Source organism: Carcharodon carcharias, chromosome 26 (genome assembly GCF_017639515.1).
Source record: "Carcharodon carcharias isolate sCarCar2 chromosome 26, sCarCar2.pri, whole genome shotgun sequence".
Taxonomy (NCBI): domain Eukaryota; kingdom Metazoa; phylum Chordata; class Chondrichthyes; order Lamniformes; family Lamnidae; genus Carcharodon; species Carcharodon carcharias.
Window position 1 is genome coordinate 34776297 of NC_054492.1, and position 72089 is coordinate 34848385.

Below are 72089 nucleotides of genomic sequence, written 5' to 3' on the forward strand. Positions count from 1 at the left end.
GATGTCAAAATAATGGCAGAGTCTGGATTTGACTGGTTAACTGCCAAATAGGAAATGATGGACTCCGTGCAATAAACTTTGTTCATAGTTTTGCAACTTTGGGAAAATGAAGTCCCATTTTGAAATGAGAATAACCGATGAATGAGTCTCAGTGGTGATCTTGGGGTGGATGGGATCCTGAAAATGCTAGTATAATCAGTGATAGAAACAGAAAATGCTGGAAGTACACAATGGCTCAATTCAGTCTGGGAAAAGAGAACATTCAGATTAAGAACCTTTCATTTGGAAACTTCCAATCATTAATTGGTCCTGTCTAAAATGTTAACCTGTTCTTTTTTCCAGCAGTTTTGTTTTTGTTCCCAGTTTTTGATTGTTGTTGAAGTGAAACTGGGTGTAAACTACTAGCTCTGTCCAATTTAAGGTACTGCGTTCTTTTATTTCACTAGTGATGTGAATTCACTGAACCAGATTTAATTTTTTGTGGAAATGTCTTGGTACAATGCAACTCTTAAAATTTGCTTTTTTTATATAAGAATTATTGTATGATGGATTTCTAATTTTACAAATGAAATATCACATGGGCTTTAAACTTATTTTTTCATATGAACGCTACATTTTGAAAACACCTTTTTATGTATGAACTTATCACATCAACTGTCAATCAAAGTTTTTAGAAAATGGTGTGTTTGCCCTTCTGATTTCTTATTTCAATTATCACAATACAGAGATACACTAGATGCATTATAGAAACAGGACATGAACACATGCATGTAGACGGTAACACTTGACATGTGCCAGAAACCATTAAATATTCAGTCTGCTCTCCTCATTTCTGTTTTGCAATGAAAGGTGCTTTGTAACATCACTAAAACAGATTATCTGGTTATTGTCACATTTCTGTTAATGAGACCGTGCTGTGTGCAGATTGGCTGCTGCTATTCTTACACCACTGACTGCACTTCAGAAATACTCTCCTGGCTGTAAAATATTTGGGATGTTCTGAGGATGTGATAGGTGCTATATAAATGAAAGCTCTTTCTTTCCACTGTGGAGTTGGTATGGAGCAGCACCAGGTTACCTAGACGAGTAATACTCCATACTGCTCCAAGAGCTACCTTGTGATCTTTGAGTGAGATTGTCAATTTAATGCCACAATCAGGGTAGTTTTGTTCTTTGATCCATGCACATTAAGATTTGAATGAACTCTTTCCTACACCTTAAGACTTTTACAGCCAATATCCCATTTGGTTGAGATGTTTGGACAACCTCAAGCTCTTAGTGGACATCAGGAGCTCCAAGTTGCCCCTAATTCACCATTAACTGGCAATCTTACTCATGGGCACGGGATGGCTGGTGTGGGAAAATTTAAAACTGCAACTGTGCAGAAAGATGTACTCTTCTGAATTTGGGGCTGATACATGGGGAATTAACTGGGGAATTTTGGGGAGGCAATGGTGTGGTATTGTCGCTGGACAAGTAATCCAGAGACCCAGAGTAATACTCTTGGGGACCTGGGTTTGAAACCCACCACAGCAAATATTGGAATTTAAATTCAATAAAAATCTGGACAGGCCCAGCAGAGGTGGCAGTATAGTGGTATACAGTTGGGAGGGAGTTGCCCTGGGAGTCCTCAACATTAACTCCGGACCTCATGAAGTCTCATGGCATCATTTCAAATATGGGCAAGGAAACTTCCTGCTGATTAATACGTACTGCCCTCCCTCAGCTGATGAATCAGTGCTCCTCCATGTTGAACACCACTTGGAGGAAGCACTCCTGGATGAGGGACTTAATGTCCATCACCAAGAGTGGCTTGGTAGCACCAATGCTGACCGAGCTGGCCAAGTCCTGAAAGTCATAGCTGCTAGACTTGGTCTGCAGCAGGTGGTGAGGGGACCAACAAGAGAGAAAAACTTACTTGAACTCATCCTCACCAACCTGCCTGCCGCAGATGCATTTGTCCATGACGATATCAGTAGGAGTGACCACCATACAATCATTGTGTAGACAAAGTCCTGCCTTCACATTAAGGATACCCTCCATCGTGTTGTGTGGCACTACCACTGTGCTAAATGGGATAGATTTCAAACAGATCTAACAACTCAACTGGGCATGAATGAGGCATTGTGGGCCATCAGCAGCAGCAGAATTGTACTCGAACACAATCTGTAACCTCATGGCCCAGCATATCCCCCACTCTACCATTACCATCAAGCCAGGGGATCAACACTGGCTCAATGAAGAGTGCAGGAAGACATGCTAGGAGTAGCACCAGGTATACCTAAAAATGAGGTGTCAACCTGGTGAAGCTATAACACAGAACTACTTGCATGCCAAACATCATAAGCAGCAAGTGCTGGACAGAGCTAAGCAATCCTACAACCAACGGATCACATCTAAGCTCTGCAGTCCTGCCACGTCCAGTCGTGAATAGTGGCGGACAAGTAAACAGCTCATTGGAGGAGGAGGCTCCACAAATATCCCCATCCTCAACAATGGAGGAGCCCAGCACAGCACAGCAGAACAAAAGATCTTCAGCCAGAAGTGCCGAGTGGATGATCCATCTCGGCCTCCTGCGGAGGTTGCCAGCATCACAGACACCAGTCTTCAGCCAATTTAATCACTCCACGTGATATCAAGAAACGGCTGAAGGCACTGGATGCTGCAAAGGCTATGGGCCCTGACAATATTCCAGCAATAATACTGAAGACCCCAGAACTCGCCGCACCCCCAGCTAAGCTGTTCCAGTACAGCTAAAACACTGGCATCTATCAGGCTATGTGAAAAATTGTTCAGGTATGTCCTGTACACAAAGAGCAGGACAAATTCAACCCAGCCAATTCCCGCCCCATTAGTCTACTTTCGATCATCAGTAAAGTAACGGAAGGGGTCATCAATAGTACTATCAAGCGACATTTGCTTAGCAATAAACTGCTCACTGATGCGCAGATGGGTGCCGCCAGGACCACTCAGCTCTTGACCTCATTACAGCCTTGGTTCAAACATGGAGAAAAGAGCTGAACTCCTGAGGCGAGCTGAAAGTGACTGCCCCTGACATCAAGGCAGCATTTGACCGAGTGCGGTATCAAGGAGCCCTAGCAAAAGTGGAGTCGATGGGAATCAGGGAAAACTCTCCACTGGTTGGAATCATACCTAGCACAAAGGAAGATGGTTGTGATTGTTGGAGGTCAGCCATCTCAGCTTCAGGACATCACTGCAAGAGTTCCTCAGGGCTTAGCCTCAGTCCTCAGCCCAACCATCTTCAGCTGCTTCATCAATGACCCTTCCTTCCATCATCATGTCAGAAGTGGGGATGTTCGCTGATGATTGCACAATGTTCAGCACCATTTGCGACTCCTCAGATACTGAAGCAGCCCGTGTCCAAATGCAGCAAGACCTGGATAATATCCAGGCTTGGGCTGACAAACGGCAAGTAACATTCGCGCCATACAATGACCATCTCTAACAAGAGAGAATCCAACCATCGCCCCTTGATGTTCAATGGAATTACAATCACTGAATCCCTCACTATCAACATCCTGGGGGTTACCAGTGACCAGAAACTGAATTGGACTAGCCATATAAATACTGTGGCTACAACAGCAGGTCAGAGGCTAGCAATCCTGCGACGAGAAACTCACCTCCTGACTCCCCAAAGCCTGTCCACCATCCACAAGGCACAAGTCAGGAGTGTGATGGAATACTCCCCACTTGCCTGGATGAATGCACCTCCCACAACACTCAAGAAGCTTGACACTGTGCAGGACACAGCAGCCCACTTGATTGGCACCACATTCACAACCGTTCACTCCCTCCACCACCGACGCATAGTAGCAGCAGTGTGTGTACCATCTACAAGATGCACTGCAGGAATTCACCAAGGCTCCTTAGACAGCACCTTCCAAACTCACAACCACTACCACCTAGAAGGACAAGGGCAGCAGATAGATGGGAACACCACCACCTGGAGATTCACCATCCTGACTTGGAAATATATCCCCATTCCTTCACAGTCGCCGGGTCAAAATCCTGGAACTCTCTTTCTAACAGCACTGTGGGTGTACCTATATCACATAGACTGCAGCGGTTCAAGAAGGCAGTTCACCACCACCTTCTCAAGGGCAACTGGAGATGGGCAATAAATGCTGGCCCAACCAGTGAATCCCACATCCTGTGAATGTAAAAAAAAAATTAAATATATTTTCCCATACCATCCATCCTGTGACCTCCAAGTGAATTTGTCCCCTCCCTAATTAGGGTGCTGTGGCTAACTGTAGCACTCTGACTGCCAGACATCTGTTATATCCAGCTCTTTTAATCAAGTTTTCCTACGATGTCTGTGTATCCTTTAACAATAACTGGGAAGTGTTCCAGCTTTAGAAACAAAAGGTGATTAATTGAAACTAGGATGCACAATGAGAGTCTGCCAGCCAATCTTCAGTTTGACACATTAATTCCTACAAAGACTTTTTTTTTAAAAATGAAAAGTTTCCATACACTACAGTGGATTTGCATGTTTAAAATTAAGTTAGGTTAAAAGATGGGGGCACACTTTGGGATCGATGACAGGAATACTGAAAGGCAAATTAACAGTTACGCAGTTGTTCCTTGAGGTTAGTTAGGTGTTACTATTGCTCTCTGATGGTTCAATAAATGAATGCAATACCTGGTGTGGTACTGAATTGTATAGGCCAGGAAAGTCTTTGGTTCCAGTTCTGGTCTGGCCTGAATTTTATAGTCCTTAAAATATATATGTGCTTGATCTTTAATGAACAGAAGTATTCAAGACCAGAAAAGATCAACATTGATGGCATTAGTCAGAAATTTCAATAATTCCATAGTTTTAGAACCTCACAATTGCTTGTCCCTTAATAAAAAGCAATCATGATCCCTTTTAAATTTACTGACACCACCTACCCCCAGTGTCTCCTTGGGCAGTCTGTTCCAATCACTCAGTAGCCTGTGTATGAAGTAGATAATCTGTTGACCTCTTTTTAGCTTGGATCAGTGTCTCCTGGTGAGTTTGCATCCATTTCAAATATTTAGAATCTCAAGGCATTGGTGAGACTGTATCTGGTGTACTGCGTACAGTATTAAGGAAAGATGTAAATGCATTAGAAGCAGTTCAGAGAAGGTTTCCTAGACTAACACCTGGAATGTGCGGGTTGTCTTATGAGGAAAGGCTGGACAGGCTAGACTTGTATCCACTGCAGTTTAGAAGAGGCGACTTGATTGAAACATATAAGATCCTGACAGGACTTGACAGGGTGGATGTGGAAAGGATATTTCTTCTTGTGGGAGAATTTAAACTTCAGGGTCACTGTTTAAAAATGATTGGCTGCCCATTTAGGACAGAGATGAGGAAAAAAAATTCTTTTGGAGGGTTGAGAGACTTTGGAATTGTTTTCTTCAAAAGGTGGTTGAGGCAGAGCCCTTGAATATCTTTAAAGCAGAGGTAGATAGATTCTTGATAAGCAAAGGGGTGAAAGATTATCTGGGGTAGGCAGGAATGTGAAGTTGAGATTGAAATCAGATCAGCCATGTTCTTATTAAATGGTGGAGCTGGCTTGATGGGCTAAGTGGTCTAGTGCTCCTAATTTGTTTGTGTGATATGTCTTCTCTTGAGTTTTCTTTTTTGAAATAGTTTGTGTGTGTGTGGTGCAATAACTGTAGATCTTGTGTCAAATGGGGACTTATAAATGACAAAAAAGCTGTTCTGCTGACAGGGTTAATAGGATCAAATGACCTGAGTGACTAGAGGAACTCAGAATTCAATGGCCTACTAATAGCTTTGTCTTGGCAATCTACATTAGTGTAATGGAGATTGTTAAAACAATTTGTTAGCCTTAAATTCATCTTCCTCTGTTTTTGTAATTAAAAACAGAAAAATGCCAAAAATACCCAGAATCTGGAAAGAGAACAGACTAGGACAACATTTCAGGTAGAGGTTTGTCTCCTGACAAATGATCTCCACTTGAATTGATAATCTACCAATTATTTTTCCAGGCCTAAACAGAGTTGTGTATTACTGTCTTTTTCTGCTTTTATTGCACATTTTTCTGTTTTGAACTTCCCATTTAAAAAAAAATGCGTAAGGTCTCATTCGGCACTAGGCTGTGACCTAGTCATTAACCCACTGCAAGATTTGTCAATGAAACAAATGGTCCTGTGTTCTTTTCTCACTGTCAATTCCTTTGAAGTAAAAGATGATGTTCAGTGAATTGTAGAATTTATAGTACAGGAGGCTATGGTCATTCATCTCATCATGTCTAGTGCTAGCTCTTCAACTGGAGTATCTACTCAAATATCATTTCCCTGTATCCTTTGACAGTGACTGGGAAGAGATCCAGCTTTAGAAGCAAGAGGTCATTAATTGAAGCTGGCGCACATACTGAGGGCCAAGTGAAACAGTCTCCCAGCCAATTAGTACATACAAAGAATTTGAAACAAAATTTATACTAGAGTTTTTTCCATGTTCTGCAGTGATTTCTTTCGTGCTTCAAAAGTACATCTGATGGGCTAATTATAAATAGCACCTATTGTGCTTTTGATGGTTCAGTAGGTGAGTGCAGTGCCTGTTGTTATTTATCCATATATGGCCTGGAAAGTCGTGTGTATCAAGCCTGCGCTGTGCAAGCTCTTCAACTCAAACTGTCTGATCCCATGTCCCTGCATCCTTTTACAGAGACTGGGAGAAGATCCAACAATTCTGAGTTAGCTTCTTGGCCTGGTATAGCCATGAGGGCACCATAACTTCCCTCATTGCCCCTACTGTTGTGCCAGGCTGAGGGGTTAGGAAGGAGGAAATTGGCCTAGGTTTCCATTCCTGATCATCCTTGCTGGCAATCATGAATGGGAACTAACTGAGCACTGGGATTGGGTTTGGATATGATGCCCCCATAGATGAATAGCCCAGAGTTTAGGTTCACGCTTTGAGTGGCCAACTGGGTAAATTGTCAGAGGATGCCTGTAGAATACAAGTTGGCACCTTTCGGAGTAGAAGGGATTAAAGTTGATATGAAAAAAGGAGAAAAATGAAAGAAAAAAATTAGCATAAAACGGCTAACGAGGACAACTGCCAATGCTAGAAATCTGAAACTGAAGCGCATTCACTTAAATATTTGCCATGCTTGTTTGTAAAATGGGAACTATAAGTACGTTAAAAGCTCATTGAACATAAAGCATCTCCTTTAGTAGGTATACTGGCTGCAAAACTAAAACCTACTCACAATTTTGAGCACCTGGTACTCTTGTCTGCATAACAAGAGCTGAAAAGGTACTTTAATTATAACGAAACAGACAGGATGAAAAGCTCTAAGTGCACTTTGTAGTTTAAGTAAATTGATCCTCACCCTTTTATTTCCTTTTATAAGGCAAATACATGTGCTGAGGGGCTCAGGGACATAAAGTACAAAGGGCAAGGAGAATGAGTTAGCTGTTCTGGCTATTAGACCACTGATTGTAAACTTTGCAGTGAGCATTTTCAAAAGTGAGTGCTAATTATGCAGGCATAATGATAAGTGAAAAATGCATTGTGTAAACACCAAATACAACAATTGGAATGACACTTCTTCAGAACTTAATACTCAAATAATTTCAGCTGGCTAGGCCCTTCCTAATTGCCCTTGAAAAGGTGATGTGAGCTGCCTTCTTGAACTGCTGCAGTTGCACCCACAGTGCTGCTGGGACAGAAATCCCAGCAGAGTGCTCGAATTCCATGAGTGTGGTATTTTTCCTTCTCCCACATTGCCTGATTACAGCTGAATTGCTGTTGGGTTGACACCGATGTTCCGGTTAAAATTTAGTTATATGTGACCAGTTTTTTTCAATATGTAGTCCTTTTAATTCTTTTTGAACAGCAGTGCACAAGCATTATCATGGAAACCTGCACGGTACCTTATAGGCTCCTGCATGCCCAAAACGGCTTAGAGGGAACACTGGTTCACATTACTCAAAATCATTTTGTGCAGGACTATTATAGCCAACGATATGGAACATTAACCCAATCTATTGCATTTTAAAACTGGGAAATAAACTCAGTAAAGGAAATAAATCTCAGGAGAAAGCGAGTCTCGTAGAAGAGCAAAAGCATAATTTATTCCATTGTTAAACTGGCATTCCAGTCAGACACTCAGTGTAAAGACCAAGAAGTTGTTTTTGGAACATAATTACAGTAGAAATGTTTTTGCTCACTCTGATACTAGATTCCTACTGACTTAACACCTAACAGGTAGCTGTTCTTGGACCCTTCTGCAGCTTAATCATTGTGGATTAAAAGCAGAATGTGCTGGAAATATTCAGCAGGACAGGCAGCATCTGTGAAGACAGAAATAGAGTTAACTGACCTTTCATTAGAATTGTGTGTGGATACAGCACACAGTTTTTTTTATTTTATCGTGTCCACGGACAGTCTATACATGGCCCAGCCAGAACTGGACACATTTTTGCGCCTTGTTGTTGAATTTGGCAAGATCTGCAACAGTGCAGGGTTCCTCTAGTAATAGGCATTGCAGAAAATATTGCACAGTCTGTGGCTCAGTTCCACATTCACAAGTTGTCGGACTGGTTGTATATCCCCATTTGCTTAGTGACACCTTTGTATGACCTACACCAGTCCTAAGGCACTGTTAAGGCATTTCCAGGTTGCCCAGTTGCAATTAACACCTGGGGGAAGGCTTTCATCCAGTAGAATTTCCATCGCTGGGTGTTGTTCGAGACTGGCGAGTCGGTCTTTCCACAATGCGATGCGGGCTTCAGATGGGATTGATTGTAATGGAACAATACTGTTCATGAAGTTCTTCCTTGACTTTAGGCAGCTGGGTTGTAGGTGTATGACCATGTTGTGGGGGGTCTCTCTCATCTGATGTTGGACAGAGTTGCTCTTTCTTGCTGGCTACCGTTCTTCTTATATCAGGGGAAGTGATACCTGCCAGGATATATAGGTTGTTGGTTTTAAACAACTTGTGATAAGTCGGCAGCTTGCATTCGGAATGGCATCCATCTTAGCATGAGTAGATCTTTCCCATGCAGCACAGGCGTATTCGGCAGTGGAATAGCAAAGAGAAAGTGTTTGCAATGTTTTCGAGCTTGCTCCCCATTTTGTGTTAGTGAGCTTATTCAGGATGTTGTTTCATGCGCTCACTTTTGCCTATGTCTTTTTGATGTGGTTCTTGAAGGTGAGGCATCTGTCAAGGGTGACTCCTAAGTAGATAGGGTGCTTGCAATGTGTCAGTGTTGCTCCACACCAGGTTACTTTAAGCTGGCGTTTGGCTTCACAGTTTCTGAGGTGGAATGCACAAACTTGCGTCTTTGATGGGTTTGTGCGAAGGTGGTTTTCTTCATAGTAGGATGTTAGTCCCTCCAAGGCCTCAGAAAGCGTTTTCTCCATGGTGTTAAAATCAGTGCTTTGGGCAGTGACACATAAGTCATCAGCATATATAAAACGGCGTGTGACACCGTCACCGTCTATAGGTTGGTCATTCGTGTAGATGTTGTGCAGCAGCGGTGCAAGCACGCTTCCCTGAGGAAGACCATTCTTCTGAATACGCCACCTGCTGCGCTTCCACAGTGCAGCAACCATTACTATGTGGCCACAACCTATACTCACTTGAGGTCAGAAATTTGGTCCCAACTCTCCTTTGCTTCAATTGAAACAGGACCTAATCTAATCTGCAACTTAAATCATTGTCAGACAATGATTTAGGAACTGGAGGAAATGTTCATTAATGTCTTTAATGTATTCATGAAGGTTTTGCTTGTAAGTGGCAGATTTGCTGGGCTAGAATGAATCTTTGCATTCAGTAGTTCCCCTGCTGAATGCAAAGATGGGCTTTAATTAATATCAAAGGTTTTTGATGAACAATAAGCCATTCACACTACCACCTGAAATCAATATGAATGACGTTGCTCTGAGCTGAATTAACTCTTCTTACTATTCAAATCGCACTGGGAGCACATTGGACATTAACAGATTAGAACAGGACACACGTACGGGGTGGTTAGCAACAAACCAGACTGTTGGAGGCACCTGATTTTAATCCATTTCTATGAAACTTGAATTGGTCTCATTTTTTTTCCAAATTATCACTAGGTTAATATAGCAATCATTCTTTTTAAAGGGGCACCTTTAGATTTTTGGATTTGCCACGTAGGAATTACTGGCCAGAAAAATAGATCAGGGACCTATAGAATGTAATAGTGGTTGGATTTCTCCAATTTTCAGTTTATTTTATCGCAGTCAAAATCCTGGAACTCTCTGGAACAGCACTGTGGGTGTACCTACAGCACATGGACTGCAGTGATTCAAGGCAGCAGCTCACCACCACCTTCTCAAGGGCAATTAGGGATGGGCAATAAATGCTGGCCTAACCAGCGACTCCCACATCCCATGAATGAATAAAAAAAAATTCTTGTGATTCTTTTTGTGCTCATTAAGGTGAGTGGTTAGTGCAGAACACTTTGCTCTTCAGGGCTGTCAATACAAACACACAAAATTGGAACCCATCTCCTCAGCATTTACCCAGCACAATCAGTTTTTATTGCAATATTTGCCTCCTGGTAACAGTTAATTTGACTCTTAGCAAATGTAGCTGGTCTTGGTATGAGATGAGTAGGGGGACATTTTAGAACGAGTGGTTAATTTGGTTTGATGCCTCTTCATCAGTTATGCATTGCAAAGCTTCACATTCTGCGGGCTTTTCGTGGTCGGCAGCCATTGTGAGGGATAGGAGTGTCGTCCGTAATTGAAACCACCTGGAGGCCGCCCATGCTTAATCCTTTTATGGCAGACTGCAACGGAGAAGAAATGGAATGAAACCAGGAAAAACACACTGAAGGTGCCACACACACATTTTTAAAATTTGAAATATTTTATCAAAAACAATTACCAAAGCTTCCTGATAATTTAGTGAGTTTTATCTTATCAATAGCTCTGCCTGGAATGTCCAAAGTTCCAATCCAAGATCTTACCTGAGGTGGCAGTAGGAACACTAAATGGGTATCTGTTCTCTTGGGCTAAGAAGCAAAAGTAAAACTACCAGGGTTCCTGCTCATGAACACTATCCAGTGACCTCTGCTGAAAAGTGCACATGAGGCTGTATAAGGAGAGGACATGATCAACTGTGGTGCTCACCAGAATTGTGTAGCAGGTTGACACTCAATGTCTAGGCTTAGCACTGAAGAGTGTGACAACGTATATCGGGAACTGACGGTCAACTGTATCATGGAAGTCATGGAACTGAACCCCAGTTTGAGTTAGTGCCTTTAGGACAGGTGAGAAAACTAGGGAGGGAGAAGTAAATAAATGGACAGTGTAACACTAATCAGACAAAGCCATGAGAGTAACATCAATCAGATAAGAGTAACTCAGGCATGGAGTAACATCAATTAGAAGGTAACAATCAGACAAGAGTTAATACTAATCAAAGGCACAACGGTACTGATCAGATACAGAATAACACCAGACAGAGTAATATCAGGCAAGTGTAATAACCAGATAAATTACAAATAGCAAATAAATCTTCCAATAAATTAGTTAAGAAAAGGATCTGTGAATAAGTACAGAACTGTCTCTGTGACTACAAAGAGCAAATTATTTACAGGAGAAACAAAAAATTACTTGTGATTTGTGAGCTGGTGCACATCAAATAATATTCAAGGTATGAATTTATGCAGTGACTGAGCTCCACTGCTCCCATCTAGGCCACTGAAACGCTATGGTCCAACAGGCATACATTTACTCATGTGCCATGTCATGTGGTTTCTTCTTCACCCTTCCCCCAACCATTGTTGGGCCTGGCACTGCAGATCTGCCCAGGAACATAACAGATGCCAGACAAAAGAAGGGGACTAGGCAGGTAGTGAGGGAATCCCCCCGGGTGCATCTCGCTCGCAAATTGTTTTACGGCCTTGGAAAAACGGTGAGAGTGACGGACCCTCGGTGGAGGCCAACCAGAGCCAAGGTCATGGCAGTGTGGGTGGTCCAGCTGCTCAGGGCAGAAGTGAGAAGTGTGGAAGGGCAATAGTGGTAGGGAATTCATTAGTGAGGGGAGTAGACAGGCACTTCTGTGACTGTAGGCGTGACTCCAGGATAGTATGTTGCCTCCCGAGTCCAGGGTCAAGGATGTTAGAGAACGGCTGCAGGGCATTCTGAAGCAGGAGGGTGAACAGGTTGTGGTCCAAGTTGGGACCAGTGACATAGGAAGAAAGAAATGAGGTCCTGCAAGCAGACTTTAGGGAGTTAGGCAGGAAATTGAAAAGCAGGACTTCAAAGGTAGTAATCTTTGGATTACTGCCAGTGCCATGCAGTAGTGAGTATAGGAACCAGAAGGACAGAGCAGGTGAATGCGTAGCTGGAGAGGTGGTGCAGGAGGGAGGGCTTTAGATTCCTGGGGCATTGGGACCTGTACAAGTTGGACGGGTTACATCTGAACAGGAACAGGACCAACATCCTCGCGGGGAGGTTTGCTAATGCTGTTGGGGCAGATTTAAACTAAATTGGCAGGGGGTGGGATCCTGAAAAGTAGTTCAGAGGGCAGAGAAGCTGAGATGGAATTAGAAGTTGAAATGAAGTGAGTCTGGAAGGCAAAGGAAAAATAGGCTAGATAAGAAAGTGAGTTTAGCAAGGCTAAATGGAATATATTTTAATGCAAGGCACCTGAAGAATAAGATAGACGAGCTAAGGGCACAGATAGGCAGATGGGAGTATGATATCACACCTATGACCGAGACTTGGCAGCTCAGCATTCCTGTTATAGGGTATTCAGATGAGATAGAGAGGGGGATAGAAGAGGCGGGGGTTGGGGTTGCAATATTGATCAAGGAATCAATTATAGCAGTGAGGAGGGATGATATCAAGGAAGGATAATCAAATGAAGCCAAAACCTTCGGTCTGTCGGCAAGCATGACCCAGACCTCCCTATTGCCATTTCAACATACCACCCTGCTCTCATGCCCACATGTCCCTCCTTGGCTTGCTGCAATGTTCCAGTGAAGCTCAATGCAAACTGGAGGAACAGCACCTCATCTTCTGATTAGGTACTTCACAGCCTTCCGGACTGAATATTGAGTTCAACAACATTAGATCATGAGTTCTCTCCTCCATCCCCACCCCCTTTCCGATCTCCCTTTTTACAATAATTTATAATTTTTAAAATATATTTTTCTTTTCCCACCTATTTCCATTATTTTAAAATTTATTTCCATCCATTATTTTATCTCCAGCTTTTAGCCTATTTTGATCCCTTTCCCCCTACCACACCCCCACTAGGACCACCTGTCACTTGCTCGTCCTGCTTTCTACCCTTAATGTCACCATTAGCACATATCTTAGCTAATATCACCGTCAACACCCCTTTGTCTTTTTGTCTATGACATCTTTGGCAACCTCTTCTTTATCTCCACCTATCACTGGCCCTCTATCCAGCTCTACCTGTCCCACCCCGCTCAACCAGCTTATATTTCACCACATTTCTCTATTTCCTTAGTTCTGATGAAAAGTCATATGCACTCGAAACGTTAACTGTGTTCCTCTCCACAGATGCAGTCAGACCTGCTGAGTTTTTCCAGCTATTTTTGTTTTTGTTTCAGATTTCCAGCATCCGCAGTATTTTGCTTTTATCAAATGAAGCCAAATGGGTAGAAGTAAAAAACACAAAAGGAGCAAGCATGCTGTTGGGTGTGTACAATAGGCTCCAAACAGTCAGGGAGAGTTAGAAGATTAAATATGTATTCAAATTTCAGAGAAATGTAAAAATAATAGGACAGTATTAGTTAGGGATTTTAACTACCCAAATATTAACTGGGATAGTTTTAGGTGTGCAAGGTAGTGGGGGGGGGTGGGGGGGGGGGGGGGGGGGGGGGGGGTGCAAAATTCTTAAGTTGCACTTAGGGGAACTTTTTTAGCTAGTATATAAAAAGCCCAACAAGGGAGGGGGCAGTTCTGGACCTAATATTTGGAAATGAGCCAGGGCAGCTGGAAGGTATATCAATAGGGGAGCATTTTGGAGATAGTGACCATAACTCAATTAGATTTAGGATAGTTGTGGAAAAGGATAAGGTTGGACCAGGAATAAAAGTTCTAAACTGGGGAACAGCTAATTTTACTAAGATGAGATACGGTTTGGCCCAAGTGGATTGGGAGCAGCTACTTGTAGATAAAACTGTGTCAGAGCACTGGGAGACATTCAAGGAGGAAATAGCGAGAGTACAGGACAATTATGTTCCTGTAGAGACAAAGAGGGAGACCAAGTCCGGAGAACCTTGGATGTCAAGGGACATAAAGGTTAAGAAATAATGAGAAGCTTATGGCAGATACCAAGGACTTAATACGGCAAAGTCCTTAGAGGAGTATAAAAAGTGCAGAGGGGAACTTAAAAAGAAAATTAGGAAAGCTAAGAGAGTGCATGAGAAAGCATGGTTGGGTAGAATAAAGGAAAACCCAAAGGGGTTTTTTAAATATATAAAGAGCAATAGAATAACAAGGGAAAGAGTAGGACCGATTAGGGACCATAGAGGTAATCTGTGTGTAGACCCGGGAGACGTGGGTGCAGTCCTCAATGAATACTTTGTGTCGGTCTTCACAATGGAAAAGGACGATGCAGGTATAGACATCAGGGTGGAGGACTGTGACACATTAGAGGAAATTAACATAGAGAGAGAGAGAGGAGGTACCAGCGAGTTTAGCAGCCTTAAAAGTGGATAAATCCACAGGTCCCATTGAGATGCATCCCAGGCTGTTGAGGGAGGCAAGGGAAGAGATATCAGGGGCCCTGGCAGTAATTTTCAAATCCTCTCTGGCCACAGGTGAAGTGCCAGAGGACTGCTAACATTGTCCCATTATTAAAAAAAGGAGGAAGGAATAGAGCAGGAACTTACAGGCCATCAGTCTAACCTCGGTGGTGGGGAAGTTGCTAGAAAGAATTCTGAGGGACAGAATATATCTGCACTTGGAGAGACACTGATTAATCAGGGATAGCATGGATTTGTTAAGAGAAAGTCATGTTTTACAAATTTGATTGAATTTTTTGAGGAGGTAACCAGGCGTGTTGATGAAGGTAATGCATTTGATGTGGTCTACATGGACTTTAGCAAGGCTTTTGATAAGGTCCCTCATGGCAGACTGGTCAAGAAAGTAAGAACCCATGGGATCTAAGACAAAGTGGCACGTTGGATCCAAAATTGGCTGAGAGGCAGGAAGCAGAGGGTGATAGTAAAGGGATGTTTCTGTGACTGGAAGTCTGCTTCTGTGACTGGAAATCTGTTTCCAGTGGGGTTCCGCAGGGCTCGGTGCTGGGGCCCTTGCTGTTTGTGGTTTACATAAATGATTTGGACTTAATATGTAGGGGGTACGATCAAGAAGTTCGCGAATGACACGAAAATTGCTAGGATGGTATATAGTGAGGAGGATAGCCGTAAACTGCAGAGGATATCAATGGACTGGTCAGGTGGGCAGAGCAGTGGCAAATGGAAAAGTGTGAGGTAATGCACTTGGGGAGGGCTACCAAGGCAAGGGATTACACTACGAATGATAGGACCCTAGAAAGTACTGAAGATCAGAGGAACCTTGGTGTGCAAATCCATAGATCCCTGAAGGTAGCAGGGGAGGTAGATAAGGTGGTTAAGAAGGCATATGGGATACTCGCCTTTATTAGCTGAAGCATAGAATACAAGAGCAGGGAGATTATACTGGAACTGTATAAAACATTGGTTAGGCCACAACTGGAGTACTAAACGCAGTTCTCGTCATCACATTATTGGAAGGATGTGATTTCACTGGAGAGGGTGCAGAGGAGATTTACCAGGATGCTGCCTGGGCTGGAGGATCTGAGCTATGAGGAAAGATTGGATTGGCTGGGGTTGTTTTCCTTGGAGGAACAAAGGTCGAGAGGGGGCCTGATAAAGATGTATAAGATTATGAGAGACATAGAAAGGGTAGATAGGAAGGCACTTTTTCCATTAGTCGAGGGGTCAATAACCAGGAGGCATAGATTTAAAGTACGAGGTAGAAGGCTAAGAGGGGAATTGAGGAGAATTTTTTTCATCCAGAGGGCAGTGGGAATCTGGAATTCGCTGCCTGAAAGGGTGGTTGAGTCAGAAACTCCCGTAACATTTAAAAAGCAATTAGATATTCACTTGCATTCCCATAGCCTCCAGGATTATGGGCCAAGTGCTGGAAAATGGGATTAGTGTCGTCAGATCTTTGTTGACCACCGTGGATACGATGGGCTAAATGGAGGCCATTTTGTAAAAGTGAAATACTGCGGATGCTGGAAATCTGAAATAAAAACAGAAAATGCTGGAAAAACTCAGCAGGTCTAACAGCATCTGCAGCGAGAAAAACAGAATTAACGTTTCGAGTCCGTATGACTCTTCTTCAGAGAAACGTTAACTCTGTTTTTATCTCCACAGATGCTGTTAGACCTGCTGAGTTTTTCCAGCATTTTCTGTTTTTGTTTCTGGCCTCCTTCTGTGCTGTAGACATCTATAGTCTATGAGATACAAACTTGTAACATGGTCAGAGGGTAAAACTCTACCTATATGTATACATAGGACTGAGAACAAGGAGGAAGACCACAGCCTAAATTTACCATACTACTAATCCCATTATTTGCATCTACCTGGCAATGTGGAAAATTGCCGAGGTATGCACTGTACACAAAAAGCAGGACAAATTCAACCCAGCCAATTACCACCCCATCAGTCTACTCTCGATCATCAGTAAAGTATGGAAGGGGTCATCAAAAGTGCTATCAAGCGTCACTTGCTTAGCGATAACCTGCTCACTAATGCACAGTTTGGATTCTGCTTGGGCCACTCGGCTCCTGACCTCATTACAGTCTTGGTTCCAACACAGACAAAGAGCTGAACTTCAGAGGTGAAGTGAGAATGGATACCCTTGACATCAAGGTTGCAGTTGACCGAGTGTGGCATCAAGGAACCCTAGTAAAACTGGAGTCAATGGGAATCGGGGAAAACTCTCCACTAGTTGGAGTCATACCTAGCGCAAAGGAAGATGGTTGTGGTTGTTAGAGGTCAATCATCTCAGTTCCAGGACATCACTGCAGGTGTTCCTCAGAGTTTTGTCCTGACCCAACCATCATCAGCTGCTTCAGCAATGACCTTCCTTCATAAGGTCAGAAGTGGGGATATTCCTTGATGATTGCACAATGTTCAGAACCATTCAAGACTCTTCAGATACTGACGCAGTCCATGTGCAAATGCAGCAAGACCTGGACAATTTCGAGGCTTAGGCTGACAAGTGGCAAGTAACATTCATGCTACACAAATGCCAACAAGAGAGAACCTAACATTACCCCTTAATGGCATTACTGTTGCTAAATCCTCCACTATCAACATCCTGGGGCGGTTGCCATTGACCAGAAACTGAACTGGACTACCCATATAAATACTGTAGCTACAAGGGCAGGTCAGGGGCTGGGAATTCTACAGCATGTAACTCACCTCCTGACTCTCAAACCTGACCACCATCTACACGGCACAAGTCAGGAATGTGATGAAATATTCTCCACTTGCCTGGATGTGCAGCTCCAACAACACTGAAGAAGCTTGACGCCATTCAGGACAAAGCAGCCCTCTTGACTGGGACCCCATCTACAAACATTCACTCCCTCCATCACCAACGCACAGTGGCAACAGTGTATACCATCTACAAAATGCACTGTTGGAACTCACCAAGGCTCCTTAGACAGCACCTTCCAAACCCACAACCACTTAACATCTAGAAGGACAAGGGCAGCAGACACATGGGAACACCACCACCTCTAAGTCCTTCTCCAAGCCACTCACCACATGTCTTGGAAATATATGACCATTCCTTCACTGTCGCTGGGTCAAAATCCTGGAACTCCTTTCCTAACAGCACTGTGGGTGTACCTAGGTCACATGGACTGCAGTGGTTCAAGAGGTAGCTCACCACCATCTTCTCAAGGGCAATTAGGGATGGGCAATAAATACTGGCCTAGACAGCAACGCTTACATTCCATGAATGAATTTTTAAAAAGTATACGATGGTCAGTTATGTGGTAGGAAAGGCTAAGGGCTGGTTCAGGGCCTAATAGCAAATTAGAGATGACATCGAAGAATGCTAGAAAATTTTAAGTAAGTTTATTTGTGCTGACCTATTTTAGGTGCAGGAATTAATATTCCCTGGAAGGGAACATATGCAGCAGGATCAGTTCCTAGCCCGTCTCCCAGCCTTTTGCTCTTTTAGACCATAGGTGGAAAATACAGAAAATAGAAAATAAAGGCCTGAAGTCTATCCAAGCTGCAAGTATATTTCTGAATAGTTCACCTCCTCAATTTTGCTGTCTGTTATAGCCTTAGTATTCTCATACCAACACACCCCAAAGGGAATTCGATAAACACTTGGAGAAAAATATTAAAAGGTAATTGTGATTAGAGTACAAAGCCCTAAAGTGGAACAAGCATCGGAACAGGCACAATCGACTAAACAGCTTCCTCCTATACTGAAATTTCTATAATGCACATAATGCAAACTCCAGCAATTATCTCAATCAGTTATACAAGCAAGCTGGAGAAAATCAAGTGTTTGAAGGATTAAAGCCAGAAGGCGAGACTAAAACTCAGCATGGAGACTAACAGCAGTGAGATCATACAGTGAACAAACTAATGCCATCAGTTGATGCAGGATCAGATCTGGTTTTCCAAATAAATATCCCTCGAGGTTAATTTGCCAAGAATTAATCTCTGGGAAGCCTGGGGCATAATAATGAGTAACTGTTTCTGTGCGGAGTTCTGAGAACCTCTCTGAAGGATGCAGAGACTTTAATAAACTTTTTGAGGCATCAGGGAGTAGAAGGTACAGGCTTGTTGAGCCAAATGCATTTGCTTGCTTCGTGCTTTCTTACATTAAACTTGCCGACTCCTTGTAGTATAACTTGTCTTTCAGCAGTCTTTCCTGATGACATGGATAATACTGGTTCACTGCAGCTGTGATTCTGTGTCCTCCCTAACCAACATGTGCATTTTCCAATTTTCATAATTTTATTTTTAGTGAAATCGTAAACACATTTGAATACAGTGTCCAGAGGAAATGCCCCCTCACAAAACAAACAACTGTTTGTTTCAGTAATGGGCTCATTTCAGTAATGTTAAATGTTGGAAGAACCGTCTTTTGTTTCTTTAATTGTCCCATTTACCACCCCTTTTATCCTTGCATCCTCATTAGCCACCATTTAATCACTCTGGAAAGGGAGAACAATTAAGATACCAAAAGCTCAAGTAACTGGGTTGGTAGGAATATTTTGTTTGCAGACCAAACTGACAGCTTTTCTGGGATACCTGATTAAAATGGTTGAGCTGGGGCATTGTTACTAGCCTAGTAACCCAGAGCCCTGGATTAATAATAATGGTGAATTCAAATCCTATCAGGGCAGTTTCGGAAATTGAACTTGGATCGAAAAAATTGGGAAATAAAATGCTATCACAAAAACCCAACTGGTTCACTAATACCCTTTTGGGGAGGAAATCCTTATCTGGTATGACCTGTATCTGATTCTCCTACAGTAATGTGGTTGGCCCTTAATTTCCTTCTGAAGGGACCAGGAAAGCCACTCAGTTGCATCAGATCACTAACCTGGAAATATCTACCTAACAGCATTCTGGGATCACCGTCATCACACAGGGGCATTGCAGTAGCGATCTTCTCTGAGGAAATAGTTTCCAGCAACATCAAACCCTGATTTTGAATATTTAAATAATTGAAGATTTGAATCTAAATCAGATTGTTGGGAAGGAAGTTTCTTCTTTGCTAGCTGTGAAGACTTTCTCAATCAAGTTCCAATGGTGAAGCGTTTCCCCAATCAGAGACACCCGCCTGATCCACTCCTGACCACTGTTTGACACTGTCACTCTGTTATAAATGGAATCCACCTCTCACTTCAATAAGCATAAAACATCTGGGAAGTAAATATTGTCTGAGATGGACCATATGGAGAGATGTAAACTGTTGTCAATTCTATATATGCTTCAGTGAAGAAATAGAGATAACTCATACAAAACAGTGGCAAAAGTCTACAAGAATAGTGTCATGCCCAGTAAAGCCATGTCATAGTCATAACTATAAAACATGGACTATAATCAGTATAGAATTTTCTGGAACCGCCGTCACTTTTAAAAATGAATATTAACAGGCTGCCAAGATGACTGCCAAGGATCAGAAGACCGTTGCAATTTCAGCACAGAGTCTCAAGTCTCCAGAAAGTTCCTAACTGAATGATGTCATGAACATTTTAATCACAGAAAACGGTTCATCTACAAGGCCTAAGAACATTCTGGAAAAAATGTGTGTTTTAAAAGACACTATCCCTTAAAGGATTAATGCAGGATTCTGATTGCTGTTCCTGGAAAAAAACAATCCTTTTACAGGAAAAGGTAATTAAACAGTTTTAAAGAAGCTGGAAACCTCTTGACCCTGGTGGACTGTACACAAAAGGGGTCACATGGTAGCTTATGGCTCTGTAAAAAACCATGCCTGGAAAAACTGTGTTAAAAAATTGGTTTTGGTTTTGCTTTGAGAAGAGAAAGGACCAACTGTTTGTGAAAGGAAGACAACAGCCTTTTTGCAGTCCAGAGCCAGAAGTGAATATAAACTACTCCTAAGTTTCTATGTGCTGGAAAAGAGTACCTGCAAGTGTTCTTCGAGTCTGCCTGAAAAGCAGTGCAAGAGTCATTGACTGTCTCACAGATCAACACCGAGAGACCAACCATGTAAGACAGACACCATTCAAGGACTCCACCGCCTTGCCTTTTCCCTTGAACCATTGACTTTTAACCTTTGGCAGAGTTCCTCTATTTTTTTGGGGGGTGGGTGTGTGTGTAAGAGACACTTAGGGTTTCTCAAAAGAATAATTAGTACATTTTCATATTCCATACTGTATGTTAATAAGCTTTGCCTTTCTATTTGACAATACTGGTTTTATAATAAACTAATAAGTTTGTTGTTTATTGAAAGAAGCCTGGTTAAAGTCTCTTTTATTCTGGGTAACAGTAGTGAAGGTAAGTGGCCACTTTTATGAGTGAATCAAATTTTTTAACTAATGGTACTGTGGGGTAATGGCACTGTGGAGTAGTGAGGCCTGATTAACTGAGCACTCCTCATGTAACAATGACTATGGGTGGAGTGTCTCCACCCCTTGAGTGGACATACCAGGATGAAAGTGTTTGTGGAATTTACACCTTGTATCATCTGTAGACTTACCCAAAACTCTAGCCCAGACTTCATGTCTCCAAGATCGAAACTTAGCAAACAGAGCTGTGCTGAAACTAGTTCATCAGAAGTATGTGAATAACCAATACATCTTCCCATTATATAGCAATGGCTTTAGACTTCCAAATTATTCTGGCAGACAATAAAAGTATTGATCCGGGTGGGGTCACCTGATCAAAAGTGTCTTCGGATAACAAATTGCATTATCCCAAGAACCAAGGAGAAACCAAGTCAGTCTGTGAACAACAACTGCAGAGACAGCAAAAGATAAGGCAGCAACATCTTAGCCTTTTTAAAACCTGGAGACTGCAATATCTTAAAGCCTCCCAGCATGTTCCTTTTCAATCCACCAATACAGAAACTTGACCTCTTGGCAAGAAAACTACAAAAAACTCTGAAACCTGCTGAAAACCCATTTCTTCGAGGGAATCGTGCAATATTCCTGATATATGACTCCAGCTATTTGAATCCACCTAGACTACCCTTTAGGAGTGAAACACCTTCTTATGCTTCTTTCCTAAGATAAGCCAAAAACTATGAATTGTTCCTCTGTTTGTAATTGGTAAAAGTGCATTATCCTCTGTAACTGTATTTTCCCTCAGAGTATATGCGAGTCCGTGACATAGCGTTAGACTTTCGGAGTGAATCCGTGAATAAATAATCCTCTTTATTTAAACCCACAAAAGCTTGATGATTGTTCCTGTTGACCCCACACTTCATGGCTGAGAAACACACACATCTTCCTTTTCAAAAAAAATACTGATTACAGACAGTAAGGGGAGGGAATTGAGGCTTCAGTTCACTTTCATCCCTGTCCGTAACAATAGTTATATCTGCAAAGAACCCCTGAGTGAGGGAATGAAAACCTAGTTTATGGCCGCTCTCTAGTGCTTCTGGGTTTAGGGAGGGGAAAATCAGATAGGGTTCTGTTATCCAATGGCTATTCAACTACAGAAGATATCAAAGCCAAGCCTGCTGCTGTTCCCACCAGTGATCAGCAAATGCATGTATGAACCTCAGTTAAAAACTGCAACAGACTTGACTGTAATCTTGTTTGTGGTGAATACTTTTAAGAATGCAGAATGACCACTCAGGCAAGGTACTGGAGGACTTAATCTAGCATGAATTAAGTGCTTTCAGGAAAGGACAGGAGAAAAACAGAGGGTTGCGGTGAGATTTTAAATCATATACCAGCAGATTTTCAGTGCAATGCACAACTCATTATGTTCAGTATTAAGACCCGTTCCTACACTACATTAGTCCAAGATAAGTTTTGTTGCAAATCCTAGGGATTCGCTTTTTTTCCAAGGTGGACCAAGCTTCTAAATAAAAACAGAAAATGCTGGAAAAGCTCAGCAGGTCTGACAGCATCTGCGGAGAGAGAAACAGAGTTAACGTTTCGAGTCTGTATGACCCTCTTCAGAGCTAAAAAGAGGTAGAAATGTGATGAAATTTATACTGTTTAAGAGGGTGGAGCAGGTGAAGCTGGAAAGAAGGCCAGTGATAGGTGGGGGCTAAGGAGAGATTAACAAAGATGTCATGGACGAAAAGACAAAGGGAGTGTTAATGGTAGAGGTAAGGGCTAAAGGAGGTGCCGATAGTGGCATTAAGGTAAGAAAGCAGAATGTGATAATAGCTGAACAAGTGTAAGCACTGTGAAAGAACATCATGGAACAAGAAACAGATGGCCCTTTTGGGGGTGGGGTGGGGGGAGGAGTTATTGGTTGGGGAAAAAGGATGGAAAAGGGGATAAAACAATGAATAAAAATGAAAATAAATGGATAAAAAATTATAATTAAAAAAGGGGGATCAAAAAGGAATGAAAATAGAGGAGAGAGTTCATGGGCTGAAGCTATTGAACTCAATGTTAAGTCTGGAAGGATGTAAAGTACCTAATCGGAAGATGAGGTGCTGTTCCTCCAGTTTGTGTTGGGCTTCACAGGAACATTGCAGCAGGCCAAGGACAGACATGTGGGCATAACAGAGGGTGGTGTGTTGAAATGGCAAGTGACAGCAAGGTCTGGGTCATACTTGTGGACAGACCGAAGGTGTTCCACAAAGCGGTCACCTAGTCTACATTTGGTCTCCCCAGTGTAGAGGGGACCACATTGAGAGCAGCGAATGCATCCCAATGCAAACTGGAGGAACAGCACTTCATCTTCCGATTAGGTACTTTATAGCCTTCCGGATTTAACATTGAATTCAACAACATCAGACCATGAACTCTCTCCTCTATCTTCACCCCTTTTTGATCCCCCCTATTTTTAATAATTATTTTTATCTACTTATTTTCATTTTTATTCATTGTTTTATCCTCTTTTTACCCCTTTCCATCCTTTTTCCTCAACTACATACCCCTTCCCCCGCCCCATCCCCAAAAAGACCATCTGTTACTTGTTCCATGTTGTTCTTTCAACAGAGTGCTTATGCTTGTTCTGTTATTAACACATCCTGCTTTCTTACCTTTATGCCACTATCAGCAACTCCTTTAGCCCTTACCAATACCATTAACACTCCTTTTGTCTTTTCATCCATGACTTCTTTGTCAATCTCTCCTTAGCCTCCACCTGTTGCTGGCCTTATTTCTAGCTTCAACCGCTCAACCCCCTTAAATAAATTTAATCACATTTCTACCTCTCTTTCGCTCTGAAGCGAAAGTCATACATACAGACTCGAAACGTTAACTCTTGTTTCTCTCTCCACAGGTGCTGTCAGACCTGCTGAGGTTTTCCAGCATTTTCTGTTTTTATTTCAGATTTCTAGCATCCACAGTATTTTGCTTTCAAGCTTCTAAATATCTTGGTTGTTGCCCAGCTGGGAACAGTCTTGCGGAATTACTATTGTATATTATTATTGTCTATTAGTGTAGACTGCAATAAGCATTTCAGAACAAAATATTATTCAAATATGTAGCAACAGCTTGCAGAACAAATACATGCGTAGATCTCAGGGATGTTAGTGAAACACGTTCCTTCACACTGGAGCTGTTGCACGAGACATGCAGAAGTGACAGCAATGAAGAGGTGCAAAGGGAACAGCAGGATCCCTTTCAGCAGTCTGAATTCTGTAACTCACCAGCCTGCCAGGTCCCAAACCCTTCACCACCACACGCACAAAGGATATTCCCTGATCAGTCGCTTTCTGCCAACAAATCAAAAAAACAGCAACATTTTATTTAGGATTTTTCTAGAAGTAATGTTAATGCTCCAAAAAGTGTTATTTCTCTCCTGCTCGCTGCTCTCCCGCATAATTGGGGCAACCTGATTCAACTCTGCTCTGATACAATCACTTTGTATTGTGTTAACAGCAGCTTGTGAAATGATCTTCCCCCTGATTTTCTCTCTAACACTAACTAATCTGTTACTCTCTGCTTAGCTCAGTCTGCTTAGCACAAGGCCTCATTGGGTGGTCCCATGGCACTGTTAGAGCAAGGAAATTTTCACAGTATCCACTTGGTTGGTTGTAAGTGGACTGACCTCACTGTGGTTTCTGGCATTTGGCTGATTACAAAATTAAGGGAAAGCTTTGGGTGTTATCGATACCTTGGATAGGGAGATCACCATTCGGATGGAAGCTAGGTGCTAACATGCCATGATTTAAAAGGCCTGCAGCAATGTAAAGGGGGCAGCACACTCAAAAATTGTTCAGCCAGTAGGTTTAAAATTTTCATTCTCAAAGAGTGTCTGAGAGATATGCAGCAAGCCACAACTCTCATGTGATTCACAGGTGAAGTAGTGGAGCTACTTTAGCTCGGGCCGGTGTACTCTCAGCCTTGAGTTTAGCAGTTAAAAAATGAGCAAGTTCCAAAAGACATTCAATACTTATTTATTTATTTAACATGTGCAGAGTCTCAGAGCCATGTAATAGCCTTGTCAATGGCTAAGTAGAGTTCTTTATGTCTGTCTTCAAGTTTAGTCAAAGGACAGTCCTTGGCAATGTGAGTAATTGTTTGGACTGCACCACAACTGCAGCCTGGATGGTCTTGTCGACCCCACTGGTGCTGGGTGGCTGCACAGAGGCCTTGGAAGTCCAGAAAAGGATTAAAAGGGCCCACTGTTGCCGCAGGAGATCAAAGTCAGAAGGACGAGCAGTGGGGTCTATAATGAGAGTGGTTTCTGGTGGATATTTTCTCCTGTTAATCCTCTTCCCATTGTCCTCAGCTGTTACTCCTCAGCATGGTGGGTATAATCGTGTATGGGGTAGCGTGAGGGAAGGTGTACTGTTGGTGGGTTGATGAGGCCCTTGAATAAGGAGGGCAGGCTTGGGTTGGAGTAGATCTTCTCTAGCAGCCTGCATGTTGCAATTACCCTCCTAATGTGAAGGTGTGATGTGGACAATGTTGCTTAGGAGTGGGAGCCAGGGCAGGTGAGTTAGTCCAAGAGTACCAGCGATAATGTGCATTGTTGAGTTGGGCTGTACATTCATAGGTTAATCTAATCTGTTTTATTTCAGTGATGTGTGCCAGTAGCAAAACACTTGCTTTGGCTATGTTTTTTTATTGAGGTTCACTGCTGTCATGACCAGTTTACTTTGAACATTCTCCCTTTTACTGAATCTGATTGCAGGTTAGCAAACCGAGAAGTTGAACTTGCATGGTGAAGAAATTTGCACATCATTAAATGATTCAAGAAAGCATTACACCGGAAATGCTACAAAAAGTAAATGTGCACGCATTTTAAAAAATATATTGTAAATTAAGTTATCAGCAGATCACCCATAGGGCTTTTCACAACAAATCAGAGTATGTGTTGTTATTAAGTGACATAAAGATTATACCAAAGTATGTGTCCCTTAAGGAAAACCTATGGAGTTAACTCAAACATTTATTGCTGTTGAAGCTGGAGATCAGAAAGAACCCAAGCTTGGCTTGTAATTAAGAGCCTGCAGACATTGTGGCTCCAATATTGTGCGTTCCAGAAAGTTTTTCCGCACATTGCAAACAGTCGTCTTTGTTTACACCCAAACCAGTTCATGAAAGGGCCAGGTCATGTGTGTTTTTTTGAGAAGTCAAGGGAAATTGAGTGAAGTGAGTGGAATTTGTTTTGATTTTTTAATTGCCATCTGTGAAATAAATGCGTTCAATGATTTACATCTGGCTTTGCCAGTCCACCTTCGAAAGACAGGAAATGCACGAGGGCCTGGGCGAAAATCATGCAATCCAATTTTATTCAAGATGGGGCAGCAAGGAGGGGTGAGGAAGGGTTGGTGTAGGTCCCACTGTTATACCCTTGAGTTACACCATAGTAAAATTAGATATCGAACAGTATTGGGCATGCTCCTGAACATTAGGGGCGCTGACTGCTTATAAGAGTGAATGCATTATTGTATTCACAATAACATATATCACAGAGCCAAAACTTTAACAACAGGTATCGAGAAATATGAATTAATATTTTACCAAGTACTGTTTACTGTACATGTTTTTTGTCCTGGTAACTCATATTTGGGGAACTGATTAGCTCAGTTGGCTAGATGGCTAGCATGTGGTTCAGTATAACGCCAACACTGCAGGTTCAATTCCCATTCTGGCTTAGATAGACATGGGATCTGTCCCCTCACCCTGATGTGAACTGCCAAGAAAACAGCTCAGTATGAAGCACCAGCAGACAATGAGAGAAGGGCTTGCCTTCAGGCAGAGCATTCATGGAATGGAATGGAATAATTCATGTTTATATGGTAATAGCACACCCTGCTGGAGCAATTCGTTAATGTGCAATATTAAGCCCAGTAAATGTGTGTGTGTGTGTGTAAAGCTCATAAATAGTGACATTTCCCCAGGATTCCCAGACTAACTCTGAAACATTACCGTGAACTCTCATCCAAATTCCACAAGACAATGACTAATAACCAAGCAAGAAAAAGTTCCAAATATTACTTCACAGAAATGGAGATAACTTGCTAGTAAGTAAACATACTTTGAAAATCTATGTTTTACACCAACAGTCAGTCAGAAATTGCAATGAGTTTCATTTTTTGGCCATGTTAAAGCATTAATGAAACAGATTACAGTGCTAAAAGGCAGACACTGCTGTGTAGATTTTATAAATTGAATAGTCATGACAAATAAAATGGAAAAAGCAACATATACATAACTAAAATGTTAGATGTTTGCAGTAATTTTTGTAACAAAAATAAAATGAGTGAGTCTTGTTGGAAAATGTTACTGAGGCTTAACAAAGAACAAACGTTTTAATGCAAATAGACACCATTGCAGGAACAGCACAAAATTAAATAGCCGAGTACAGGGAAGCAAGAAAAGGTCTTTTAGCTGATCCAGCTCACTGCCATCCGGACCCTGTTTCAAGGCACGCCCTGAGCACATTTACAAAACGCCAGCAAATAGAGCCCCTGACTTCATTGAAAAATATTCACCATGTTCCTACCAGAAAAACAGATCAGATTGCAGAAAGACTGGAACCAATTCTAATTGGATTTAAAACTAATTATATATAATTGTGGGCTCTTCTCATATTTCCATCTGATCGATGACATGCCTGAGAGGCCCTGTAATGAGATCTTGAAGAATCATATGTTTTTATTTTAAGATATTAAGTCACCATCGTGACAGATAACCAGCTATTCAAGTTAATCCCAGTCTTATTGCAGTATTTACAGATCATTAAGATGACCTGTCCAATATCATTTCATTTGAGTTTAATTCTTTGCCATCTGGCAACTTTTACTGTGGCTTCCTTGGTTCTTTGCAATCAAGGTTCAGTTTAAGACTTTCATTCTTGGTCGCTGCTACAAAGTTACTCAACAGCAAGCAGAACGCCTGTCATTTGGTGGGGTTAGTTCAGCTGAATAATTGTTCATAACGAACTCACAGATTTGGTCTAGTGCAGTGAGCTAGCCTACTATGGGATGCACGATCTGGCCATTAACTCAAATTTAAAGGGATGTGAACACTTAAAACTAAGTTATTGCCTCTGAGGGAAAATATTGTTTCAGTCTTAACATGTAGAATTTTAAATACAGCAGCCTTTGCCAAGGCTGAATTGAGGTTCTGAGGAGGAAGAAACAAGATAGAAGTAAAAGGAAACTCAATGTGGAGAGATAAAACTGAGTCTGTGGGCCTGTAAGAGAGTGGTATGCCACCTGATTTGGTGTCTGGTAGCTGGCAAAGTGAGTGTGCTGACAAAGTTGGTGTGCATCTGTATTGGGTGGGTGCAAGGAGGATTGCCTTTTTTGGCACTTCAGGGTATCCTCCCCAGAGGACAGTAGGGCACCATTCCTGGCAGCCAGTGTTAACCATGCTCACTGCTATGCACACTATCTGCAGGACCAAGGAACACATGCAAAAGATGAGGGCGCACTTAAGAAATCTAGCAGGGTAACAACATCACAGGCTAAATGTATGGCTAAATGGCCCAAGCTGCATGTTATCAAGAGCTATCTGTCATTCTGTTCCACATTTACAGCTCGCTCAAGCCAAGTCCTTACACAAATTTATAGCCTCTTTATTCATCTCACACATATGGGATTAGAACCACTGCTTATGTGCAGGATAAACATTAACACTGACTGAATAGGCCAGGTGACCCGTTTCCATGTTGCAATTTCCATGTAATCCATGAACTACATGTTCAAGATGCAAGATATAATTTTGTACTCATTGCTGATACAAGGTTAACCTGTAAATTATGCACAAGGCTCTCACAGTGCATATGCTTCCTGAACTGTGAGCATCTTGGTGCTAGTTTTTTGCTTATATAACAGGGTGGCACAATCCAGGACAAAAGCCTCCATGGAATGCAGGTTACAAAGGCACATCTGCTCTACAAAGGTACAAGCAATTGTGGCATCATTTACAGACCAGCCTTCATGGTTAACCATGGCTTGGGGCAGAACACATCAGATACAGGCAGACCTGCCTTTGTATATTCCTGTGGAATGCCTCCTCATCCTCCAACTCAACTAAGGGCAAGGGAAATTCCCATCCTTTAAGCTGAAGGATTTTCCTGAAAGATCGCCACCTCTTCACCATGGACGTCCAATCCCTCTACGCCTCCAACCCACACCGGGATGGTCTGAGGGCTTTCCGCTTCTTCCTAGAACAGAGGCCCAAATAATCCCCATCCACCACCACTCTCCTCCGTCTGGCTGAACTTGTTCTCTCACTTAACAATTTTTCCTTAAACTCGTCTCACTTCCTCCAAATAAAACGTATGGCTATGGGTACCCGCATGGGCCCCAGTTATGCCTGTCTCTTTATGGGGTATGTGGGACATTCCTTGTTCCAGTCCTACTCCAGCTCCCTCTCACAACTCTTTCTCCGGTACATAGATGACTGCTTTGGTGCCGCTTCATGCTCCTGTCTGGACCTGGAAAAATGTATCAATTTTGCTTCCAATGTCCACCCCTCCATCGTTTTCACATGGTCCATCACTGACACTTCCCTTCCCTTCCTTGACCTCGCTGTCTCAATTTCTGGTGATAGACTGTCCACCAATATTCATTACAAGCCTACCGACTCCCACAGCTACCTCGACTACAGCTTCTCAAACCCTGCTTCCTGTATGGATTCCATCCCATTCTCTCAGTTCCTTCGCCTCCGTCACATCTGTTCTGATGATGCCACTTTCCAAAACAGTTCTTCTGACATGTCTTCCTTCTTCCTTAACCGAGGTTTTCCACCCATTGTGATTGACAGGGCCCTCAATCTTGTCCGGCCCACCTCCCGTGCATCCTCCCTCACACCTTCCTCTCCCTCCCAGCACCATGATAGGGTCCCCATTGTCCTCACTTATCACCCCACCAGCCTCCGCATTCAAAGGATCGTCCTCCGCCATTTCCGCCAACTCCAGCATGATGCCACCACCAAACACATCTTCCCTTCACCCCTCTGTCGGCATTCCGTAGGGACCGTTCCCTCCGGGACATCCTGGTCCACTCCTCCATCACCCCCACACCTCAACCCCCTCCCACAGCAACTTCCCATGCAACTGCAGAAGGTGCAACACCTGTCCCTTTACTTCCCCCCTCCTCACCGTCCAAGAGCCAAAAAACTCCTTTCAAGTGAAGCAGCACTTCACTTGCACTTCCCTCAATTTAGTCTACTGCACTTGCTGCTCCCAACGCGGTCTCCTCTACGTTGGAGAGACCAAATGCAGACTGGGTGACCGCTTTGCGGAACGCCTTCAGTCTGTCCACAAGCATGACCCAGACCTCCCTGTCGCTTGCCATTTCAACACACCACCCTGCTCTCATGCCCACATGCCTGTCCTTGGCTTGTTGCCATGTTCCAGTGAAACTCAACGTAAACTGGAGGACGAGCACCTCATCTTCTGATTAGGCATTTTACAGCCTTCCGGACTTAACATTGAGTTCAACAACTTCAGAGCATGAACTCTCTCCTCCATCCCCACCCTCTTTCCGAACCTCCTTTTTTCTTATAATTTATATATCCCGCCTATTTCTATTATTATTTTAAAATTTATTTCCAACCATTGTTTTATCTCTACCTTTTAGCCCATTTCGATCCCTTCCCCCTACCCCACCCGCACTAGGGCCATCTGTCACTTGCTCATCCTGCTTTCTACCCTTAATGTCAGCATTAGCACATTCCTTAGCTAATATCACCACCGTCAACACCCCTTTGTCCTTTTGTCTATGACATCTTTGGCAATCTCTTCTTTAACTCCACCTATCATTGGCCCCCTATCCAGCTCCAACTGTCCCACCCCCCCTCAAACAGCTCATATTTCACCTCATTTCTATTTTTCTTTAGTTCTGAAGAAGAGTCATACGGACTCGAAACGTTAACTCTGTCTTCCTCTCCACAGATGTTGTCAGACCTGCTAAGCTTTCCCAGCTATTTTTCTTTTAATTTCAGATTTCCAGCATCCGCAGTATTTTGCTTTTATCTTTAAGCTGAAGGTGTTGAAATAGAGTTCAACTTGCTGCAATAGTGGGAGGTGAAAAAAATGAAAATATCTATACGAAAATAAGAATGATGCAAAACAATACAGCTACCTAAGGGCAAAGATACCCAAAAACAGACCTAGATATGCTGCACCCTCCAAAACTGATCCAACAGAACTCCAAAAGAACGTCATTAATGTCCACATAATGTAGTTTGAAAAGCACCTATTTTTAACATTTTCAAGGAATGAATGTTGCTCCTCTAGGGCAAACCAGACTAAATGAGGGCCTGGGAGCTCCTGCTGTCATTTACATATTTTTCAAACCTGTAATAAGCTAGTGCCAGCAGCATCATAGCCTGAGTGCAGAAACCAAATGGGAGAGATCTATGTTGATAGATAGAAAGGGTAGCCGGGAGAGAGAGAGGGACAGAGAGAGAGAGAGAGAGAGAAAGCTAGAACGAGAGATAGAGAGAAGATACAGTTGGCAGATACCATCAACTATCGCTGAGACCCAACCTGCATGAATCAGGAAACTGTATGGAGACTCTTTACAGCTACACTGAATGGGGATAGGTGTGAAAGAGTACTTGTTTCTTGTCAGGGAAAGGGCAATTGTTAATGATGAATTTATGGACTGAACAAGGCAAGGCTGTTAGCACTGAGGAATGGGACCAGTATCAACATCAAATGCTCCCTGGTGAGGCAGAGAGTGGGTTGGATGCAGAGTAAAGCTCCTGCTACACTGCTCAATCAAGCACTCCCAAGGCACATCAACTCCATCTTTCCCATGGTAATGATGTTCCAATGCCAAAATCACAGAGCAACCTTTATTACACCAGTGTGACATTTCCATTTTCCATATCAGCCATCTTTGCGGCTTCTCTAAAATCACCAGCTAATGTCAAATTGGAGGCAGGTTAGTCCAGTGGGACTACGTCTACTATTAACTAAATTGTGACTGTCCAAACTCATTTCATATAGAACCTACACAGTCAGCAGGCAGAGAAAACTATCATATCAGTTGGGTTTGGTTGGGTTCTTCAGCTGAAAGGCGACTATTTTAAAACCACTGTGCAATCAAGCCCCTAAAAGCAGTTTAATGAATCGTGAAAATGGGGATTAGTGGAGCTAAAACAAGGCAATGCAAGTGTTTTTGCAAGGTTACCCATGTGTGGTGATGAAAAACAGAGCCAATTCGTGAACAGGTTTAAACTTAGCATTTAGACTGGAAAAGGAAAGCTGCTTTACCGCTGCTGCTGAAATGCCGGCAGTCTGAGCTGCAATCGGGGTCCCCTTCTTGGCATTCTTAAACCCTTCGGTACCACAAGAAGTTCTCACCATGCTCTTTCCCTCCTGGGTAGTAACATGAATGTGTGTGCTTAGGAAAAAAAAACAGCCTGTAAGTGTCAGAAAAAAGCTGGTGGGGGAAGAAATCACTTGAAATGTATTAATCATCTTTCAGTTAATACACATTTCTTTTAATTAGTGTTCATTGAGGTCAAGAATGTTAGCGTTGATATAATTCCATTTGGAACAATACAAAGTTAAATACAGTAAGGTTACATGCAAACTAAAGATTGCTCCACTGCCCAGGCCACAGGAGAGTTTCATATTCCATACTGTTCCAGGTACAGTGCCTTAAATCTGGCCATCAGAATACTGGACATTTTTAGAATGTAGCATACATCAATCTTAATTGAGTAAAATTAAAAAAAAAACTTATCTAGACAATTCAGCTAGGTGCTGCATTGGTGTGGTGTGGCGCTGGATGAGTTATCCATTTTGGCACTCGCGCATCAGTCTATTCCCACGCTCCAAGCGACCCTTGACCCCACCTGACCTGACATGGCCCGAACCACTTATGGCCTGAACTGCCCAACTCAAAATCTGGTAAGATCCAAAAATCCAGCACAGTCTAGGCCCTGAGGATGTCAGTTTTAAGACACTGTTCCTGTACTACATGCTGGCATTTTTCACAAACCTTACACTAGAACTTCTCTGGGCAAGATTGCTAATTACAGCCAAATTAGGGCCAGTTTGGTGCTGTTGGTACATTACCCATGGGGAATGGATTGAGATGATCTCAATGTCATTTCAGCCAATAGAAGAGACCTCCAAACTGAGTCTGGGCAGTATTTAAACTTAGAAGTCAAAGACCAGCATCCAATTCATTCCTCCACACAGTCCTCCCCGCAGAAGAATATGCTAATTATTTTTCTTACCTACAACAAAAATCTGCATTTGTACAGTGCACTGAGCAGTAAAACAAAACACAATCCAAGACAGTTCAAAATGGCATAATCAAAAAATGGATGTTACTGCAAGGAAGGATATATTAGGCGGGATGATCAAAAGCTCGGTCAAAGAGATGAATTTTGAGGAGGGTCTTAAAAGAGGTCAGAGATCTGGAAAGGCAACAGGTTTAGGGAGAGAATTCCAGAACTTGGGTGTACTGTTGAAATGAAAGACGCATTGCCAAAATTTTATGCCTTGCACTCATCAGGACAAATGCAAGGATACAAAATTTCAAATGCTCACGGCAATTCATACTACAGGAAAAAAGGGTGCTGATTGGTTGGAAAGCTGACTCTGATTGGCCGAGGCATTGCACTGAGAAATCAATGAGGAACTTTCGGCTCCCTGAGTTCCCGGGTCATTCAAAAAAGGCACATGGCTTGAACATACTCCTTTTGTTTGCAAAGAACAGTTCCTGGCGTTTTAATGTAGGTTGCTTCTTGGGTTTATGTGGCTGAAGACACAGCTGCTAGTGATGGCACTGAGAGGAGTCGGGATGCACTAGAATCAGAAGAATAGAGATTTAGGGAGGGAATTGTAGGGCTGGAGGAAGTTACAGAGATAGGCAGGGATGAGGCTATGAAAGAATTTAAACATCAGCATGAGAATTTTGAATTTGAGGCGTTGGGCTACTTGGAGCCATTGGTGATTAGTAAGGACAGAAGTGAAGGGTGGGGTGAGGGGATGGTGTCAGATCAGATATGAGCAACTAGGTTTTGGATGAGGTGAAGGTTATGAAGGGTCACTAATTGAAGGCCAGCCAGAAGAGCATTGGAGTAATTGGATCTAGCGATGACCAGAATGGCTGCAGGTTTCAATGGCAGTTAATATTATGAAGGTGGAAGTAGGAGTATTTAAAAGAAGACAATATAGATTTAGAAGCTTCGCTGGGGTCAAATAGGTTGTCTGAGAACAATGTGGTTTGGTCTGATACAGCAGTTGGGGAGTGATTTCAATTGGTGGAAAAGGCACAAAGTTTGGGGTGGGGACCTAAGATGACGACTGCAGTCTTCCCAATGTTTTACCTAGAAAAGATTGTAGTTTATCCAAGACTGGATAATGCAGAGGCAGTGGAAGGTTGAGGGAGGTGGTGGCAAAAAAAAAAATTCAGTGTTGACAGCATACATGTGAACGCTGATCCCATGTCTGTGGATGACAGCACCAAGCATGTAGATGAGGAAAAGGTGGGGCCAAGCACAAATTCTTTGGGACTCCAGAGGTAATGGTGTAGGAGTGGGAAGAGAAAACTTTACCAGAAACGTTCTGGCTACAATTAGAAAGGTAAGCAAAGTCAAGCTGGACAACGGAGTGGAGACTTTTGAGGATGGTGTGGCCAACCATACCCAAAGTTGTGGAGTGGTCAGGGAAAATGGAAAAGTATAATGAACTATGATCAGTCACAGAAAATTTAATTTTCTGGCTTTGGCTCTCAGCGTTTTGGTGTTATGGCAGAGGTAGAAATTTGATTGGAGTGATTCAGACAGAGTTATGGAAAATATTAGCACAAATTCAAGAGGTGACAGCACATTCAAGAGGTTTGGAGAACAAAAAAGAGGTTGGAGACTGGATGGCAATCTGCCAAAAGGACATAAGGTTCAAGGATGGTTTTGTGAGCTGAAGTGGTTTAAAATAGGGAGGGGGTAGGAAACAGTGCCCAAGGAGAAGAAACCATTCACAGTCAGAGAGAATGAAGGGCACAAGGGAAAACTGGGTAGCCAGCAGTTTAAAGGGAATGGGGTCAATGGTGCAGATGGGTCACACAGTGAAGCAAAATCAGAGGAGGGATAAGGAGACAGGAAAAGACTTGTTTTCATTATGTTGTTGAAGAATAAACATTGGCCAGGACACTGAGGATAACTTCCTTGGTGGTCTTTGAAATAGTGCCACGGGATTTATATGTTCATCTGAGAGAGTAGACGGGATCTCAGTTTAACATCTCATCTGAGGGACGGAATCACTGGCAGTGCAGTGCTCCCTCAGTACGGCACTGGGGTGTTAACCTTGATTTTTGTGTGGAGGTCTTGGGAGTGGGATGTGAAGCAGCACCACTGAGCCACAGGAGAGAGACTAGATAGAGATGTGGGTCCATGGTGAGGGCAGATGGTACTCTGGAAGGAGATTTGGCTAACTGGGCAAGGGGAAAAGGGAAGCAGAAAAATAACATTAATTTTTAACCTTAAGATCATAAAATGATAATTGCCAAACCTAAATATAGTGTTGTTTTGGTTAGGAAGAAGTTATCGGTATTTTCAGAAAATTACCTTACAATATTCTGAATGTATTGATTTTTTTTAAAAAAAAACCAGAAGTTAATAAGTTTTTCAAGACCTCAGGTATTGCTGTTGCCTTAGATATTTTTTATAGATCGAATTCCGAAATGTAATGCTTTCTGCATCAATCACTTCGAATTAATTATTGATTTAATTCAAATGTTCACACTAGTGAGAAACATTGTTGAACCTGAAGCATATATACCGACTTTAAGGTTGCAGCAAAGCCTTCTGGTTTTTGACTGCCTTATCCTCTCCCTCTATCAAACAGCTCTCCTAAAGGCACTGACTGGTGCTTGGGCAAGTGGCTATTTTTATTTTACACGGACAATGAGTATCCTAAAGCCGTTTGACCACATGGTCAATCAAGACCAAACCCTATTTTGTCCTCAATAAACATCCACATGTGTATCTTACCTTAAGGAAAAGTTGAGCAGGTTGGGCCTATAGCCATTGGAGTTTAGAAGAAGATCTTATTGAAACGTAAAAGATTCTGAGGACTTGACAGGTGGATACTGAGAGGATGTTTCCCCTTGTGGGAGAGTCTAAAACCAGGGGACATAGTTTACAAAGTGGGGGTTCTCCATCCCTTCCCATCTGAGATAAAGAGAAATTTTTTCTCTCATAGGTCATTAAACTGTGGAATTCTCTTCCCCTGAGAGGAATGGAGGCTGGGTTGCTGAATATACTCAAACCTGATTTAGATTGATTTCTGATCAACGAGGGAGTCAAGGGTTTTTGGGGACAGACAGAAAAGTGGAGTTGAGGCCACAATCAGATCAGCTATGATCTTATCAAAGGGTACAGCAGGCTCAAGGGGCCGAAGGCTTACTCCTGTTCCTAATTCTTGTGTTCTCGTATTTTCCGACAGGAATCAATGATCACCAGTCAACTAACTTTCTCCTGTTTCTTAACTTGAAAAAGTGATTGCAATTATAATGCCCTAACCACTACTCGGCTCAGATTAGTAAATCCAGTATTTATCACTAAACATCGCTGCATAAGATACTTACTTATTATATGTTGCCTTTATATGCACTATGTGTAGATCTTCATACTTTTTGCTTCCCCAGTGCAAATGGCTCTCCTGTCCTGGCATTGGAGGTAGGATACTATGAGCAACACACAAAAAACAATAATTCAACAGTATAAATAATAATAAAGCCGGTATTTAATCTCCTGTTTGGAAATATCATCAATTTTATCAATATCCAATAATCTACTGAAATGCAAGGTTGAGCCCTCTAATTGGGTATATTGCCCTCCTTACAAAGGCAGATCAATCATGGATCAGCATCTTTCCTTGTCCTTCATGGTAAACCCAGTTGGCCTGAGAAACTGCAGCATTCAGTGCTATCTGTGACCATGACCCAGCTCTGCCTGTTTAACTGCAGTTATTTGAACCTTCTGATCTCTACGATAGCTGACGTGTTGTGAAGGATTTGTAAGCATGAAGCGAGTGAAAGTTTTACAACACTCACCGTAAAGCCAGGAGGAAAAGTTGAGAGTGAGTCACACAGTACCAATTTTAGCTAAATTCTTTGAAGTCCCACCTGCCCATAATGATTCTGCTCTATGCTGACAAGACAACAGTAAATTCCTTACTCTGTCCTTCCCAAATATCCTCACCTTAAGGAATTGACTCTTCCTGGTGTATGGTTTCACAGGTAGCCCTCTGGTTCCTCATGTAGCTGGTCATTCTCCATACTAGTAGCTTGGCTAAGTGACAGCACAGTCACTCAAATGGTAAGTAAATGGAGCCAAGATACAGATTAAACATGGCCTAATTGAATGGCTGAGTATGCTCAAAGGCCTGAATGGCTTACTCCAATTCCTAGTACACTCGCCTCTGAATCAGAATCCCACTGCCGAACTTAACCACATAATGTATGTTGCCCTTACGGAGGAGTTGCATTATCAGTACAGTCTTTTGGATGAAACTTTAAATCAAGTTGACCTACCTGTTCAGGCAAATATTAAAGATCGCATGGCATATATCGACAGATAGGCAGGGAGTTCTCTCCATGCCGTGCAAACATTTCTCCCCCAGCAAGTGCCACCAAAACTGGTCATTATCCTATTGTTTTTGGAAGACTTTGCTGTGTATAAATTGGTTGCTGTGATTGTCCACAAAACAACGACGACAGTTCAAAAGTAATGTATTAGCTATAAAGCAATTTGGGATACTCGGAGTACAAAATATAAATACCAGTTCTTTCTTCTTTAGAAGGTAAATATCAGCAAGCCATTTGAACAAGGGAGAAATCAGAGGTAAGTCCAATCCTGTTCTCACTCAAACAAGGGTCAATACAGAGTGAACTCTTAATAGGAACTCTGGCTAATTTTTCTTTTTTATGGGATGTGGGTGTCGCTGGCTAGGCCAGCATTCATTGCCCAACCCTAATTGCCCTTGTTCAGAGGGCATTAAAGAGTCAACCACATTGCTGTGGATCTGGAGTCACATGTAGGCCAGACCAGGTAAGGATTGCAGATTTCCTTCCTTAAAGGGCATTGGTGAACCAGGTGGGTTTTTATGACAATGGGCAATGGTTTCATGGTCGTCATCCAACTTTGAATTCCAGACTTTTATTGATTTCAAATTCCACCATCTGCAGTGGTGGGATTTGAACCCAGGTCCCCAGAGCATTACCCTGGGTCTCTGGAATACTAATCAGTGACAGTACCACTATGCCCCCACCTCTAGCCTAGAAAGCAACTGTAGTGCAGTCTACTACAGATCTTACATTTTACAGTATTGAATAGAGTATCTGAAAAAGCTCTGCACAATTGCCAGACTGGAAAAGATTAAACAATTTATGAGCAGTTCAAAGCCAGGTTGGGCATTTAAAAAAGACTGAGCCAGTCCGATTGCCAACATGTAAAATGGGACCTGACTCCACATGAAAAGCCAGATCATTTTGCTTGTGGCATTTATTAAGATCCTGTCTCAGAAAACAGGATTTTCCTGTTCCGTTTTCAAACATCACAATTTCTGGGTAACCAATTCTGAGGGAAGGGGAGATGATGTAGTGGTATTGTCACTGGACTAGTCATCCAAAGACCCAGGGTAATGCTCTGGGGACCCAGGTTCAAATCCCGCCAAGGCAGATGGTGGAATTTGAATTCAATAAAAATCTGGAAGTCTAATGATGACCATGAAACCATTGTCGATTGTTGTAAAAAACCCATCTGGTCCACTAATACCCTTTAGGAAAGGAAATGTGGTTGACTCTTAAGTGCCCTCTGAAATGACCCAGCAAGCAACTCAGTTGTGTCAATACCACTACAAAGCCTAAAAAGGAATGAAACTGGACTGACCACCTGGCATTGACCTAGGCACCGGAAAAGACAATGGCGATCTCAGCTCTGTCGACCCTGCAAAGTCGTCCTTGCTAATATCTGGGGGCCAGTGCCAAAATTGGGAGAGCTGTCTCACAGACTGCTCAAGCAACAGCCTGACATAGTCATCCTCACAGAATCATATCTTACAGATAATACAGACACCACCATCACCATCCCTGGGTATATCCTGTCCTACCAGCAGGACAGACCCAGCAGACGTGGCAGCACTGTGGTGGGAGTTGCCCTGGGCGTCCTCAACATCGACTCTGGACCCCATGAAGTCTTATGATATCAGGTCAAACATGGGCAAGGAAACTTCCTGTTTATTACCACGTACCACCCTCCCTCAGCTGATGAATCAGTGCTCCTCCAAGTTGAACACCACCTGGAGGAAATACTGAGGGTGGCAAGGGCGCAGAATGTACTCTGGGTAGGGATTTCAATTTTCATCACCACGAGCGGCTCAGTAGCACCACTACTGACCGAACTGCTAAACTATCTGTGGCAGATGTTGAGGGAAAAACATACTTGACCTCATCCTCACTAACCTGCCTACTGCAGATGCATCTGTCCATAATAGTAACAATAGAAGTGACCACCACACAGTTGTTGTGGAGACGAAGTCCTGCCTTTTCTTCTCCGCTGATGCTGCCAGACCTGCTGAGTTTTTCCAGGTAATTCTGTTTTTGTTTCACATCATATTGTTCAGACATGAACAAAAGAGCTGAACTCCTGAGGCAAGGTGAGAATAACTGCCCTTGACATCAAAGCCGCATTTGACCGAAAGTGGCAGCAAGGAGCCCTAGCAAAACTGGAGTCAATGGGAATCAGGGAGAAAACTCTCCGCTGGTTGGAGTCATACCTAGCACAAAAGAAGATGGTTATGGTTGTTGGAGGTCAGTCATCTCAGCTCCAGGACATCACTGCAGGAGTTCCTCAGGGTAGTGTCCTTGGCCCAGCCATTTTCAGTTGCTTCATCAATGACCTTCCTTCCATCATATGGTAAGAAGTGGGGATGTTCACTGATGATAGCACAATGTTCAGCACCATTCGCGACTCCACTGATACTGAAGCAGTCCATGTCCAAATGCAGCAATACCTGGACAATATTGAGGCTTGGGCTGACAAGTAACAAGTAACATTCATGCCACACAAGTGTCAGGCAATGACCATTTCCACAAGAGAGAATCTAACCATCGCCCCTTGATGTTCAATGGCATTGCCATAGCTGAATTCCCCACTATCAACATCCTGGGGGTAATTATTGACCAGAAACTGAACTGGGCTAGCCATATAAATATTGTGGCTACAAGAGCAGGTCATAGGCTAGGAATCCTGTGACAAGTAACTCACCTGACTCCCAAAAACCTGCCCACCATCTAAAAGGCACAAGTCAGGAGTGTGATGGAATACTCCCCAATTGCCTGGATGAGTGTAGCTCCCACAACACTCAGGAAGCTTGACATCATCCAGGACAAAGCAGCCCACTTGATTGGCACCACATCCACAAACATTCACTCCCTCCACCACCAACACACAGTAGCAGCAGTGTGTACCATCTACAAGATGCACTTCAGGAATTCACCAAGGTTCCTTGGACAGCACCTTCCAAACCCACGACCACTACCATCTAGAAGGACAAGGGTAGCAGATAGATAGGAACACCACCACCTGGAAGTACCCCCAAACAAGCCACTCACCATCCTGACCAGGAAATATATCATCGGTTCCTTCACTGTCGCTGGTTCAAAATCCTGGAACTCCCTTCCTGACAGTATTGTGGGTGTACCTACCCCATATGGACTGCAGCGGTTCAAGAGGGCAGCTCACCATCACCTTCACAAGGGCAACTAGGGATGGGCAATAAATGCTGGCCCAGCCAGCGAAGCTAACATCCCATGAATGAATAAAAGAAAAGAAATTGGACTGTTTGGTTCAAAATTAGACATTTGGGTTTTGCCAAAAAAATCATGTTTAAAACAGTGCAGCTGATAAAGGAGGTGGAATACCTGAAATCTGCTGAATGCCTGGTGTGTGTTAGCTCTGTGGAGTTGCTCTCCTTTTCTGCTAGCTCTTGTAGCTTCTGTAAACCTGTGTGTACCAGACGGCACTGGCCCTCCACTGAACTAACATGGGAACTGGAAGAAGAAAACATAGGCAAGTTAGCATAAATACCACAAAGTTTTAAGCAAAGAAAATAGACTGAATTTACCTTAATTACTGCATAATTCAGAAATCACACCATCGCCATTTCATGGTGAAATCTTACCCCATCTTCACCTACCAACGCTACTGAACACCATATTTCAAACCCGCTACTTTGGTTAAGGAAATGAAGGTCAAACATTTGTCCTTCTTTATATCGTACTGAAAACTGCTGCATTATCCAAGGTGCAGTCTTTTGGGTAAGACTTTGGATAAGACTTTTTCTTAACAGCACCTTCCAAACTGGCAACCTCTACCCCTGGAAGGACAAGGGCATCTGATGCAAGGGAACACCAATACCTGCAAGTTCCCCTCCAAGTCTCACACACCATCATGACTTGGAACTACATCACCGTTCCTTTATTGTCGCTGAATCAAAATCCTGGGACTCCCTTCTTAACAGTGCTATGGGTATACCTACAACACTTGGACTGCAGCGGTTCAAGAAGATGGCTCACCACCACCTCAAGGGCACTTAGAGATAGGCAACAAATGGTGGCCTAGTCAGTGATGCCCACATTCCATGAAAGAAGGAAAGAAAATGTGTATTAAAGATCCCATGGCTCAACTGGAAGGGGAACAGGGAGGGTCTCCAAGCTTCAGTTAACATCCTTTCACAAACACCATCAAAAGCAGATTAACAGGTCATTCAACACGTACTTATATTAAAGTCGCATCATTTGAATTAAGAATAAGGAAACTTGAGCTAGGAGAGGAAGACTCGAAGGGATGGCCAAAGGAATGGTCAGAGATGGGTTTTTATAAGTTGGAGAGAGGTAAGAGTTTCAGAGATTGAGTTCTAAGAGTTAGGATTGAAGTGGTTGAACATGCTGCAACTAATGATGGGACAGTGGAAGGGTGCTGCCTAGAAATGTTTAGAAAGGGATGAAGAGATGGGAGCAGATTGCAGAGAAAGAGTGAGACAATTGTTTGGAAGGATTTGTTGATTAAAAACAATGCTGAGAGAGCAAGAATGAATTCAGTCAGCACAGAGGAGTTAGAAGAATGTGGGACAGCATACTTTTGCATTTTTGGACAAATCAGAATTTATAATAGATGAGGAAATGACTTGCGTTTAGGTGGCATCTTTCATAACCACAGGATATCCCAAAATTACTTGACAGTCAATTGAGTATGTTTTTGACGTCATCACTATTGTAATGTAGGAAATATTAGAAAGGACAAGGCTGACACTCTTCACTGTTGGCAGTGCCGTCTTTCGAATAAGACTTTAAACCAAAGCCCTGTCTGCACGCTCTGGTGGATAAAAAAGCTCCCGTAGCACTATTTCAAAGAAGACCAAGGAGTTATCCTCAGTGTCCTGGCCAACATTTATCCTTTCATCAACATCACAAAAACAGATTATTTGGACATTATCACATTGCTGTTTGTGGGAACTTGCTGTGCACAAATTGCCTGCTGCATTCCCTACTTTAAAACGGTGACTATACTTCAAAAGTGAATTGGCTGTAAAGTACTTTGAGACGTCTGGTGGTCATGATAGATGCTATATAAATGCAAAATTTAAAAAAAGAAAGTGATTATGGTGAAACCAGCAAGGACACAGGAGTGTGGCGAGAGCAGGTTCAACTGAAGCATTCAAAAGGTTATCTGAAAAGGAAGAAGGTGCAGGGTTACGGGGGGGGGGGAGAGAGAAAGAATGGCATTAGGTGAGCTGCTCATTCCAAGAGTCGGTGCAGACAAGATGGGCCAAATGGCCTCCTCCGGTGCCGTAACAATTCTGTGATAGAGTTTAGAGATGACAATAGGGGGTATAGAGGCGAAAGGAGCGGATTTGGGCTGAATGCAGGCGATATTCCATAGGTGCTCACTGAGAGTGAGTGAGTGAGTGGGACTCTGAGCAGAGGGGCCGAGCGGCCTCCTGTCACTGAACGGGGTGGGGGGGGGGGGGGCTGGTCTCCATGGAAATGCGGCCTAGCAGCGGCCTGCCCGCCCTCACAGAGAGGCGCCTCTACTCACCAGCCGCCTGTAGCCTGCAGCAGCCCCCGGCGCAGCCACCACAGCACACTCCGTGCCCCCAGCATCGTTAACGTGAAGTGTCTGTGGGGTCAGGTCGGGCTCCCAGGCCCGGTTTGCTCAGGGGAGGCCCAGACCCACACCAACACCACAGGGGGAACCTAACCATACCAGCACATGCCATTATTCCTTAGATCAGAAATACAAAGGAAATTAGCGGAGGAATGTGATTATAAAATGTAATGTTTATTTTATAACCATTCAGGTTCATAGTTACGCAATTATCTTTAAGTATTGGATGAGGGCAAAATATATCTTTCTCCCCGCGCCCGCACTTGGTATCGTCAGACACCAGGCTTCGACTGATCCATTTATTTACTCATAGGGGCCGCAATAAGAATTTCCGGTGGATTGTACCGCAATTTTCATTTGTTATCGTACTGAGTTTGACCACTTGGTTTTATTTATAGAGCTTATCCCAATGTGAAACGATGATATTAAGTCGGGATTGATCGTGCTGGTGGTGGTGCTTGTGGTTGCTTCCCCGCCCCCCTGCCTTCACTGTGGTCGCGGCGCTTGGTGCAAGATGGCGGCGGCGCTGCGTCGCGTTCCCGCGCTCGCCCGCCCGGGCTTTGGAGTCAGGCTCAAGCAGGGGACGGTGCGAGGCTCGGCGCTCCATTCCATGAAGGTGACGGGCGGCCGAGGCTCAAACCAGATGCCGACGGTGCCAGGTTGGCAATGTTACGGCGCGGTGTTTGTGCAGCGGGCGGCCGTCCTATCGCGGGAGGAGAACCCGATGGAAAGCGCGTACAGGAGGTTGCTGGAACAGGTGGGGCGCGCATGCGCACTTTTGTGTTCCTCATTGAAGTGCCAGGAACAGGCCATTCAGCTCCTTGATGTTCTATCAGTTAGATCTTGGACAAAAGGGTCTGCACCCTCAGCTATTTATTTACCTACAGATCTCATGTATCTTTAAACGTTGAAAGTTATGACAAGATAAATTTCTCTGTGAGTGCATTAGTCATTTATAATTTGAGTGTCAGTCATGGCTTAGTTGGTAGCACTCACTACTAATCTGGGTTCCAGGCTCAGTTGCCACTCTAGTGCTGTATCGAGGGAGTGCTGCACTGTTGGTGGTGCAGTCTTTCAGATGAGACATTAAGCTGAGACCCCATCTGCCTGTTTGAATGTAAAAAATCGTATGGCACTATTTTGAAGAAGAGCAGGGGAGTTATCCCTGGGGTCCTCAGCCAACATCACAAAGGTTAACTGGCCATTAGCACATTGCTCTTTGTGGGAGTTTGCTGCATGTAAATTAGCTGCCACATTTCCCACTCTACAAAGTGACACACTTCAAGAAGCACTTAATTGGCTGTAGAGTGCTTTGAAACACCTGGTGGCCATGAAAAGCATAAAATAAATACAAGTTCTTCTTTTCAAGAAGTTGGGTCACCACCACCTTCTCAAGGGCGATTAGGAATGGGCAACAAATATTGGCCCAGCCAATTACTCCCACATCCTGTGTAAGAATTAAAAAATAATTTATTATTTGAAGAGTAATCTGGGCAGGCATTCCAACTCAGTACCATCAGAGGTGCCGTCTTACAGGTGAGATGTTAAACCTTATGTCCTCTCGAGTAGTTGTAAAAGATCCCGTGACAATACTTCGAAGAAGGACAGGGAAGTTCTCCCTGGTGCTCTGACCAATATTCATCCTTCAACCAACGTCACTAGAACAGGTTATCTGTTTATTGCTGTTTGTGGGAGCTTGCTATGTGCACATTGATATTGCATATGTCACAACAGTAACTTACGTCAAAAGTATTTAATTAGCTGTAAGTCACTTTGGGATGTCCGGAGATCATGAAAGGTGTTATATAAATGCAAGTTTATTTTTCTCTTTTGTGCAATATTTGTTGTTCATTGTGATTATGATCAGATATGTTTTAGTGATACTTGTTGAAGGATAAATATATTGTGTTCAATATTTAATGATGAATTGACTGTGGGATAGACTGACTTTGAGATCAAAGCTCCTACTTTCTTCTTAATAACATAATTTGTTCAAAAGGGCATAAATCCCTGGCGGATACTGCTTAAGCATTGCCCATAATAATTAACTTACCTGTGCTGGTACAGTTAATCCTGTTATGAAAATTATTCATGGCTCTGAACACCAATCTCTAGTGTGGAATAAAATAATCACTGCATCACCGACAGAATAGACAACTTAAAAGCAAAATACTGCAGATGCTGGAAATCTGAAATGAAAACAGAAAATTCTGGGAAAACTCAGCAGGTCTGGCAGACTGTGGAGAGAGAAACAGAGTTAACGTTTTGAGTCCATATGACTCTTCTTCAGAGCCACTCTTCCAGCATTTTCTGTTTTTATTTCAGTATAGAAAAATTGTTACCTTGTCTTATACTGATCAGTCAACACCCATGACAAGGTACTTGTTTTTTTTTAAGTTATGCCTAGCATGGCACAATACCATCTGCCCATCAGGGCTCATCTTTGATAAAAGCAAAATACTGCGGATGCTAGAAATCAAACAAAAACTGAAAATGTTGGAAAAACTCAGCTGGTCTAACAGCATCAGTGGAGAGAGAAATAGAGTTAATGTTTCAAGTCCGTAAGACTCTTCTTCAGAGCACCGAAGAAGAGTCGTATGGACTCGTAACGTTAACTCTGTTTCTTTCTCTCCACAGATGCTGTTAGACCTGCTGAGTTTTTCCAGCATTGTCTTTTTGTTTCAGGTTTTATCTTTGTCTGTACTGAGTTATTTGCTGATATAGGTGCTGCCAATGGCCTCTGTGCCCCTGGACCAGCGAGGGTTGGTGGGGTGGGGGAAGAATCTTAATCATCCCAGTGTTGCTGTTTGTTATGCAATGATTTATGGTGAGAAGTGCATACATGGAAAATATCAAACCTGACTGTGATAGATTCCATAGTCAAATAGCTTTCTGACATTGTGGGCGGAATTTTACAGCCCTGTCATGATGGGGGTGGGGCGGGTCCGTAAAATGTGGCGAGCCATTCAAAAGTCCATTGACTTCGACTACCGTAAAATCCCGCTGGCATAAAATTCCACCCAGTGTGTCTAAGTGCCCACTTAAAGAATAACTGCATGAATGAGGTATGGGAGGACTTTCCATTGAGTCAGCCTCAACAGAAAGAGAGAAAATGGGATTTATTTTAAATGACTGCCTGCACATTCCTTGGTAATTTAATCAATGTGAGTTTTGAACTTCGAAGTTGTAGCAGCATGAGTCCTACTCTTAACATTTGAATTAGGAAGATCACTAGCTTTGCAGTGATGCTGATACCATTCGTTTTTTTTTATGTCCAGTGCTGCCATGAGTGCATCCTGAATCGGTCTAGCGATTTCTAAGTTTTATTCTGCTTGTTGTGAAACACTTTACCTGGAGGCTACTGTTTAGAAAGCTGCGTTCCTGAAATACAAGTGCTCTCTCCTACATTTTGCAGGTAGAACTGGAAAAAAGCCTCTACTCTGATCACGAGCTCCGAGTCTTTGAAGATGAAGAAAAAATTCGTTGGAGGCAGGCAGAGGATTACGATTCGGATAAGGAAGAGGATGTTGGCCAAGACCTTGTGACTGCCCAAGATCTGGAAGATATGTGGGAACAGAAGCTCAGACTGTTTAAAGCTGCTGACAGAGTACAAGGTCTGTGTATTTTTCTGTTCATCGGTATTCCATCATATTTTTCATAAAGTGCGCCGAACTCTTTGTGCTCATTTCCTGCCAGGGATGCAGCATGTTCCATCCAAAATTTTGCTTTTATTGGGAATGAATTGCATTTGATCAGCCATTTTCTACTTCAGTTTATTTTTTCCAGAGCCTTCAAACTTCCCTCACTTCCTTACTTCCCTCAGTCTTCCCTTCTTTCATACAACCCTGACTTCCACAACTCGAGCTTAGTGTCATCTGACCACTTTTTCTTCATTTGTCTCAGTACCTGCTCTTTTCACCCTTGGTGATAGGGTAGGATTGTGAGAGATGATAGAAAGCATCTAGTAAATCGGAAGCTGTTCTTGGAATTTTCAACATTTTGTCTTTACATGTTAAAGAGTTTTGGACTTTGTTATGTATGGTATGTCTTGTTTAGGTTGCTGTACTTTGCAAGCCACTGCATTATGGGATTGCAAAAAGCCATTTTGTTTTTGAGTTTGGGTGCTGAAGTAAAATAAAATGGAAGCTGCAGTATTCAGTACCTCCACGCTTACATGTGTATTGTTTAGTCTTTGAAAAGTTATCGGCAGTGCCAGTATTAAAACATAGCAAATTGGCAACAAGGACAACGGACCTTTGCTGTAATGCCACTTGAAAAGCAAAATTAAAATGAAAGAGCTAGTAAAAGGAAATTACAAGTAAAAAAAGAAAACAACTGTAAACAAAAAGTAACTGATGAAGAAGAGAAAATAAGGTGGAAAATAACTACAGCTACTGGACCTATGAGACATTTCGATGAGACTATTGAACAGGGGAGCTCCTACACTGAATGCTTTGAGTTTTTTGTCCTTGCAAGTGGAATTGAAAATATAGCAAGATAGCAACTTTCTTAAGTGTGATGGGAGCTAAAACCTTTCGCTTATTTAGAAATATGGCACAAAGTCGTATGAGGACAGTGTAAAAGTTCTGCAGACGCATTTTTGCTCTAAGCCACTTGTCATAGCAGCAAGATTTGGGTTTTGCAAAAGAAATCCAAGGGGGGGAAACAATTGCACATTATGCTGCAGTACTTAAAAAGCTCACTGAACATTGTGAATTCAATGTATTACTGAACAATAACTTCTGTAACAGTTTGGTCTGTTGCCATCGTAGTGAAACAATCCAGAAACTCCTCCTGACACAGGCTAACCTCACTTTGCAGAAAGCCATAGAGATTGCGGTTTCCATGGAGCTGGCTGCAAAAGAAGAACAGCAGCTGAGTGCATCAACTCAAATGCATAATGTGACAGCTGAGTGTGCACACAAGATAGCAAGCAGCTGAGAATGTTACCATTGTGGAAAGCCTGGTCACCATCCATCTGAATGCTGGTGCAGAGACCTTGAATGGCATCAGCATGGCAAGAAGGGACACATTAAGCATGTTTGTAAAAACAAAAATGTAGCAGTGGATCAGAAAAACAAACCAGAGAAAACGAAATCTGCAGTCTGGCTACCAACAAGAAAAATATGCATGTCATACAGCAGGAATGGGAGGATCAGAATGACACTGTGTCCAAAGAAGAAGTGCCCCTCCATACCTTGTCAGTGGTAGGTGGTTCACAGGGCTACTGGATAACACCACTGCTGGAGGGCCAACCAATATGTATCGAACTGGATACGAGCCAGCGGTTTCTCTGGTCCCAGATGCTGTCTATAAGGAGAAGCTTAAACATCTTCCCTTGACGTCTGCAAAAATAATTTTGAAAACATATACAGGGGAAATTGTAACTATGATGGGCAGAACAGAAGTTAATGTGGAACTAAATGGACAGACTGCTAAGTTACCACTGTTTGTGGTGAAAAGCAACTCCCCAGCTTTAGTTGGACGGTCATGGCTTGAGAAGATACAGTTAAACTGGGCAGAAGTACACAACATTGCAACAGAAGAAACTGGTCTGGCAGCTGTATTTTTTATATGGAGGTGTGGGAAGCATGAAGGGAATCACCGTAAAATTGAATATCAAAGCTGACTCTCAACCAAAATTTCAGAAGGTCAGAACCATGCCTTATGCCATACGATCAAAAGTTGAAGTTGATCTGGAGTGTCTGGTCAAGCTAGGAGTCTTGGTGCCTGTCTGCCATAGCAAAAGGGCAACACCCATTGTTTCAGTGCTCAAGAAAGACAGCTCCATATGCATCTGTGGAAATTTCAAGGTTACTGTTAACCCCATGTTGTGTGCTGAACAATATCCACTTCCCTGTATTGAGGACCTTTTTGCTAGCCTGCCTGGTGGACCTTGTGTTGCATGGCAACTCTTCCCTGAACTTCCAAGGCTCACACGACCTTAAGTTTCCTGGAGGATGGAGTTATCAGTCACTTCAGGCTGTTTGCTTTGGGGCATGAGAGTTATTATTCCAACAACATTGTGGAAACCAGTGTTGGACCAAATGCATTCTGGACACTGTTGGATAATTTGCATGAAAGAGATTACAAGAATCTACTTTTGTTGGCCTGGCCTGGACCAAAATATTGAAGCCAAGGCAAGATCTTATTCTTCATGTCAGACTGTGAGAAACCTCTCCATCCTTGGGATCGGCTGGAAAACCCTAGGCAGTGCATCTACATCAATTTCGTTGGTCCATTTGAAGGAATAATGCTCACGGTGGTTGTGGATGCTCATTCCAAATGACCGGACGTATCAGCGAAGTCCTCCACTACTGACAGTGCAAGTCAAAGGCTAAGGGAAATATTCAGTTGTTGCGGGTTACCAGAACAATTTTGAACAACAGTGTACTGCAGTTTGTTTTACAGGAGTTTGAGAATGTTTTGAGAAGTAACGGAACTGAACACACCACCTCAGCACCATACCGCCCATCCATCAATGGATTAGCAGAGAGATTTGTTCAAACCATGAAACATGCTTTAAGATCGGCACATGGACATTCCTCCATTCAAAAGTGTCTGGATGCATTTCTGCTGACATACTGAAACATGCCACATGCTATGACTGAAGCATCTGCAGTGTTCTGACAAATGGTATGATGACTGTGCACTTGCTTTGATCTGCTGAGGCCAACAAAAACACGATAAGTTGTGCAAGATCAACAACACGACCAAGTGAAGAGTAGAGCACAAAGATCAAAGCCAAGAATTTTCTGTTCTGGACAAGACGTTCTAGCTCGTAATTATGCTACCAGGGCTAAATGGGTTCCTGCCACTATGATTGCTGAGACAGGACCTGTTCCGAACACAGTCCAAATTGAGAATGATCTCACCTGGTAGAGACATGTTGACCAACTGTTGCCAAGTCAAGCACCATTTAAGGATACACCTCTTATGGAAGAGCTTGATTTCACCACTTTGAGTGAACCGTCTTCAAATCAAAGAATACCAACTCCAGTCTTGCCTCCTCAGTCTAGTTTGACTGAAGTTGAAGTCGTCTCTCCTTCACCTGCATTAGACACAACTTCAGTTTCTGCTACAAGTTCTAGGTTGTCATCAGTCTCCAATGAGCATTACTCTAAAAGCACCTTAAGTCTGCCATAACCCACACCAGGAGAGACCCTCTTAGTGTCTGAGTTATAGTTAAGGCAAACCCATGTATTTTGTTTTGGGAGCAGGATAATCCCCAGGGTTCAGCTGGGAATAGAGGCAGCCTACCCTATTTCCCTGGTTCAGAAAATGTTTTGTTAAACTGACATTTCCAATAAGGGGGGAGGACTATGTTATGCACTGTCCGTCTTGTTTAACTTGACGCGCTTTGCAAGCCAGTGCATTTTTGGATCGCAGAATCCATTTTGTTTTTAGTTTGGTTGCTGAAGTAAAATAAAATGGAAGCTGTAATGTTCAATCACCTACGTGTGTATTGATTAATCTTCGAAAAGTTATCGGCAGTACCAGTATTAAAATGTAACAGACTTTTAAACATTTCTTAATAATTAATTACATTTTGTGGGTCAATACCTTGACTTAATCTGTATATTGATATGTTTTCACAAATTGATCTGTTCTCCAAAAACTGACATTGTTGATAGGCCATTTCATAGCACCAAACTAATTTGTCTCTATTTTCTTGTGAGATCTTTGTTCTCCTAGAATTGCAGTTTTAACTCTTTTGATTTTCCCAGAATAAATTAGTGTGGTTCAGGGTGCTACTTTGCTGCCACAGTACAAGCAAGGCCCTGAACCTTTGCTATATTCCTGTAATTAAAAATAAAAGATCGTCAAGCTTATCTTGGACAATGCAGTTTAAAGCGGCTGTTGTTCCACAGAATGTGACTCCAATGCTTACAAACAGTTACATCTTGCTGAGTACGGCAAACTTTAACTTGCAGCCTCACTGATCTTAGACATTAATCGCCTTGGGGAGAAGGCTGCAATGTCGTTGAATTTCATTATGAAATTCCTGATGCAGTTTTGAATTGGATGAACTTTCAGCATTATGTAATTGTGTGTGTCTCAGGACTCAGTCTTTGATAAAGTTACATATTTTAGAAACCACCTTCTAAAAGGCTCTTCTGAAACACAAGTTTGGAAGTTTTGTGTTTGCAGCCAGCCTCTGCTGTCAGCCTGGTGGAATCTGTTCGCTAGAATTGTGCTGTCCATCATTGTGGATTTGTAAGCCCAGAGGACAAATTATAATGATTTATTTGGCTTTTAAAACTACCTCTGACAACCACAAACACTTTTAATTTAATTTTTTTCATTCAAATGTTGTGATTGATACATTAGAGCAAGGCAAGAGGCACCATTTGTTATAGAGAACATTTGATGGCAGGGACACTTAAATTGAAAGAGCGTACAACAGCATATCAGGATTATAAGGAGGACAACAGCAGGAAAAGAAGGCTCTGCTGAGTCTCATTGCTGCATCTTTTTAAAAACTGAACATAGGGGGTTTCCCAATAGCTCAGTGAGCAAAAACAAGTTGTGGTGTGGTACTGAGCCATATTGACCAAGAAGGTGCCAGTTGCATTGTTGGCTTGTGCTGAGTTAACTACTTGTCTCGGAAGGCAGTGGACCAGGTTTAATCAGTTTCGGTGCCCCTGAACAAGGAAGGAGAAAAAGATTCAGTGGGGTCCTGCTCCTGATTCCACAACAGTACACAATTAGTTGTGGACTGTCAGATTAGACTTTTCTGATATGTACTCAGTAATTGACTATCTTGACACTCACTGCTGCTTAAACATTTGCATAAAGAATAACCACTTGGTCAAAGGAATGGAGGATGACCAGTTTTGCGAAAATACCTCAGCAACAGCCAGCACCATCAAGGAGAATGGGCAAAAATTAGAGGAGGCAAAGAGCATTCATTTTCCCGCAATGCATTGTATAATAAACCTCCCTGCTGAAGTGGAAAAACTAGATGTTTAATTTTAAATGTTAGAAGTGGAAGTTCAATAACGATAAAAGAATATCAGTTCCCAGGAGGAAAATGAAACTATTTACGATCCATTTGTGATTTATTTAATGCAAATGCACCCTTCCTCGATTGGAAAAAAATCCAGAGGAGAAGTTGCTAAATCATTTCTTACAACAGTATCGATGGTCGTCTGGACAATTATTCAAAATGTGTTTTTCTGCCTCTCTCTTAGAAGCTGACAAGAAGAATGACAAATCGACATTGAACAGGCGATTGGATGAGAAACTGATATTACTAGTAAAAGAAAAAGTGGGAGATGAGGGGATCTGGTTGCTGCCACAGAGTGAATGGAAGCCAGGAGAAACCATGAGGCAGACCGCAGAACGCACCCTGTCTACATTATCTGGTAGCAGCTTTTGTGGTAGTTTTTAATACATAATATCCTATTCAATTAGGATCATAGAGTGATATGACACGGAAAGGGGCCATGCAGCACATTGTGCCTGTGGCGACACTTCGGCAGAGCTATCCAATTAATTCCACTTCCTTGCTCCTTCCCTAAAGCCCTGTAATTTTTTTCTTCTTCCAGCATTGATCTGATTTTCTTTTGAATGTTACTATTGAGTCTGCTTCTACCATCCTCTCAAGCAGTGCATTCACAACAATTTGCTGTTTTTATTTTTAAAAGGTTTGTCAGGAAATTTTCTGTTTCTTTTGCTATCCGGACATCCTTTCTCCTTAATTATATCTGTTTCTGACATATTTCTCTCACAATAATGGTAGCTACTGCTTCTTGGAATATCACTTTTTAATTAATTTTTTCCTCTCCTTTTAAATTTTGCAGGAAATGAATTGCAAGCTATTTTTCTGGGCAATGCTCCGGCTGGTTTTTATAAGTACAAGTATCCTAAGACCGTGCGAACTTCCAGCACTGTGGGGGCCAAAGTGTTTTTCTTTAAAGCCTTGCTGATGTCTGGAGACCTCAAGACAAGAAGGAAGGGAGACTATGTATGGGTAACTAAAAGCGAACTGAAGGACTACCTCAAACCAAAATACTTACAGCAAGTTAATCGCTTCATCTTTGATACCTCGGCAATGTATGAGTAAAAGTTTATTTTGTTAAAATGTAATCATTGTGAAAAGTAAATTATGTGATGAATTTTACGTTTCTCCCATATCTCTCAAATCATATTTTGGAGAGTCCCTGAAACTTCTGCTATGTTCCTAATAAGATCAAAACTCTCACTGGGAATGTCCCACGTTCAAAACCTGGTTTGTACTCGATTATTGTCATTGGGATGCTTTAATTGGCCTTGGTGCCCTTGGTTAGTAAGGGAAAAATCAGCTTGGAGTCCCACTTTAACTATGTTGTGACCTCTATTGCAAAGTATGCATATGGGAATCAGTTTGAGTACATGATCAAACTTACTGTTAGCCGCTTGGAGAATTTGCTGCTGCCTGTTGAATTGTGCCAGTAAGAAATCAACACAAGGAGGGCAGATAATTGGAGGTGTGAGGTGGCAACGGGGATGGGGGTTGAGGAATGCCAACTCTAAAGACATTGATCTCTCTCTCATTTGTCTGTACAAAGCTTACACCCTCAAACTTGTACTCAGGGAGCACCCACCCTGTTCCCTACCAGTAAAATCCCGGCTCTTGAGACTGGTTTCAAACTGAAGCCGATTTTAAGGCATGCAGGTTGTTTAAACGTTGTATAATTGACAAATCCACTAATCATGAATCTTGAACTTTTAACAATTGCTTTCAGGTTGGAGGGTGCTGGTCAGGTTACTTTCTCTGGATTTCACCCTATTGCTCCCAGAACCCATTGGTGTACTCCTGTGTTTTTATGAAAATAGTTCTTGTGAATTCATATCAATGCCCATAACAATAAGGAGACCTTGAGACCAATGTGAATCAAAATATGATTTTTCCCTATCCAACATAAATATGTGTAAATTTACAGAGAACTAAGTGTTGAATTGAGAATTCTTGCTTACTGGAATATATCACATGCCACAATGATCTCTACTTCATGAGGTGGAAATGTACGTACTCCATCAGACTGAAATTCTGGCTCCCATCCAATAGATGAATTTACTTAATGTTAAACAAGTAAATGAACCATATTTAGTACAAGTGGTTATGGTAATACAAATTTTGCTCAACTTCTCCATCTCAAAATATGGAGACACCGCACCTACAACTTTTAATATAAACCTGACCTTTGATATATGGACATTCAGTTATTACATGGTGAAACACTGCTGCAGAGCCTAGTACCTCTGCTGATTCCAGACTGACTACAGATCTAGAGAAAGTCAGCTGCAGATATATCATTCCGAATCCTTTCAAGATATAGTGAAAGGAAGGACTTTGTAATTGTAATATAGCTGAGAAAAATAGTTTTTAAAAGAAAGGTTGAATTATGTGGAATGGCTTGAATCATATTTGAATACCATGGATAATCTGTTAGTCAGCTCTTTGTCCAAGGAGAGTGGCAACAAGCAAAGCAAGGCTTCCAAGCTGATACCTGTTTCTGTCTACCCTGAATGCAGTAGATGTGCTATCCAGTTTTTAGAAACAGCTACAGCTGTCTGTGCTTTGACCAGCAAGAATATTTGAATGAAAGCATCATAGATGTAAAAGCACCAGTTCCGTTGCATTGGTATCCACCTCTCAACATTTCAAGATCCTGGAACATTTCTCCCACCACCTCAGTCTTACATTCATTAAGGTCTTGGAGAACTATTGGACTGGATGTTTCTCACGAGTACTACCAGACCAGCCATCCCAACTCCCACAATCAGTGCTACCAGGTCCTGTTATCTCATGACCAAATGCTACTTGAGCATGTCACTCCCAGTGTTGGCATACCTTACCGTGGGATTCTGAACCTTGTGATTCTGTTTTGCCCTCAGGCTTCCAGAGACTGGAACCCCTTTCTTTTGTGCTGCTACACACAGACATCATTTGCACCCTTGGACTTCCTGCTTTACTGCCACAGCTGGAACACCCCCGCCATTACCACTAGGTCGCAGGAACCATCCAATTAACCCCATATTTCGATCCCTTGGAGCTAGTGAGACCCAGATTCCCACTCTGCAATGCTGTCATGCAGCAAAACTGCCAACAATGTCTTCAAGCAGAATAACCACCATAACTGCTATTAATTGGGACATGGCATTCTTACAATCAACAATTGGTTACCATCTTTGTAGCTTGGGCTTGAAAAAAGGTTAAAAAAAATCTAGGCCACTCTTTTACAATCCTCCAAAGTACCAGCCAGCTGGACAGAAACAGGGAAGGAGGGAAATGGGGGAGGGGCACAGGTGAGATGCTTTTAAAAAAATTATTATTTTGTGGGATGTGTGTATCGCTGGCAAGGCTAGCATTTGTTACCATCCCTAATTGCCCCTGAACTGAGTGGCTTGCTAGGCCATTTCAGAGGGCAGTTAAGAGTCAACCACATTACTGTGGATCTGGAGTCACAAGTAGGCTGGACCAGGTATGTTTGGCAATATTTCTTTCCCTAAAGGACATTAGTGGACCAGATGGGTTTTTACGACAATTGATGGCAATTTCACATTTATCACTACAGAAACTAGCTTTCAGTTCAATGGACTTTATAGCTGCTGAGTAAATCCTGTTAGTGCAAGAGGTACTAATGGCCAGAAAAGTCAGCCAGTGGGGTAGGGAAATGCAGATAGAGGAATTTGGAGCAGCTGGGCAAGAGAAAATTGAGGCATGGATGGCAGCCATTGGGCTTGAGAATACCAGGCAGTGGACTAACTGGTGTGGATGGGAAATGCTGCCAGCAGGTGTTACTATAGAAGGGGAACTTGCGGGATGGGGGATGTGGGTGGAATTGGGGGAAGGTTTTGGCAACCAGTTGGTGTGTTAGAATAGTCATGGCAATGAGTGCTGGGAGAACAGTGGACACAGCAGTGAATGAATGGAAATTTGAGTACAATCCATGATTTACTGCTCATGGAGAAGTGTGGGTCCATGATTCTTGCTTAGAGGAGGGAGGGGGGTCAGGTCAGAGAGAAAAGTGCAAATATTTGGTGGGAGGTTTTCTATCCTGGTTCTTCACCACTTCAGTCTTATGCTGCTGTCTGTTTGGACTCAGCCCCTTACAGCCATCATCTATCAGTTTTTTGATGCACGTTTTGTGTCTGAAGGGTTGGGGGTGAGGACACGAGGCCAAAAAGTGGGTGGTGGAAAAGTAGCCAAAGATTTGCTGATCTGGGAGGACATCTTGCTGAGCATGGAGGGGAGTTGGTGGTCAAATATTTGCTCAGATTTGTGGATAATAAATCTCCACTGTGATAAAAATCGTTGCTGCAAAGGTTGCGCAGCTTTCAAGATGTTTCTTCTAAAGACCTCTCTGTCATTATCGGGCCACTGACATCCCTTTGTTTATTATTAAATAAAATATTTCAATCTTCTCACATGAGGTATTTCCTCCGGGCTTCTTTTCCGTTTCTGTCTCAGTTTCAATCTCCCTAGAGTCCTCTACTTTGCATTATTTCCTCTGTTCTGCAGCAGTCCATGGTTGGATTCAATTGGTTACTTGACTAATAAAAAGGGATTTCTACTGATGTTTTATTTTTCTGCCGCTTACTCTGCTTTGTTTGAAGATTCGCTCATGGTCCCATTGGGGCTAAAATATAACATTAATTATATATTAAATTTGCATATAGCATGCACCTTCTGTGTCACATTTCTGATAAGCTGTTTCTTGTCACATGTTGATTGGCTCAAAGTTAAAAATAACAAGTTAAGGAAATATATGTGTCAAATACATGGAAAGTGGTTGTAAAAACCACCATTGGAAAACCACTAAAGGTTAAGGAAAATAGCCGATTCTGCATGATCAGTTAGGGGAAACTAGTATTAGAAGAAAGGGGAGGATAAACCATTCAAATTGCCCCACAAAAACTTCAAGTCCTTTTTTCTTTGTACTACTATGCTACATTTACTGATTCAAAGGTTTTCTGTCTCTTTTAATGTCTTTATTGAAGTTCTTGCTGTAAAGCCTTGATCTGTCTCGAAAGACTAATCTTCAGATGGATTTCCTTTTTCGGCTGAAGTGGTTGAGAGGTGTCACTACTATGATTTGCAGTGGGCAGATTTTCCCAGCTTGCGTCAATTGGTTTGTCTGAGTTAAAACAGAAGACTGTCTCTTATCATTCTGTGAATGGTTATTAGTGTTTTGTGATCTTTTCGAAACAACCTGAAGATTGAATTCTCAAAAGCTTTATCTCAGGTAAGTTGAATATTGAAAATATTGACTGCTCCTTTTTCTAGTTTAAATAGCTCAATTAACCCATGGTTCAGGCAGCACTTGTGATTAATAAGGTTTCCTTTGCTGAGATTTTGAAAACAAAGCTAAAATTAATGATTGACCATGGATTCCTTTTCCCCAGTGGACAGTCAGAATATTTCAATTTGTGTTTTTCCTAAATTATTCAAACTAACTGGAAGAGGAAGTTAATTATTGTTTCCTCCAGATTAGCTGTTATCCATGCCAATCACAACAAGCTGCTCTTTATTCTGACTCAAAATCTCTTAACTAAGTGTACTAATAGTGAGGATTAAAGTAAAAAAATTGACCTGAATCTTGGCAACTGCATAAGCAATGTGTTTTTGAATACTAGGGATCATTTCTTTTGTAAAGAAATGTATGTTCATTACTTTATAATCATAAATACACTTCTAGTGCACTAAGTGCTTAAAGGTGACAGCCTGCAATTATATAGCGCCTTTATTGTAGAAAACACCCCAAGGTGTTTCACTGAGCTGTAATTAGCCAAAAATGGAGGACAAGAAGGACTTAAATGACTGGGGTGCAATGGATGGATTCATGGCCCATCTTGTGGAAAAAGACTGTCAGGCAGGAATTGGTGGGATGGGATGTGGACCAAAAGAGACCAAAGGCCATGCTTTTCTGGGCCTCCCTCCATCTACCCAAGTCTATCAATAATCCCAATCATATTGCTGGACTCCAGGTCTCCCATTCCTCGTTGTCTTTGACCTGGAAGCTGCTCTCAGATACCATGACTCTCCTCGCAGTGTTCAGACCTCAAAATCTCCTTCCCACTATTTGTAGATTCCAAGATTCTTTCCAAATGCTGTAGATACTTGAAATGCTCTGGGGTTGTCAACTTTCCAGGATTGGCCTGGAGTCTCCAGGAATTGAAAATCAATCCCCAGGATGGTGCTGTGTGCAACCCTGCAGAAAATCATAGGGACATTAACAAAGGATTTTTTTTTTTGTCATTTTCTTTGAACTTTTCTCTTTACCAGATAAAAAGATTGAAAATGGGGGAAAAGGGCATTTTGGCTAACAGTCGAGCATCTTTCAATTGGGTAATGCACCTTTTTGCTTTCCAATTTGTGCAGGAACGCAGTACTTGTTATGCAATTGGTAAAGCGGAGTTATTTTAAAAAATCCCAGAGGGAAACTTTAAACAACTGTCATAACCAATAACTTTGTGTTATGTTTGAGATGTGACTCTAAACTCAGGAATCAGACCACTAGTTCTTGAGGTTTTACACTAAACGGAATGAAACATTTTATTAATTTACACAGGTTAAAATATATGTACACATGGCTACACATTACTGCTATCATAACTTTTAACAAATTCCCAAACTAATCCCCATTAAGGCAACGGCAACCCATAGGCTTAACCAAACATCAGGCAAAGCATTTTCACCTTACGAATTCAAAGTGAGGTTCTTTTCACTGTGGAGCCAGTTGGAGGCTTGCATCCGCCTTTTGATCTTACATTGTCTCTGCCTGTATACCCGAAAACTCTGAAGATATGCCTATCACCACTGATTGAATTCAAATTCTCATTGTATCAACAACCTCTTTGAACTTCACCTTTTAACAATGAAATCCCTTTCATAATACCAATTTATTAGTAATATAAACATATTGCTTGGTATCTGCTAGAAAGGCGTCAATTTTCACCCCACTTCTTGAACACTCTATTCAAAAGGAGGTCTGGCAGCATCGGCGGAGAAGAAAAGAATTGACGTTTCGAGTCCTCATGACCCTTCGACAGAACTTGCGTTCGAGTCCAAGAAAGAGTTGAAATATAAACTGGTTTAAGGTGTGTGTGTGGGGGGCGGAGAGACAGAGAGACAAAGAGGTGGAGCGGGGGGGCGGGGGTGTGGTTGTAGGGACAAACAAGCAGTGATAGAAGCAGCTCATCAAAAGATGTCAACGACAATAGTACAATAGAACACATAGGTGTTAAAATTAAAGTTGGTGATATTATCTAAACGAATGTGCTAATTAAGAATGGATGGTAGGGCACTCAAGGTATAGCTCTAGTGGGGTTTTTTTTATATAATGGAAATAGGTGGGAAAAGGAAAATCTTTATAATTTATTGGGGAAAAAAAAAGGGAAGGGGGAAACAGAAAGGGGGTGGGGATGGGGGAGGGAGCTTACGACCTAAAGTTGTTGAATTCAATATTCAGTCCGGAAGGCTGTAAAGTGCCTAGTCGGAAGATGAGGTGTTGTTCCTCCAGTTTGCGTTGGGCTTCACTGGAACAATGCAACAAGCCAAGGACAGACATGTGGGCAAGAGAGCAGGGTGGAGTGTTGAAATGGCAAGCGACAGGGAGGTTTGGGTCATTCTTGCGGACAGACCGCAGATGTTCTGCAAAGCGGTCGCCCAGTTTACGTTTGGTCTCTCCAATGTAGAGGAGACCACATTGGGAGCAACGAATGCAGTAGACTAAGTTGGGGGAAATGCAAGTGAAATGCTGCTTCACTTGAAAGGAGTGTTTGGGTCCTTGGACGGTGAGGAGAGAGGAAGTGAAGGGGCAGGTGTTGCATCTTTTGCGTGGGCATGGGGTGGTGCCATAGGAGGGGGTTGAGGAGTAGGGGGTGATGGAGGAGTGGACCAGGGTGTCCCGGAGGAAGCGATCCCTACGGAATGCCGATAAGGGGGGTGAAGGGAAGATGTGTTTGGTGGTGGCATCATGCTGGAGTTGGCGGAAATGGCGGAGGATGATCCTTTGAATGCGGAGGCTAGTGGGGTGATAAGTGAGGACAAGGGGGACCCTATCATGTTTCTGGGAGGGAGGAGAAGGCGTGAGGGCGGATGCGCGGGAGATGGGCCGGACACGGTTGAGGGCCCTGTCAACGACCGTGGGTGGAAAACCTCGGTTAAGGAAGAAGGAGGACATGTCAGAGGAACTGTTTTTGAATGTAGCATCATCGGAACAGATGCGACGGAGGCGAAGGAACTGAGAGAATGGGATGGAGTCCTTACAGGAAGCGGGGTGTGAGGAGCTGTAGTCGAGATAGCTGTGGGAGTCGGTGGGTTTGTAATGGATATTGGTGGACAGTCTATCACCAGAGATTGAGACAGAGAGGTCAAGGAAGGGAAGGGTAGTGTCAGAGATGGACCACGTGAAAATGATGGAGGGGTGGAGATTGGAAGCAAAATTAATAAATTTTTCCAAGTCCTGACGAGAGCATGAAGCGGCACCGAAGTAATCATCGATGTACCGGAGAAAGAGTTGTGGAAGGGGGCCGGAGTAGGACTGCAACAAGGAATGTTCCACATACCCCATAAAGAGACAGGCATAGCTGGGGCCCATGCAGGTACCCATAGCCACACCTTTTATTTGGAGGAAGTGAGAGGAGTTGAAGGAGAAGTTGTTCAGTGTGAGAACAAGTTCAGCCAGACGGAGGAGAGTAGTCGTCTGGCTGAACTTGTTCTCACACTGAACAACTTCTCCTTCAACTCCTCTCACTTCCTCCAAATAAAAGGTGTGGCTATGGGTACCTGCATGGGCCCCAGCTATGCCTGTCTCTTTATGGGGTATGTGGAACATTCCTTGTTGCAGTCCTACTCTGGCCCCCTTCCACAACTCTTTCTCCGGTACATCGATGATTACTTCGGTGCCGCTTCATGCTCTCGTCAGGACTTGGAAAAATTTATTAATTTTGCTTCCAATCTCCACCCCTCCATCATTTTCATGTGGTCCATCTCTGACACTACCCTTCCCTTCCTTGACCTCTCTGTCTCAATCTCTGGTGATAGACTGTCCACCAATATCCATTACAAACCCACCGACTCCCACAGCTATCTCGACTACAGCTCCTCACACCCCGCTTCCTGTAAGGACTCCATCCCATTCTCTCAATTCCTTCGCCTCCGTCGCATCTGTTCCGATGATGCTACATTCAAAAACAGTTCCTCTGACATGTCCTCCTTCTTCCTTAACCGAGGTTTTCCACCCACGGTCGTTGACAGGGCCCTCAACCGTGTCCGGCCCATCTCCCGCGCATCCGCCCTCACGCCTTCTCCTCCCTCCCAGAAACATGATAGGGTCCCCCTTGTCCTCACTTATCACCCCACCAGCCTCCGCATTCAAAGGATCATCCTCCTCCATTTCCGCCAACTCCAGCATGATGCCACCACCAAACACATCTTCCCTTCACCCCCCTTATCGGCATTCCGTAGGGATCGCTCCCTCCGGGACACCCTGGTCCACTCCTCCATCACCCCCTACTCCTCAACCCCCTCCTATGGCACCACCCCATGCCCACGCAAAAGATGCAACACCTGCCCCTTCACTTCCTCTCTCCTCACCGTCCAAGGACCCAAACACTCCTTTCAAGTGAAGCAGCATTTCACTTGCATTTCCCCCAACTTAGTCTACTGCATTCGTTGCTCCCAATGTGGTCTCCTCTACATTGGAGAGACCAAACGTAAACTGGGCGACCGCTTTGCAGAACACCTGCGGTCTGTCCGCAAGAATGACCCAAACCTCCCTGTCGCTTGCCATTTCAACACTCCACCCTGCTCTCTTGCCCACATGTCTGTCCTTGGCTTGTTGCATTGTTCCAGTGAAGCCCAACGCAAACTGGAGGAACAACACCTCATCTTCCGACTAGGCACTTTACAGCCTTCCGGACTGAATATTGAATTCAACAACTTTAGGTCTTGAGCTCCCTCCCCCATCCCCACCCCCTTTCTGTTTCCCCCTTCCCTTTTTTTTTCCCAATAAATTATAAAGATTTTCCTTTTCCCACCTATTTCCATTATATAAAAAAAAAAACCCCACTAGAGCTATACCTTGAGTGCCCTACCATCCATTCTTAATTAGCACATTCGTTTAGATAATATCACCAACTTTAATTTTAACACCTATGTGTTCTATTGTACTATTGTCGTTGACATCTTTTGATGAGCTGCTTCTATCACTGCTTGTTTGTCCCTACAACCACACCCCCGCCCCCCCGCTCCACCTCTTTGTCTCTCTATCTCTCCGCCCCCCACACACACACCTTAAACCAGCTTATATTTCAACTCTTTCTTGGACTCGAACGCAAGTTCTGTCGAAGGGTCATGAGGACTCGAAACGTCAACTCTTTTCTTCTCTGCCGATGCTGCCAGACCTGCTGAGTTTTTCCAGGTAATTCTGTTTTTGTTTTGGATTTCCAGCATCCGCAGTTTTTTTGTTTTTAACTCTATTCAAAAAATGCAAATGCATGCTATCTCTCTTACATATCAAAACTAGTACCCATCAAAGCACCCAGACTAGCTGGTTTTAATCCAATTAAAACACACTTGCAAAGTAAACCTCTATTTTAAAAGAAAAATATTTTCCAAAATATTATATACATTAATAGCGCTTCATAACAGTGTTTCACATGGATGATGTGTTGGCTGACTAATGGCTGGAGCATGGGAGTAAGTCAGGTGATGAAATCTGCAGGAAAATATTTTATCACAGTTGGTAACCCTACCTGAAGCCTGCCAGACTTCCTCCCACGTTTATTTAATTGATTATTGTCCTGTTACTATCTGTCCCCGGGCGAGGTCCCCCAATTTGTTAACTTCTCAAACAGGGCCTCAATTTTGTTATGCTCCTGGGTGAGGAGAAATGAGCTGGCTCCCCTTCTTTATTCAACCCACTAAGCTGGCCGCTACAAGGTTAATTTGAAAGGGACCCCTTCCCCTCTGGACACCTTTTCCTGGTCCAAATGTATTCACTTTTTTAGAAGGAGCCAATTTAACCAGGCTTTCTTGAGTCAAAGAAAGAGTAAGTTCATTAGATACTAAAGACCTGAGAAAAATAATAAAAACGCAACACACGTACACACACACACAAGAAATGAGAAGTTAAGAGTCCAAATAAGAGCTAAAATAGATATACTAATCAGTCTTTGGCATGTCCGTGAGGCATAGATGACGAAACCTTGCGGCCGTTAAGTTGGGTGATTTTGATAGAGCTGACTTGCCACTTTCACAGTGGGTTTAGAAACGCTTCTGCAGGTTGGCTGAAGACGCTGTTCTTTTTTTTTTGACTGTGGCTTCCGCTGCCTTGCCTCCAGCAACAGAGAGAGAGAGAGACTTTGTCTGCAACTGCAGGGATGACTAGTTGATCTTCTTGCTCACTAGCACACACTGTACTGCTCTGCAGCTAGCTTTTTAACCCGTTTTTCCCTGGTTATTCCTGAAACGGGGAGAAAACCATGTCTTGCACCCAGAGTCTGTTTTCTTTGATCTCCGACGATTTTACACATTCTGAGATATGAATCAACAGGAGATGCATTTTAGATGACTGCTGAGATATGGTAACCAGTCTTTTGTCTCTGCAATCACAGATTAAAGTTCAGTCTTTTGCATCCTTACTATCTCCCTTTTAAGTGTCTCTGTTTGAAGAAGGCCATGACACCTTTTCAGGTGCAACATTTCAGGTTCCCTCATGGCAGGCCTGTCAGTATAATCCAGATAGGAGTTTTCCAGAAAGTGGTCACTATCAGCCATCTTTTGCTGTGTCCTTGCTTGTATTTCTTTAAAAACACACACATCTTCCTTAAAAAGTTCAATATGTCCATAAGTAATTTGTGGCTGTAATCAGCTTTTCATGACAATCTACATATATAAATGTAACTTTTATGAATTTTGAAAATATTACATTTATCTTCTGTGCTCAATCTCTTACAATTATGGTCTTTCAGTGTCATATTTTTTGCAATTATTTTTGACACAAATTGTGATGCCAACACCTGCAGTCATGTCTAACGTAAATGCCTGTCTACATTACTTTTAATGGGTCACAACCCCTTTGCAAGACATATCTTTCAATCCTACTTGATCATGCCTTCAGTTTCCCTAAGCATATACCAACACCATTTTACCTGCTGGCAGCATATGCAAATTATCATGAAAAGCACTTGGAGCCTTTAAATACCGTTTGGTATATTTCTACCACTCAGATTTTCCCTGATGTGCCTAGGGCTTCTGAGACAATGTAAATAAGTAGCAGGATGCCTTTCTGTGATCCGGCCTTCTGCTGCATTTGAAAAATGTAAGGAAAATATTTGGAGCGCTGATGAGATTTAATCCATCTATCTGATTTTCTTCTGCTTAAACTTAACAGCTTGGTGTCTTACACATGTAGAATGGCTTCTGCATTCTTTTTATTATGGTTAAATACATAATTAACTAATGTGGTGTCGTTTCAGCTGCTTATTTCTGGCAATGTGTAAAAAAAAAATGGCAAGAAAGGACATTGAGTATTACAGGGGACTTTTACCTTCTGCTGAAGTTTTGTTTTAAGTGTACTCTCACGCCTGATAATTAACTGGGGCAAAAGCATTGTAATTTGTATATTTTCATGTTCAATTCCTATATCCATCCATGTAATGGAAACTGCATAGGTAAACTTGTTATGCTGCAATTACAGCCTTCTGCCAGTGGTGATGCTGCAGTGTCTGACTGATAGGGTAATTTCAACATGACAGGTTGACATAGGCTCTTTCATTGTTAATGCAAATATGAAAATTTGCAATAGTAGAAGTTATCAGGAACTGTGTGCAGATGTAAAGTTTTAAACATCTTAAATAAAGACAAATGGTGAACCTTCATGAAACTGCTCACGGGGTCTGGGGTGAGGAGGTTGGTGCAATGTAATACAAGGGCAATGTCGCTAAAGAATTGCCAGTTCCTCATGTTTGTACTGGCGCAGTGGGGCCCATGATTCATGTTGCCAGGTCAGGTTTGGATACACATTTATTGTCAGTCCAAATTTCGCAGGCAATTCACACATCTTTGTAAGTATCTAAAGAGTCATATGGACTCAAAATGTTAACTCTGTCTTTCCCTCCACAGATGCTGTCAGACCTGCTGAGTTTTTCTTTTTTTGTTTTTTTTTCAGATTTCCAGCATCAGCAGTATTTTGCCTTTATATTTGTAAGTATCTTATCTGTTTTTGGGCAGTGATACTCACAACAGAGGTTTACAACAGGGGAGAGTAGTGGGAAAGAGGATGGGAATCTGCATGTGGAGAACATGAAAAGTCCTAGGGCCAGTCAAGAATACAGGAAGCACTCCAGGCTGGCTCACCTGGTGACCTCCTGCCCCACTTTTACTTGAAGCCCTGATTGTCATGTTGTGGTTGTCACCAGTAGGTTGATGAGCCAGGTTGTAGATGTGTTAAATGCGGGATGGCTGCTTCTACCGATGCTTCGTAATGACCTAATAAGACAACCTGCTTCTTGTCAATAAAATCACATGGTTAATATGGACCAATCTAGCAAATCTGAAGAAACATCTTCTTCAGTTCTCTGCCCGAAGGCAGAGCTGACCCACAGTGTCATGATGTCCACCATGGTAGGGCAAGGAGGCAGTTCCCAAACTCGGAACGGGGAATTGAAACCCATGCTCTTCTCACCATCTGATCCATACCAGCTATCCAGCTCCCAAGGAGTCTGAGTTGCTGTGGCAACATATACTTTTGTATGCATGTTGTAGTCGTGATGGTAGAGACTCCAATTTTCTTTTCATTACATGACTGACCAAGAATCTCTCCGGTTTTTAGCGCCTGTCTTTGGCATATGTTGGAAGGATTTACAAATTGATTCTCGATCTGTTTGGCTGTGTTATGAATGCGCCTTCCTAGGCCATCAAGTCCTGGAGTGGGATTTGAACCCGAAGCTTCTGGCTCAGAGGCAGGGATGCTAACCACTGTGCCAGAAGACAACGTTCTGCAATTATACAGATGCAAAAAAAAAGACAAATTTTCTTAGTATTTTGTGCGATCTAGATCTGAATAGAGGAAGGCAGTCCAGGGATTAATCAGTGGGTGGAGACCTAAATACAAATGCAATCTTTAAAAATTACAACAGCCATTTAATCATTGGTTTGACACAGTATTTCCAAAGTAACTAATTGTGCAAAGTGCTTTTGGACATTTCAACCCAAGAGCATAAGGTGCTGTTTGAATGTAAATATTACTGTACAAGTCTGCTTCACAAAATGCTTAAAATTGACATTATATGACACCAGCCATTAACAGAGTAAGCTGCAGTAGATGGAAGACATCCAATTTAGAGAGTCCTGATTGACCTGTCCCTACCAAAACCTCAGGTCTGTTGCACAGAGATTGCAGTTTGTAATTTTAATTTGACTTGAATATTTTTCCCTGATTGTGTGGCTATCTATACTGTATAGCGTTATATTTCAAATGTTTCTGTGTGGGAGACACAAAAAAAAATATTGCCGCCCCAATGCTGACACACTCTTGGGAACCCCTGTATGAACAGTGACACCTTCCTTGGGACCCTGGGCGGAATCGTCCCAGATTTTCACTAAGTAGGGTAGCAGGCGGGTAAAAAGATGTTTTACCCGCCAGCCACAATGGCGGCTTTTCATATCTTATCGTCCCAAACCTGCCGTATTGGTTATGCATTCCTGGGATACGTGCCATTTCCACAGTGGAAATTTGCCTGCCACATTTGCCTGCCATGCCATCACCTCTCGCTTCATCATGCTGGGTGCCATATTTAAAGTCCAGCTGTGCGCACACATCTCGGTGCTTCCAGCCCACAACTATTGCAGGGAAGATGTCCGTGAAAGGCAAAAGGACTGCAGCCCCCAAGTTTAATGATGCGTCACTGGAATGCCTTTTGGACGCCATGGCGGCCCGCCGCGATGTCTTTTACCCCCACTCTGGCTACAGGATAGGCAGCAGCATCACCACTCCAGCATGGCAGCAGTGGTCAGTGCCAATGCCCTGCAAAAGAGGACAGCCACCCAGTGCTGCTACAGGATGAATGGTCTCATCCATTTCACCAGGGTAACTCACTCTTCTCATCGCTCTCAACTCACACACTCACAAACCCATCACACATCCACAGGGATCTCAGACCTCAAGGGACAACACCATTAACTCTCGCACACACCCTCACATCTCCATCAGGCTCATACCCTCTTGAGCTCGCATCCTCATCCTGTCCATGGCTCCACTCACCACATGAACATTCCACACAGCACCATGTGTCCTGCTCACACCCCCTCCATCTGTTTTCATGCTGGAGAAGCCTGCTCATATCAGCAGGGTGAGGTCCCAGACCAGGGGTGGAGTAGCCCTCACTCACTCTGAGGAGCGTGCCATTGACTGATGAGGAAGTGGACCCTGCCTGTGGCGATGGAGAGGTTGGCCGCAAACACCCACCTGAGGATCCTGCAACTCATCATCCTTCCCTCAACGCAACTGCGAGTGCTCTCTCTCCAGCTTTTGACTCTGCTGCCATGCAATATTATCTCTATTTGATTTACAGGGAGCTCTGCCAAGGGACTAATACCCTCAACCAGCCAGTCCCTCAGCTCCATCCAGATCCTCATTGGCAGCCAAGAGGATACCTCCCCCAGTGAAGAGCTGGAAATAAGCAGCCCAGAAGACCCATCACAGCGCTTACCCACACCCTCCACCAGCGCAGGGACACACATCTCAGTGGGACCTAGATCTAGAGCAGTCTCAGGTTCACAGTCTGGTGGTCATCACACAGACACGTGTCCACAGCAGGAGGAGGCAGGTTCGGCCGAGCTCCCTGGCACTTGGAGGACTGCTGGGAAGGAAGCATCTGTGAGGTCCAAGTCAGATGATGAACCTCTGGATTGGGCCTTCCAACTCATCCTGAAGAGTCAGCAGAAGGCAGGGAAATATCACGCAGAACTACAGAAAACCCTCAACAGAGTGGCACGTGAGTCAGAGGAGTGCTTCCGCCTGCTCTCTGATGCAGTGGTGCCCACAAATGCATATATGGAGGTCTCCATGGGGAGGATGGGAGACACCATGGCGACCCTGGTCCAGCAGAACACAGAGATATGTGCAGACCTGCACTCCATCGCAGGAGCCATGGGTGAGTTCCTGCAATGGCACCGTGAGAGGGAAAGGAAGCACTTTGATGTCCCTCCAGGTGCTCCTTCCCCTTAAGGAGTCAGGCAGGGCCCTCGGGCACCCGAAAGATGGAGGAGCGGCAGCTGCACACCCCTGGGTCATCCACTGAGGAATCTCAGAGGCTATCCTCTTCCTCGAGTCCCCTTTGCCTGTGAGCCCCTCAACCTTGTTCTCTACCCTCACCCCACCAACTCACTCTGCCCTTGGTCATTCTCACTATTCCTTCATACCATGCCCACCCTCAGTTTGCTCCCCAGGAGGCAGACATTGAACTATCAGACCCCTCCCTTGCACGTTCGCCTGCATATTCACTCCCGCGGGCCCCTTCTCCTCCTCCGTACCCATTCCCCTCCTCCATACCCTTCCCCCCCCCTCGTATCCCTTCCCCCCTTCCCACCCTGGAACCCCTTGCCCTCCTGGAATTACTTTCCCCCAGCCCCCGCTTAGCCCTCCCACCCACCTAGCCCCCCCTCTTAGTCTCTCTCCCTTCCTGACTCCTTCCTCCATCCTTACTTCTTCCGCCACCCTTAACCCTTCTCCACTCATGACTCCTTCCTCCAGCTTTACTCCTTCCCCCTTCCTGACTCCCTCAGACAACCTTACTTCTTCCTCCACCCTTCCTCCATCTCCTCTCAGCATTCTTTTCTCCTGTCCTTTCCACACACCTTTCTCCCCCCAGACTCCCTACCCTCTCTCCACTCCTTCCTTTTCCTGGATTTGCTCCCCTCTCTGCACCCCTTCCTCCCCCTGAACTACACCCAACCCCTACACTCCCTCTGCTCTCTGCACTCCTTCCCTTACACCTTCTACCCCCTTACACCCACCTCCCCAGTTGCTGTCTTCTCCACTGTTACCCCCTCCTCCCCCCCATACTCCCTCCCTGCACTCCCAACCTCCGCCCAGGCACCTTCATTCCCCCCTCCCAACCTCAACACCCCCCCCCGAACACGTTCATTCCCTCCTCCCAACCTTACCTCCCCCCCACCGACACCTTCAAACCCCCCCCCCCGAACTTCAGCCCCTCCTGACACCTTCATTACCCCACTCTGAACCTCAACCCGCCCACCCCCAAGACACCTTCTTTTCCCTCCCTCCCAACCTCATCCCCCCACTGTAACCTCTTCCTCTCCCACCGCCTCAACCATCGTCTGTTGTGAGCATCAGTGGTGCCTGTCCAACTTCCATGAGCTACTCCACAGCAGAGCCATGTCCATGAGAATCCACCCAGCATGCCATGGACCTTCTCCAGCGTCGGGCTCCAGCGTCTTCTGCTCCTCGGACGTCCACGATGTGAGCAAGGCCCTGGCAGGTAAGTCCCGACTTCTGCACGTCACATTTGTCAGGACGTGTTCTACACCGGCATGTTTTCCTGCCGACGCGGGCGGACGATTCAGCAGTGGGGGTGGGGGGGGGGGTGGTGGTGGGTGGGGTGAGTCCATTGGGCTGGCTTTATAATGATATGCTGATGTATTACAATGAGGTTCCCGATGACTGATGGCGGGGTACGCAGCCCGCCATTGGTGGGTGGAGCAGACGATCGCAAACTGGTTTCACGATGTCGTGAAACCGATTTTTGGCCTTCTCACCATATTGTCCACTCACGCCACCAAACGTGCCTGACACCAGCAGGCATAGATGATTCCACTCTCTGCCTTGATTGCCAAAACGCAGGCCAGGTGCTCAAAAGGAAACTATGCCATTGTAGCAGAAAATGTGCTTTATATTCGCATTCATCAACAGAAGTCATGGTAATTAGTCAAGGAAATAAATTCTCAATACCTAATGCTCATGGTGTACCTGCCACCAGATAGATAGAAATCTAATGATCATTTGTTACCAGGGGCCATAAATATAAAATAGTCGTTAATAAATCCAAAAGGGAATTTGGCAGACATCTCACCCAGAGAGTGGTTAGAATGTGGAACTTGCTATCACAGGGAGCAGCTGAGGCGAGTAGCATAGATGTATTCAAGAGGAAGCTAGATAAGCACATAAAGGAGAAAGAAATAGAAGAATATATTGATCGGCTTAGATGAAAAGGGGTTGGGGAAGGCTTATGTGTAGCACCAATACTGGCATTGACCAATTCGAACAAAAGGCCTGTTTCTGTGCTGTAAATACCTTGGAACATCCCATGTTGAAAACCTGTACACTGTACACTTGGAATGTTTGGAAGTGACGTCGTAGTTTGCAGTTATTTGCTGCTGAGTTTAGTTTTGAGTGCCAAATGCTACATCCAAAATTCTGGCACTCATTCGTTTTTATGCTGACCTGTTCACCTACCATCCCCACCCTGTCAGTCTTCAATGGCTGCCAGCCCCCTGTGCATTGATTTTAAAATCCTCATCCATCCTCCGTGCATTAACTTGATGTAGGCTAAGGTTAGAAGTGATCTCGCTGCAAAAAGTTCTTGCAGGCATTTGCTGAAGACGAGGGATTTGGAGCCATCATTGTTGTTGAAAGTGGCAGCTTGAGGTTCAGGAGGAGAGGGTCTGCTGTCAAATGCTGTTAAGGTTGGTGAAAGAAAGAACCAGGAAATTAAAGTGTCAGCCCTGTCAATGTTGCAATCATCTATGTCAGTCAATGGAACGGCTTGATGTGGTGGCAGCCATACAATGATTTCAAGGCTCTTGATTCTCTTAAACTGGAATGTTCCAGTAGTCTGTCCTACCTGCACCTCCGGTATCTTTCTATGATCTGCAAAGCTGAGGTTGCATTTCGTGAACTGACAAGATCTCAGTTGTTGCAGGTGGAACTTTCACATTTTTGCAATCATGTTATGCACAGGTATCAGCTGAGACTCAGTTTGTCACACTCTTACTTCTGAGTCAGAAGTCACCCAGAACTACATGAATATTCAGCACAGAAACTGGCCATTCAGTCCAACAGATCTATGCTGGTGTTCGTGCTTCACACAAGCCTCCTCCCACCCCTCTTCATCTAATCCTATCAGAATGACTTTCTATTTCGTCCTTCCTCATGTATTTAGCTATCTTCCTCTTAAATGTATTGATGCTGTTTGTTTTGACAACTCCTTATGGTAGCAAGTTCCATACTCTTAACCACTGTGGGTAAAGAAGTTTCTCTGTATTTCTAAATTGGATTGATTAGGGGACACTTTTATATTTATGCCATCTGGTTTTGGTCTCCTTGACAACACCTTCTCCACATCTACCCTATCAAAACCCATTTTTTGGAACAGGGAGCAGGCAGCCATTGAAGACTGACAGGATGGGGATGGTAAGTGAACAGGGCAGCACAAAAAAGAATGTGAGTGCCAGAATTTTGTATGTAGCATGTTATGATCCAAGCTGAGGCTGCCCCTGGAAAAGCCTGATCCCAGAGTGGAGCCCAGCTTAATAGATCCTAACTTATATTTTTATTTACAACACAAAAACAGAAATATCTGGAAAAACTCAGCAGGTCTGGCAGCATCGGCGGAGAAGAACAAAGTTGATGTTTCGAGTCCTCATGACTCTTCAACAGAACTAAGTAAAAATAGGAGAGGGGTGAAATATAAGCTGGTTTAAGGTGGAGAGCTGGGGGGAGAGAAGTTGGGGGTGTGGTTGTAGGGACAGGCAAGCAGTGATAGGAGCAGACAATCAAAAGATGTCACAGACAAAAG

General features: G+C 43.3%; 3 protein-coding genes across 7 annotated transcripts in view; 2 read left to right on the forward strand and 1 right to left on the reverse strand.

Annotated features, from left to right (window-relative positions):
- det1 (DET1 partner of COP1 E3 ubiquitin ligase) overlaps positions 1-681 on the forward strand; it is a 12569-nt gene extending 11888 nt beyond the window's left edge. For all 4 annotated transcript variants that reach the window (XM_041175354.1, XM_041175355.1, XM_041175357.1 and 1 more), the window contains exon 5: positions 1-681. This exon is cut by the window's left edge and continues 516 nt beyond it. The gene's annotated coding sequence lies outside the window, so the exon portion shown is untranslated.
- Positions 682-10514: 9833 nt separating this feature from the next.
- On the reverse strand, positions 10515-43420 carry mrps11 (mitochondrial ribosomal protein S11). Its single transcript, XM_041175077.1, has 6 exons — positions 43206-43420; positions 41030-41158; positions 36692-36790; positions 32362-32491; positions 24323-24388; positions 10515-10788 (listed from the first exon to the last, which is right to left on the reverse strand). The coding sequence occupies exons 1-6, from the start codon at positions 43268-43270 to the stop codon at positions 10681-10683; spliced, it is 597 nt and encodes a 198-aa protein (XP_041031011.1). The 5' UTR covers positions 43271-43420; the 3' UTR covers positions 10515-10680.
- A 333-nt stretch (positions 43421-43753) lies between these two features.
- On the forward strand, positions 43754-56840 carry mrpl46 (mitochondrial ribosomal protein L46). Of its 2 annotated transcripts, none has more exons than XM_041175075.1 (4): positions 43754-44031; positions 46690-46888; positions 52469-52645; positions 53081-56840. In XM_041175075.1, the coding sequence occupies exons 1-4, from the start codon at positions 43789-43791 to the stop codon at positions 53341-53343; spliced, it is 882 nt and encodes a 293-aa protein (XP_041031009.1). In that variant the 5' UTR covers positions 43754-43788; the 3' UTR covers positions 53344-56840. The 2 variants fall into 2 exon arrangements, with proteins under 2 accessions (XP_041031009.1, XP_041031010.1); XM_041175076.1 differs by having other exon boundaries at positions 43755-44031; positions 52469-52642.
- The last annotated feature ends 15249 nt before the right edge of the window (positions 56841-72089 follow it).

Excerpts from the sequence above, each read along its gene's own strand:
- mrpl46 (XM_041175075.1), top strand. The coding sequence starts at position 43,789 with ATGGCGGCGGCGCTGCGTCGCGTTCCCGCGCTCGCCCGCCCGGGCTTT. Across the intron at positions 44,032-46,689 it reads ACAGGAGGTTGCTGGAACAG|GTAGAACTGGAAAAAAGCCT; the intron begins GTGGGGCGCGCA and ends TACATTTTGCAG. Across the intron at positions 46,889-52,468 it reads AGCTGCTGACAGAGTACAAG|AAGCTGACAAGAAGAATGAC; the intron begins GTCTGTGTATTT and ends CCTCTCTCTTAG.
- mrps11 (XM_041175077.1), bottom strand. The coding sequence starts at position 43,270 with ATGCTGGGGGCACGGAGTGTGCTGTGGTGGCTGCGCCGGGGGCTGCTG. Across the intron at positions 41,159-43,205 it reads CTGCAGGCTACAGGCGGCTG|TTCCCATGTTAGTTCAGTGG; the intron begins GTGAGTAGAGGC and ends TTCTTCTTCCAG. Across the intron at positions 36,791-41,029 it reads AGGCATTCAGCAGATTTCAG|TATCCTACCTCCAATGCCAG; the intron begins GTATTCCACCTC and ends TGTTGCTCATAG.